This window comes from Cynocephalus volans, chromosome 7 (assembly GCF_027409185.1).
Source record: "Cynocephalus volans isolate mCynVol1 chromosome 7, mCynVol1.pri, whole genome shotgun sequence".
In the NCBI taxonomy this organism is placed as follows: Eukaryota; Metazoa; Chordata; class Mammalia; order Dermoptera; family Cynocephalidae; genus Cynocephalus; species Cynocephalus volans.
In genome coordinates this window covers 157,124,446-157,196,534 of record NC_084466.1, presented here as the reverse complement: position 1 = coordinate 157,196,534, position 72,089 = coordinate 157,124,446, and the positions used below count along the sequence as shown (strand labels likewise).

The window sequence follows — 72,089 nt, the reverse complement described above, 5'->3', positions numbered from 1 at the left end:
ATTCTGGAAAAGGCGAAACTATGGAGACAGTAAAAGATCGGTGTTTGCCAGAAATTCAGGGGTTGGAGTGGGGAAGGGAGTGTTGAGTAGGTAGAACATGGGAATTTTAGGGCATTGAAACTATTTTGTATGACACGGTAATGGTGGATACATGGTGTTACACATTTGTCCCACAAAATGTGCAGCATAAAGAGTAAACCCTAACATAAACTACGAACTTTAGTTAATAATTATGTATCGATATTGGCTCATCAATTGTAAAAAATGTACTACGCCGATGGAAGATGTTAATAATAGGGGAAACCGGGAGGGGGGGTGTTGAGGAGATATATGAGAACTCTCCGTACTTTCTACTCAATTTTTCTGTAAATCCATAACTTCTCATAAAAATAAGGTCTATTAATGGGGAAAAGAAAGCTAGGTATGAGAACAAGAATGAAATTCAAAGTATGGAGATGCAGGCTCGAGCTTAACAACAACAAAAAAGATACAAAACTGCACACTTGTCCTAATGGAGAGTCAGGCCCTGCTAAGGAAAGTCAAAATCCACAGGGAGGGGTGCATGGGGCACTGGTGTCAAAAGTTACAGCAAGATCTAGAAGAACCCAAAATTAGAAAGGCTATTGGATTGTTTATTAAGGAAGAAGAGTCATCTCAGAGAATGGGCCATTTGTTCGTTAAAGACTGATATGGGGACCATAGGGGATAAAAAGGGCATTAATGAGGGGTCAGTAATGGCAGTGTTGTGTGTGTGTGCGCACATGTGTGTGTGAATGTGTGTGTGTGTGTGTGCATGTGTGTGTGAGAGAGAGAGAGAGAGAGAGTGAGAGACTTCAAAAAATCTTCCAACTAACACAACAGTATTTAGAGAATTAATGATAAATTAAGGGAGATTCCATAATTTGGGATTGAAAACTAAATAGTATAAGATGTCATTTCTCCCCAAATTATCTAGAAATCCAATGTAGTCCCAATCAAATCCCAGCAGATCATTTTTTACGAAATTGACAGGGTGATTCTAAAATATATGGAAATGCAAAGGATCTAGAAGAAACAAGACTATCTTGAAAAAGAATAAACCTGAAAGATATACATTACCAGAAATCAAGATCTGTTACAAGCAATGGTAAGTGAGACAGTTTCGTATTGGCCAAGAAGAGAGAAATTGACTAATGGGACATAACAGAGAGACCTAAAACAAAAACAAATACATGCACATATATAATTATATAATAAATATATTTTATCTAATAAATATATTACGTATCACTATTTGTCTTATATATTATATACAACAAAACATATTATAAACATAAACATATTATATATAAAATGTATAATATATAATATATTTTTAGGATAAAAGTGACATATCAGTGCAGAGGGGAAAGGTAGGTTAACTGGATATCTACTTGGAATATGCATATTATATATCCCTATTTCACACCATTCACAAGTATCAATGTTAGCTGAATTGCAGACTAAGGTGAAATAAAGCTTTTAGGAGAATATTTTTGCACCCTTAGAGTTCTTAAACAGGATCAAAAAAAGTTCTAACAAAGAAAAAATTACAAACAGTACTATATTATAATTAAAATTAAAATAAAAAACACTATAGAGAATGAAAAGTCAACCCACAGAGTAGAAGATCACATATGTGTGTATATATACATATATATCTTTATATATCAAAAATTATTGACATCTGAATATATTTTTAAACACAAATTAATAGTAAAAAACAATCCAATAGGAAATTGGGCTAAAGACTTAACAGAGACCTCACAAAAGAGAATAGCCAAAGGCCATCAAACATATGACACTGTGCTGAGTGTCATCAGTCAACAGGGAAACACGTAGAAAGCAGCAGAGAGCACTGACACCCATCAGAAGGGCTCCGCTGGGAACTAGCACATGTGGGGGAGGACTTAGACCCACAGAAAGTCACAGGCACTGCTCACGGCAGCGGAAACTGATGCGATCACTTTGGAAAACTCTTCAGCAGCAGTTACCAAAGGTGAACACACACCTTACGGTCTAGCAATCCCACTTCTAGGTAAGTACCCAACAGATATGAGTATATAAATGTACCATAAAAACATGCTCAAGAACGTTTATAGCTTCTAATAAGTCCATAGAGCCTACAATCAGAAATTACCTAAATGCCATCAATGACGGAATTGATTCAGAAGGAAACACTATAGCACAATCAGAATGGAGGCTCAGCAGAGGGGAGACTGCAGCTGGAGACGTGGGGCTGAGCAAAAGAACACGATGTTCTCCATCACTCCTAAGATGAAGGGGCTTTTGGTATCATTTGTGAACTTGAAAGTGGGAAGTGTTTGTAAACTTGACACGACAGTTTTCCCTACTCTATTTTTAGTATCTGGAATAATGAAGAATTGTGCCCGATCGCATCGGTACTGACTTAGGGCCCACCTTCACAGGTAGGCATAGGGCCAGCCACTGTGCCCAGGGATGCCTCGCCCAGCAACTGCCGGCGCAGTCTCACTGCCTGGGTTTACACCAGCCTGCACTGTAGCTGCACCGCCATTTCCTCACCTATAAAATGACCTGCCTCCAAGACTACTTGTGAGGTTTAGAGGATAAAACCCACCTCAGTGGCTCCCAATTGTGGCTGTGAATTTTTTATGAAATCAAAGATTCTAATTAAATTGATCTGGACTAGAGTCCAGACTTCTGTTTAAAGATTCCCAGGAGATTCTAACATGGTCCCGGGATAGAGAAACACTGATATATATGCTACGTGGCACATATATAGCATACAGTAAGCACTCCATAGATGCTATGTAATTACGATTGTTTTCATTATATTATTATTATGTTCATTCATTTATTCATTCATTCTTTCATTCAAGTAGCCCATTGCAGAAGTCAGCAACAGGTAATGGGGAAAGCTAGGAAAAATTCTCTTCGTTTTATATCCATTACTGAACATCTAAAGTGTCAGGAACTGCTGTAGAGAACAATAAATAATTGATTAATGGGAAAAAAATCTATGTGAAACTTCTCACAGGAAGCACCTGCTGCGTCTGTTTAATTCCAGCTCAAACAAGCCCTTCATCTGAGATGCCAGTTGTGGTAAGTGCTAAGAAACCTCCAACTGCCAGCCGAGGGGCCGGGAGCAGGGGGGGGTCTCTATCGTAAGATGTGCACCCACCAGGAGGAGGGGTTATTCTAATCACGATCAGCATCCCCCGCACACTTTGCCCAAGTTCACCCACATCAGATGGAAAGTTGGCAATGGAGATGTGGAATTGCTCAGAGCCAGATTCCTTGGCGATTACTCTGAAGTTATCTGTGCACATTTACCGCCTGGAGAGGCCATAGGAAATCATCTGAATATACACTCAGTAATAAGGATACGTGAACGAGGGGTTCGTGTGATTGTGCCCATGGTATGAAGGAGTATTTAGAAGCATTTGAAGCTGGGACTTCCTAAAGACTATTCTCGTTCCCCAGTGTCCAGCTGGAGTTTGGTTTGGAATAAGGCACTCCACATCACAAAGCCCCTGGGTCACAGGTCAACCCTCTGACATCGTTCATGAGTGGGTGCGTTCTTATGGGTGTGTGGAGAGGGCGACACCCATTGCCCCCAGCTGCACCCCTAGCTTCGGGTACTGGGTAACCTGAACTTAATCGCTATTCAATAGAGCTTGTGATTCAGAGAGTCTCTGAATCCTCTTCCACTCTGCTCACCAGGACACTGTCCCTTCCTACTCCAGGGGGAGGCTGGAGATCTGTACAGAGGTCCCCGGGCTGGGAGACAGTGGACACAATTGAGAACCGGGAGTTCATACAGAAACAGAGGGGTCAAGTGCACGCAGGCTGGCTTTTTCCCAAGTGGGCTCTCAGAAGACTGGCAACAAGCAGACCAGGAGCATCTTCCCTGTGAAATCCAACCATGCAAGAGGGAGGAAATACCCACAGATACTGACATGGGTGTGGGCACTCCCACCAACTGCCCAGGCCACCCCCCACTGCCCAGCTCCCAATCCACAGCCCCAGGTGTGCAGATGCCCATCAGCTCTCTGCTTCCTATGTTTAAAGATGAACAGACAGGATCTACCAGACAGCTGAGGAAGGCATGTAACACAAAAGAGAGTGCCCCAAATAACCCAACAGAAAGAAGCAACTTCAGGGAAACAGACTGTGTGAGGAAGGTGAGAAAGCTGTCATTAATGTCCTCCAAGAGATCAGAGAGAAGGCGTGTAAACCACACAACAAGGACAGAGTATCTCAAAAGTAAATTTTTAGAAAACCAAGACAGTTATTGAAATTAAAACTATTATAATGGTGAAAAAAATCAACAAAAAGATTGGAACAAAAAAAAATTAAGGAGATCTCTCAGACAGAGCAAAAAGGAAAGGAAAGAGATAACAGGAGAGAAAGAATAAGAAAATTAAAGAATCAGTCCAAAAGGTCAAATATCCATATAATAGTAATTTACAGAAGAAAAAACAGTGAAGAGCAAGGTGAGGAAATTAGCTGACAAAGACATTCCAGAAAATGTCTGAGATCATAAAATTCTAGACCAAAGCACCTTACAAGTAGCCTGAACACTTACACAGTTGATGAAAATAAGCCATGAGAACACACATTGTGGTGAAAATTCAGAGCTCAGAAGACAAACAGAAGATCCTCCAAACTTCCAGAGGGAAAAGTTGTACAGAGAAGCTTCTTTCCCTCCCCTCAGCCTTGAGCTGCTTCCCCCTAAAGTGTAGCCAAGGGTTCCAGGACCTCGACTCCCTGCAGGGGTGACAGCAGTCCCAGAGACGCCCAGGTGGAGGCAGGACAAACTGCCTGAGGAGAGAGGACAGGACGGCCAGCCCACTTCTGTCTTGTAGGAGCTATTTCCTTGGGAATTTCTGTAATGGATGTTTCTTTTTCTGGAAGTTTAGAAGTTACCACTGAATCTGAAATAATGATCCAAAAAGCTTTATCTACTCCAGGAAGTAAAATTGGAGCTAAGCTTCATTCACTTTTTCTTTCTTTTCCCGTTTGGAATGTCTTATTGGACAATGACACGGCTATAGGAACATGCACGAATCTCAAGAACACGGCTCAGTGCATTTCCTCAAACTCAATCCACCCGGCCCCTGGTTCCCAGGCCGAGAGCAGAACTCCACCAGCCGCCTTGTGCCCTTCCCAGTGAACCTTCCCCCCCGCCCAGGTAAGTGCATACAAGGAGGCTCACAGCACGTGTTCCTCTGGGTCTGGCTCCTCTCTCTCAGCATCATGCAGCTCATTCATCCTCGCTGCCATGTGACATTCTACTGTCTCCTGTTGACAGATATGTAGAAACTTTCTTGCTGTTGCAAAGAAGCTGCTTTCATTTGTTTTTTATGAATAATACTGACTAGAGAGTATTTTAAAGTAGGATAACAGAGAAAATGAACAAAAACAGTCATGCATAAGGCTAAACGTACATGCAGATCTTAATTAAAAAGCTTCCATTTAAATGCTCGCTTTAGATACAGAGTGTGAAAAGAAAGAGGACTCACAGGCCACTGGGAGAATTAAGTGAGATAAAGTTTCAAAACATTTTTTTAAAGTTCTCGGAGAATGTGTTTTGTTTTGTTTTTGTTTTGGCAGCTGGCTGGCATGGGGATCTGAACCCTTGACCCCTTGACCTTGGTGTTATAACATCACTTTCTTAACCAGCCGAGCTCACCAGCCAGCCCTCTGAGAGAGTGTCTAGCACATACACACTGCATTCTCTTTTAACTGAAATACGCCTAATTAAAAATAATCATTCAACACTCTGTGCTAGTCAAAGGCATCATTGGCAGCTTTGCAGATCCACTTCTGTCCAGATGAAGGTACATATTAAATACAGTCTTTGGGCCTAGTTTGGTCCAACTAGTCTGAAAATCACAATTCCTCAGCACATAGGAAGGGTTTTATTAAACACTCCCATGGCCAACTGAGCCTGGGAAATGGAAGGTTCAGCAAAGTATTTCTTTACTGCAGAGCCTCTTAGAAACACATACTTGTGCGCAGTGTGTGTGATAGATCTTCAGGCAGGAAATACGCTTTGAAGTGTTTCCCAAAGTCATCTGACCAGGGCACCCCTTTTTCAATGGAGCATCTTTTGGGCACTCCATGCCTCAGAACACTTTGAGAAACAGTGTCTGCATGCATTCATGCCATAAGCTCTGAGTTCATGTTAGACACACCCAGTACCAAAACGAGTGTGACACTGTCCCTGTACTTAAGAAGGTCATGAAAGAATAAAATCTAGTGCCTCCTAAAAGAGGACAAGAAAAGGAAACAGAAATTAGGACTTCCTGAGGGCCTAACATGTACCAGGATTCGGCTAGCCATTGCATGAGTTTGTTGGGGCTGCCATAACAGAACACCACAGGCTGGGGGCTTAAACAATAGAAATTTATTTCCTCACAGTTCTGGGGGCTGGCAGTTCAAAATCAAGGTTCAGCAGGGTGGGTTTCATTCTGAGGCCTCTCTCCTTGGCTTGTAGATGGCTGTCTTCTCCCCGCGTCCTCTCATGATCTTCTCTCTGTACTAACCCTTTCTTATAAGAATAACAGTGGTATTGGATTAGGGCCTACCATAGGAACTCATTTTACCTTAATTACCTCTTTAAAGGCCCTATGGCCAAATACAGTCACATTCTGAGGTCCTGGGGGTTAGGATTCAACACAAAAATTCTGGGAGATCACAATTTGGCCCATAAAAGCCATTTTATCTCGTGTAATACTCAAACCAAACTCCCAAAATGGGTATTATTATTATTGCTGTTTTATAGCTCAGAGAAAGTGGTTCCACATCTCTCCAAAGCCCAGCTTCTCAGCCTCCAGAGCTAGTGTTGATGAGTAAAGATGAATTCCTGTGCACAAAAATGGTTTTATAGATATTATGCAGAACATGAATAAAATATGAACACCGACCACCTTTGTAACAACTTAGAAATAAACCTGATTCTTTGCACTTCTGATTGTACTGCAGTTAATGATGTTTAACAAGTCCTTTTAAATGTCTGATCAGATAGCTTCACTTTTTAGAACACATGGAATAATTTGGTCATTATTTCTAAATAAGTACCTGATTACAAAAGGGTGTTGCTAATGTCTCAGTAATGTTTCCAAAATTTTAATAATGAGGTTAATGTAAGCATCAAGTACCAAGTAGGCTCTTCTGAGCTTCTAGGAGCCCATATCTCATAAAGGAACAGAAGGGTCCCCACCACAGCCAGTTTGCTGAGTCTGTTCGAGGTAGGTGAGCCCCACACAACAAGCATCCACAGCAAACTTCTCCTGCTGGAGGCTCTGGTTTCTCCCTTGGTCATACTCTTACTTGCCAACAGCATGGTCCTCTTAGCATTTATTTCCTTTCTTTCCACACCACCATTAACCACGTCATCAACCCCCTTTGAAAAGGCCTTAGCAGAGCATTAGCCTAACCACAAAAAGCAAATGAGGATCCCCCTTCCCTGAGAAACACATGAAGACAGAGGCCTTTTCAGACACACAGAAGCTGCAGAGAGGGTATCTGAGGCAGTAGAATTGCAGAAAGACCTGCAGGTTACCTACTTTGCTGCAGAATAGTTGTGTGCAATGGGCCCAGCCACTTCACGCTGGGAGGCTCAAGTTCCCATCTGTGAATGGGGGTGATTCTCTTCCCTGGAGACGGTTGGGAAGGCTAATGACATAGTACAGAAATGTAGGGAGTGTCCTGCCTGGCTCACGGCAGTGGGAGACACTGCTGTGATTACCACCATTATTAGCATCGCTATTAGCATTAAATTACAATGGGAGCTAAAGCTTTGGTCTTTGATAAGTGCCAAGAGGCAAGTGTGGCCTCAGTGGGGTGGCAACTGAAGAGTGGGAGCCAGTTTCCCACAGGACAGGGCTGGCAGTGCAGCCAGGGGGACACTCTAAGTGAGACCTCGGCAGCTGCAGAAGCCTCCACCAGCTAAAGTGGCCATTCAGCCATGGCACTTGAGTCCAAACTCACCATTCCCTGTCCATGCAGTCACTCAGAGCTCAGGCCGTCGAGGCACGCCACGCAGGCCAGCTCCAGTGCTCCTGTCTCCACTGCTTTGTAATCAAGTCCTCTGCCAGTAGGCAAGACATCTGCAAAAAAAAAGAAAAAGAAAAAAGAAGGCAAGTTAGCCTTAAAAAAAAGCACCTTGGGGACAGGGACTCCTCGAAACCACGTAACTGAGATGTTAAGTGTGAGCACTCCAGAGTCAGACAAAACCATCCGATGCACATCCCAGCTCTGAAACATGCAAGCTGCGTGATGAAGAAGCATTTTAACCTCTCTGTGCTTCAGTCTCCTTCCTCAAGATGGAAATCAAGGCCCGGTGAGAGCCACACCTGGAGCGCAGAAAGTAAGGCGGTGCCCCCTGTCAGGGCTGCAGGAGTGGAGGGTCGGTCCCTGAGAGTGAGCGCTTCCTTCAGTGTCGTACCCTGTGTCTCACCGGCCTCTCCCTGGTCCCGGCTGTGACGGGGACAGCCGCAGTGCTCGGGTGCAGGGTGGGTGGACAGACCAGGAGAAACCTGCTCAGCTTGGCAGAGCGCCTGACACCGGACAGACCCTCAATAGAGTGATCTTTGTGCTGACTCATCACCACGCGTTAAGCTCCTGAAAATAGATTCTAGCGTCCTGCATCTCCCTCCCAGTTCCATCTTTCTGCAGAGTTGACCTGAAGGACGTTTCCAGCAGCGTAGAACTTAACCAAAAGGGCATTCATCCCTCAGGTGCCCATCTCACCGCTGCACGGTGGCCTCACGACTCAGATCGTCCTCCAGAGGGCGCACGGTCCTACTACCGTAAATAACACGCTGCAGCGCAAGGTGTCGCCCTGGACTAGAGAACCTCTGGGGACCACTCACCCCTCCCGACACGAACTGTCTTGTTCATCTTTTTAACACATGCCTGACATGTAATAGACAACAAGTGCCCGACACAGAGAATGGCTAATTGAGTAAGTCTTACGTTTCCAAATTAACAAATGTATAATTGTAGGCTAAAATTTCCAAACTATAATAATAATAATAATAATAACAGCATTAAATTAATCAAAATAAATAGCTCAACATTGTCACATTGACCCGAAGCTTTCAAGAGACAACGGAAAGGCGTTTGTCCCATAACATTTTGGAAGAAAATTGCACTTTGCTTTGTTCAGAGCTTTTCAGCTGATAATAGTTTCTGTTCCCATCAGTCCTATTCCAACAGCATTTTGGTTTGGGGTTGTTTTGAGGAGAATTCGTGGTTCCAGGAATCCGAGCAGACAGGACTGTCGGGGTCCCCGGGGCCTTCCCTGCGCACCCTGCAAGCGGCTGGCGGGGACAGCGCTGCCCAGGCGACGGCACCGGCTGCGGGGTCTGCACCCTCTCGGGTCAGCACCCGCCTGAGACGCGCAATGACTTCGGGCACAAACGCCGAGTGGAAACACGGAACCGTCTTCCTTCTTTCATAGCATAATGTCCTCTTTCTAGCTGCCAAGGCAGAGGTCATTGACTCCAGTCCCAGCGCCGGTGGCGAGCAGCTCGCGGTGCACCTGCGCCGACCTCACCCGCCCCCGCACCAAGAAGCCACATTTCTATCCGAAGGGTGCTGGGGCCCTCCTTGGTCGCCAGATGGCGATGTGCTCCCAGCCATCGCGCTCCGGGGACCAGGTGGCCCGGCCTACCCCGCCTCTGCTCCTAGGACCCGACACTGCTGCGGTCCTTACGGCTGGGTGCCTGGGGACAGCACGCCTGGTGAAGGTAGCTTGATCTGGGCTCTTTCAAGAGAAGCCAAAAAGCCGGATTTTTGTTCGAAATGTCAGCAGTTTAATGTACTTTAAAATTTTTAATAGAGACTCCTTTTCTATGCGATGGGAGGGGTGTCGCTTGACACTGGCCCGTCTGGCTGTCGGGGAGGCAGCCTGGGAACCCTTCCTAATGTTCTTAACGTTTGCAACACTTAATTTTAAAACCTTTTTCTCATGGAAAAGTTTAAACATACAGAAGTAGAAAAAGCAGTAAAACTGAGCCCTCATGTACACGTGGCTGTCTGGTGTCACCTAAACCCCCAAGGACACTTCAGCAACCAGCACCATTGCCTACCCCTGCTTAGTTATTTTGAAGCAAATCCCAGATATCACATCTCTTCCTTCATAAATATTCCAGTGTGTTATCCCAGGCAGACAAGGACTTCTTTTAATATAACAGTACCATTGCAGCACCAATAATATTGTTATCACACCAAAAATATTTCCTGAATATCATCAAATATTCAATCAGCGTCCAAATTTCTCTCACTGCCTCTTTAAGGAGCTGTTCATAGTTGATTTTTCCAAAGCAGGTCCAAACAAGGTCCATAACTTGCATCTGGTTGATTTTTTAAATTTTTCTGAGTTAAGGTAAAAATTCACATAGTGAAATGAACAGATCTGATGAGTTTTGACAGATGAAAACATCTTGTGTGATCAAGACATCAATTAAAATACAAAAGGTTTCCATCACCCCTGAAAATTTCCTCCCACTTCTTACCAATCCATCCGCCAACTTAGCCCAGAGGAAACCACTCATCTGATTTATATCATCATACAGAACTTCTGCCTGTCCTCAAAATTCACATAAATAGAATCAGACAAGGTGTAGTTTTCTGTGCCTGTCTTCTTTCATCTGATATTTGTATATGAGATTCATCCACAGTGTTGCATATACAAATACTTCGTTTATATTTGTTGATTCCTTTATAGTATTGCACCATATGAATATAACACAATTTATATTGTGATATATTCTGTTAGGAAACAACCTGTTGACGGATATTTGGATTGTTCCCAGGATTTGGTTGTAATGAATGAAGCTGCTTATGCAAGTCTTTTTGTGGCAGTATGCTTTCATTTCTCTTTGGCAAATGCCCAGTAGTGGAATGCCGGATCATAGGGAAGATATATATTTAACTTTGTGAGAAACTGCCTGGGAGTTTTGCAGTGCGGCTGTGCCATTTATGTTCCACCAGCAGAGCATGAGAGTTCCACCTGCTCCACACCCTCCCAACATCTGCTGTTCTCTATCTTTTTAATTTGAGCCATTTGGGTGGGTGTGTAACTGTAACTCCTTGTGGGTTTAAATTGCATTTCCCTAATGTGTTGGGAAGGAATTCTCTCAGTTTTTATTGATTTGAAAATGCCTTTATTTCACTCTTATTTTAATGAGATATTTTTCTTGGGTGTAGAAATCAAGGTGGGCAGATTTTTCTTGCAGTGGCTGTTCCCCGTAGAATCCCCTTGCAGAGTCTTTCCTTGCACTTGAGAAATCCAGCCAGATTTCTGCCTGCCCCCTTCTCTCTGCGGCTTCCCTCTTAAAGTAGTATCATGCCCCCCAAACCATCTTTCTCAACAACCCCAAACTCCAAATTCTGCCTCCCCAGCACAATGAGATCACTATTCTGCACGTGGTCTCACCTCCCTGCGCCCAAACCAACATCTGGAGGGGAGGGGAGGAGGGACATGGAACTCACGTCACATGGTCTCCCGAGGATGACAGCCTTGCACTGACTATGGCAGAACACTTGGAAATGTCTGCCTTATGTATTTTGTCCGGTTTCAAGGTTGTTTGCAGTGGGGGAGTAAGACTGAAACCAGTTACTCCATCCTGGCTGAAGCCCAAGTCCTTCTGATATGCTTCTTAAATACGTAGGTTCCCTTGCCTCTGTTCTGTGCCCTTGCAGTATATTGGAGAAATCAGGTTCTTTGACCTGTAGAGAAGCCCACATTCTGGAGTTTGCATCCGGCATCCTAGTAGTGTTGCCTAACAGAGTTCTCTGCCCCCATGGCTCTTGTAAACTGGTAGTTCTATCCAAAGGCTGGATCCAATTCAGGCTGATTTTTTTCCAGACCACGCAGAGCTCGAGGTGGATACTTCCTGCAGGCTGTGCATAATGCTCAGTCTATTTTTGCAATGTGGGCAGCCTTTGAGTTATATGATTGCCTAGATTTATTTTTTCATTAAGGATTTGCATAGTTATAATATTACATGTTAATTTTCCTTTTCCACTCATCTACTGAATACGTCTATAAAGAGAAACTCCCCATGGTCGACTGTGTGGTTACACTCAGGCACGTTCTTACAGGAAAGGCAGATGAAAGGGTTTCCAATGAGTTTCGTTTCTCTCTCTCTCTCTCTTCCTTCCTGTTCTCATTGTGAACTTGAAGAATTTAATCATGTTTGATGTGTTTCAACTCACAGTAGTTATTATTTTTGCTGAAGATCAAAGTTTCCCAGTGTTGGACGGAGCCTCTTCACATTGGCTCCTGGCCCCCTTAGACATGATCCAGTAGTTTTTTCAGAGCATTCTTGTTTTTTGGTGTGACAGAAAGAGTCGTCCTGTACATTTCCTGCCCCAGATCTGAAATCTACCATTTCTACAAGGAAATGTGATTCCTTCCAGTGGAAAATGGTATTCAAGACCACAATCTAGAAGGTAAGGACACTAGTGACTATTGGGTAAATTCGAAATCTCTCCAGTGAATATATTAAAAAATATGCATTTTCTTTTACATTTTGACAGATAGAATACACCATGAGATCATAACGACATTTCCTGTTTAACATTTACTCCAGGTAATATGGAGTCAAACTCCATTTTCTGACGTTTGACTACTGACAGCTGTAAAGCCTCGCCCTCTCTCGCCCACTCTGCCCAGATCTGCACAGGCTGATAAGAAAGCTGGAGCTTCCTCCTCTGGCGCCGGCGGGAGATTCAAACTCCCCCAGGTCCCGCCCCAACCGCAGCCGGCCCCTTCCTGGCTCTCAAGCCTCCTCTGGCCTGCCCGGAACCTGCCTGCTCCCAGCAGATCTCTAATAAGCCAGCAGTAACCTCTGCATACCTTCCCGGGGGCTGTGTGGCACCTTCAGTCTGAACATGCTAGCAGATTTTGGGTGGGGAATCACCTCTGCTTTTGCACGGTGGTGACAGGACACTTAACTTTATGATTTTTTATTTACTGTATAGTCCTTTTTTCTTAGTCTGAAAAAATTCCATTCCTAGTGGAAAATAATCATTTATTTCCTTTATTCCATTATATTACATAGGTTTAGAATAATAATATCAGTATTATCAGGAAAAATCTGACAAAAGAGAGGTCAGTCTCAAGGAAAATGACCTACCAAGAAATTTCCAATGTTTCAAAGGACAAGTATCAGTTAGGACTATCATGAGGGGTTTTACCCATGATAGTTGTATACTTAGAATTGTAAAATCTCATTAAGTACATAAAATTTATCACTGATCATGCCTAAAGATCTTGTTGAAGCAAAAAAAGGTTATAATATAGAAACTTGTCTGAACTAATTATCAAAGTACTGATCGTGATTGTTGAAATTCTGTTCTCAAGCAAAACAAATATCTAAACTCAACCCCATTCTCTCTTTATTTTGTAAGAATCAGATGCTAAAAAAAAAAAAGTTTGTGTTACTTCCTTTCAAGAACAGTTTCAGGACTGAGACACCCTCTCACTGTAAGAAGGGAGGATCTGTAAGGGGACCTCTACAAGCACACGCTACCGCTGGGGATACAAGAACTGTGAGAATGACAGTCTTGGGGATTTCCAGTTGTTAGTTACTCAAACATGTGGCAGTGGAAAGAACCATCTCTTCTGTTAGATTATTAGTTACAGATTAGTTTCACTCCTCATGCATCCTTTACACCCAGAGGAAACCATCTCCCTTGCATTGTTTTCTGCTATTTCAGCTGCCCTTTGAAGCAGTTTTCACTCAGCATCTTAGTATCTGTCTGCTTGTCCAGTGCTGTGCCCTAATTCACCTGTCAACAGTCAGCCCCACCCCCACCTTTGCACTGACGTCATTCCTGCACAGCAATCAATGTGTACCACAACATCCTTTCTCACGTTATTTTACTTTTATTTTAACATTTTATGCTCAAGTGACCCTATCCTGGGTGGCTCGCTATTGGCCTTTTAGGTCCCATTTCTCTTCCCTTGGGTCTCTATCATGTAAATGAGTCACACGTGGAATTTGCTTACAGAGCTGGGGAGGTTTTGATCCCTACATACATTTTTTTCGAAGGAATCTGGTTTTAAATATTCTTTTGTCTTATGACTGACTTCTAAAATTTTAGGAATTCTGCAGAACAAAGATTTATATATTAATCAAATAAATTGCTGAAGAAAGCTTCAAGACATTAATAGATAATTAAGCAAGTAGCACAAAAAGACTATGGACCAAAAGGGTAAAAGATGAAAAGTTTAAACATATAAGGAAAAGTGTTCAAACTTAGCAATAATTCTAAAATTCAAGCTGAAATAATATTTCATCTTTGGCATATCAAATTAGCAGAGAATTTAAAATGCTAATGAAAAGAACTGATATAAAACAAGCATTCTCAAGCATTGAAGCAGATGGATGTATTGTTACAACCCTTTCAAAAAGCAAGCAATTTGATGAATGAAGCAAATATTACTTCAAATTGGAACAATATTCCGTCTTTGCATTATCACATCAGCAGAGAAATTTCACATGAGAATGTGCAGGCAGTGAAAGGATTCTCAGGCATGGAACGGAGTGGACAAAGTGTCACAGCTCATTTGGAAATCAAGCATTTGATGGTACAAAGAAAATGCTGCTTGATCCAGCAACTAGATTTTGGGAGATCTATACTAAGAACATGATCTGTAGTATCAGAGCAACGTTTTTCCTGAAGACGTCCATCACAGCATTAGTTGTAATAATAATTATACATTAGGAAATTTTATAAATGTTGAAACAGAGGAAAATAGAGTTATCAAAGTGATATTCACCTAAAGTGAATGAGAAAATGCTTGGGTTATAATACTAAACAAAAGCATAAGAAATAAGAAGACATGTTTTGTGTGTATGAGAGTGTGTCTATGTGTATGTAATGCTTCCAATGTAAAATAAAGATTACACAGAAAAAAAAGTGATTTTATATTTTTGTGCATCTCTGGGTGACTTGATGTTCCTTTTACATATGTATATTTTCCAAATATTTTATAACAAACAATACAGTATTAGCTTTTCAATTTAAAAAAAAAAGTTTCAGAATTTCATTCATGTTTTTCAATGCCACGTTTTGCTTCAATTTCTCTCTGTAAACTCAGAGAGTTGAGGTCCATGCCCTGGTTCCCTCTTCTCAGGGCAGTTAAGTCATCTGTGGGCAGGTGGGGCTGATGCAGACCCCCTGTGGCTGGCGCAGGTCTGCACCAGTCAGGTCAGGGCAATTCCAGATGATTCCTCTCCAGGGGACTCCCCCAACTTCCTTTTCCAGGAATAGTTCACCCATCTGCCAAGCTCACCTCCTCTCCTCTCCCAGGAAGCATTGGGAGAGGGGGGTAGAGAAAAGAGCAGAATCAACAGCCCTGAGCCCAGAAGGAGCTCAGGAGCCTCCAGGAAGGAAGAGGCCCAGGGAGGCTGAGCACAGGGGTGATGGAGGGATCAGAGGACCGGGAGGCAGGAGACCCCAGGGTACATATGGCCTAGAGGGCTGGCAGGAGGCAGGAGCCTACTGCAAAAGCCTCTGAAAGGTGTAGTCCAGGAAGGAACACGATCTGGTGTGAATGTGCAGGAGCTCACCTGTCTGTGGTCATGGCCCCACAGAGGGGCCTAAATGGAGGTCCCAGAGGTCAGCAGGGGGTTAGATCCCATCATCTTCAGGGTGGGGACGCAGGGAATGGGGACATACTAACAGAATGCGGGGTGGGGAGGAGGTGTGTTCCCATGTGTGCTTTGGGAAAGTTGCCTTATTGGAGGCCCCTTCCCAGACACTCCAGGCAGAAGGACCAGTGGACGGAGTGGGGACCGAGACTGGGATGTCAGGAAAGGGCAACCCCGTAAACCCTGTCCCCCCATGGAATGCTAGAAAGAAAAGGGTGGAGAAGTAGTCCAGTTAGGAGCAGCATGAGGGCCTGATTGATCCTTGCTTTGACCGGGGGACACAGAGTAGACCCAAGCTTGAGGCACCAAGATAAGAGTTCAGCTTTGGGACCAGGACTGAAGCCAGGTATGTGCAGGGGGAGCTGGACAATGCCTAGGCATCAAGGCTGGAGCTGACAGTGACAGGACATCTAAGGGTCTCCAGGATCTTAGCAATGTGGCTGCCCCAGGCTAGGGAAGAGTGAGCTATGGATCCATCTCAGAAAGACCCGAATCTCCCACCACTACCGCACCCACACGCTTCCTGCCCTGCGGCCTGCTTCCTCACCCTCCCCAAATCCCCATGTTGAGGCCTATGTCTCTACTGGTTAGAGTTTAGGTCTGGGTGCAAGCTATGGGCTATGGGAGAAGTGAAGTTTGGGAGACCAGGGCTCCCCTGATTGGCGCTGCAAGCACCTGCAGCCACCTGGGGATCCCTGGACCAACATAGGGGACAGGGAGCCTGACTGGGACCCAGGGACTCCCAAGGACTCTCTGGTACCTGCCGCACCCAGTCCCAAGGATGCCATTGAAGACCCCACCCAGATGGACTGCACTCATGGAGAGGTGAGAGGCAGACACTGACATGAGCCAATCCTGCCCAGGAGGGATGTCCAGTGTGTCCCTGCTCTGCACCTCCCTCCCCCCTGCTCCTGTCCTCCTCAAGAAGAATGCGGAGTCAGGGGTTAAGGATTAGACACCTCCACCAAACTGCGGGAGTCCAAGACTAGTGGCCTGCTCTGGGGGTGGGGTGGCAGAGGGGGAAGGACCCTCAGGTCACGTTCAAAAAGGAAATTATCAAACCAGAGGACTGTGCTCCAGAGGGAAAGAGCTGCCCTGGTAGTTGGGAGGGGCTGCCCCAGGAGGCCACCCTGAGGGATGTCAGGATGCAGGCACGCAGCGGCTCTTCATGCCGCACTGAACGTCACTCCCGCAGAGGGCGTCCTCCCCTAAACACGTGCAAGCGCAACCCAGCAGGTGCACTGCGGTCATCCAGCCCGTTTTTCTAAAATAGAAGAGTATGTTAAATAATTTTAGTGGTATGAAGTTCATGACAAGAACATTTGCCTTGGGAAGAAAGGTCTGTTCCATGGCTCCTGCAGCCTAAAGCGCCTTCTCGAACTTCCTTGAGGACAGGGTATGCCATTACCCTGAAAATCATGATGTGAATCACGTCTTTGCTCCTGTAGGGAAATAGAGCAACTGGACACAAAGGCTAGGGCAGGCCTGTTGCATAAATATTTCAGGAGGAAAGAAAGGTAAGACTGTCCAGAAGGTTCAACTGGCTTCCTTTCTGTTATTCTGTCCTCAGAACCAGTCATCTCCAAATTCCTTTCACCATCTCCCGAAGAAAACTTTGTAGACAATTATTTAGCCATCGTAAGTTTAAATCATTGCAAAGGATGTTAATTTGGAGGCAAGAAGCAAATATTGACACATTAAGACAAAACTCGTTTACCACCCTTTCGTATCTACTTAACGGAATGTAAATGTAGTGGTGACTTGGTACTAACCACCATCTACTAAAAAAAAAAAAAAAGACATAAAAATCTCTTCTTTAACAGCTCAGATTTCTACATTATTCCTTTTTCTCCTTGAATTTGTATTTCTACTCCACTCTTCCCACCTCATTTTATCCTAGTGCAACTCAATATTTCTGTGCTGAAGTCTTTTGTTCTCTCCAGTTCTACCTAGCTGCGACTTCTCTAGTTCTTTCTCCCTCTCTGTCCATCTGTCTGTCTGTCTCTCTCTATATATATATATATGTGTGTGTGTGGTATGTATATATAAACATGTGACGTGTATATATACAATACACACATATATGCATATTATGCATATTTACACACATAATATTTACTAAAAATCAGTTCACCAAACGACATGAATGTTTCAAATTTTACCAAGTTCTTAGAAAACACAAAATCCAACTTTACTGGAAATACAACCTCTCTGCAGATGGATGGCATGGGGTTGAAGGAGTTGTTGAAGGTTCCTTTACTGGTTCCCTGGGGCAGTGCCCGCTGAAAGTGTCAGGCAGGTGAGATGGCCAGAGGGAGACGAAAGGGCCAGAGTTTTCACGGCTGTCCCAGCGCACACTCAGCAAGTCTCTTCTGTCTCTCCGGTGGGTACAAACCAGACACCCACGTGTAAGGCAGTTCATTCCCACATGTACGTCGGAGCTGTGGCCACAGCACTGGCCTCAGCAGGGTCCCCGATGGGCCCAGCAGGGTGGCCCTCCCTCCACCCAACGCCCCACGGCAGGTGTGAAGTGACACTCAATTGCGCCAGCATTTCCTTTCTCCCAAATGCCAGGAGCTGTTTAGCTCCACCTCGGTCCCTTCACGCTGCTGCCCGCTGCTTTCACGCCACAGGGGTTAACTCTGTCAGCTAAGCGGGGAGGGACCACTGAGGAAAGCTGGAAAAGTTATAAACTCCTTCCTGGAGAATATGTGCATCTTACATGTGCATTTTCTGGGCCTACAGTCGTCAGAGATGAAGCCCAAGGATGGGCCCCGGCTCAGGGTGCAGCACAGAAGGACACACGTCAGTGTGTGTCGGGGAGGCTCCCGGTGCTGGGGGTGACGAGGGAGATTCCCAGGTTTCCCTGACAGGACACACCAGGTGTGACTCATCCTGGGCCTGGTGGTTGTGGGATTAGGAATCTTCCAATTTAAAAGAATATTGGTGTTTATTTTTTCTTCAATTTCATTGTGATGGAGCATTATTTTCTAAATTATGAATTCTTTAAGTGTTAGAGGCTGAATTTTGTTTTAAGACTGGACACATGATGCGAACCTATTAACCCACATGGGACTTTTGGGTTCCTTGTGAGACTTTGGTCTCTAGGATCTGGGCTTGTCACTGTCAGATGTCTTCTGTTTCCAGACAGCCCTATTACCACATCTGACTTATGACATTTGTCTGGGCATCAGTGTGTTTCTGAGCCTTGCCTCCCTCTCTCTGGAACATTCTATCACTAGGATTTCCTGCCCATCATCCAGCAACACTGGTCCTGCTGCTCAGCTCACTGCTTGACTTTATGGTGTCAGAGGCTCCTGGGAGTCGTTGGGTCTTCCTGGCAATCTCGGTTCATGCTTCCTAGCCTGTCCTACAGAATGCTAGTCTGGACGACTTTGCAGAAGTCTGTATGGAAAGAGGCTGTTGCTATCTTTCATTGGCTGAACTCAGAATACTATGGATTTAGGCCCAAAGTTTTTGTGCTAAGAAGCAATTTTATACCACTCTCTAAAAGGTAACTTCATTCATTATGGATCATTCAAGTTATAGATAGTTCATGAACTAATTTCACATGACGTTAGTGGCATTTACAGTTCATTATCTTAGATATTATTTGGTTAGGGGAGGGTTAAAGGCCACAAGCACTTCCTAGTGAACAGGAACTCTTACACAGTGCTATTTGCTTTAGGGACACCCCAACCCTTGTTTATTCTAGCTTTCCAAAGAACTCCTTTAAAATCCTGACATGACCACTTTTCTGTTTTTGTAAGTTTTCTTCAACTAAAGAGAAACTGAAGATGTTTACCTATAATCTTAGTATAAGGCATATCATAATTAATCAGAAAGTAGTAACTAGATAAATTCCTAGTTCTTTCTGAATAAAGTCTTTAAAAAGTGAATTCTCTATTTAAAGCAGAATTCCCAAAACAGATATAATAAAATATACCTACAAATACAAAATATATTGATTAGATTAGTTTGTCTTCCATTCGTATAACCGGGAGCTGGCAGGATGGTGTTATATATAAAAATATGTTTTGTTTGCTTTTTCAGTGTGGGGCAAAATATATTCAAAGCATTCTATGCTCATTGTAAAAGAAAAACAGTAAATTACATAAGTTCTTTGGATTTTCTACACATCTCTTGGTACTCTGAGTTACCCTGCGCTCAGATTCATTCCCTAGAGTGTTTATACCAGGATAGATTTAATCTTTCTTTATCTCAAACACATAAAATATGAATTTCCTGTGACTCTGTTGTCTTTCCGCTTCTTTGTGTATATTTCTACACTTTTTTTCCCTTACTTTCTTTATCGCTGTATTAAGCTGGGAGATCTTATTCTGTCTTCCAGATCTCAACCACATTCTGTTTCACTGGCTACACACCTAGGTGTGGGTTTTTGGCTCCATCTCTGAAGTACGGAGCTCTCGAAAGGTTTTTATAGGCTTCTTTGTATCTCTTTTTATTTTCATCTTTTCTGCTCATATAAGTACCTCCATTCTTTGCTTTTGTATATCTATTTTACTTTTGAGTCTGGGGCTCAGGGACATGTCCTAAGGAAATCAGACGATATTTACAAAGTTCTGAAAATCAATGAAGCAAATCCCAAAGTTCAATATGGAGAAGAGCAAACAAAGGTCAAATCAAAGGGGAATTTATTTGAAAATGTCATTTTGAATAATTTTCCACGATGCCAGTAACGTAACATATCCAAGGCAATGCCTGTCCGTTCTGTTCATTTGGGGAAATGATCTTCTCTACCAATGAACTATAAATAAGGAATTCAGGATAGATTTCAGTCAAGATATCTGAATGGGACATAGGCCAAGTATGATTATAGGAGTATACATTATACTTAACTGCCCCAGAGCAAGACAGTATAAACAAATTCCTAATCCTTTATCACTGCTAAAGGCAGGAAATCTCCATTTCTGGAATTTTGCCAAATGTCTCGAACAGTCCTAATAGTCATATTCTTCTCAAGAACACACATTCCCTACTGATATAGTTCTGATTGTTAAAATACTTGATACGGATTGAATTGTGTCCGAATTGTGTCCCCCAGTTTTATGTATTACCAGCTTGGACCCCACTGCGACTGTTGGGAGGGTGGGAAATCCAATTATGGTCATTGAAAGGCAGGTCCTTGAAGTGGGGATTGGACTGTGAGGACTGTGCCACAGTGAGCAGATTGATCCATTTACTGATGAATAAGTTGAAAGATTAATGGTGGTGATAGGCCTTGTTCTGGTGGCTTTAAAAGGAGCCAACTGAGAAGGCTGGCTTTCTCTCTTCTCTGCCATTTCTGTCATGGGAGACCCGGGTCTCTGGCACCACCAACACAGCGCTCACCAGATGTGTTCCCTGGACTTTGGGCTTCTCAGCCTTCAAAACTGAGAGCAATAAATTCTGTTTTCTTACAAGTCACCCAGTTCCAGGTATTTTGCTATAAGTAACAGAAAGAGTCCAATACAAGACTTACTTGTATAGAATTTGTGCCCAGTCCTGGTCTTGGTGGCAGTGTCGTGAACAACACAGAACTGAACTGCCCACCTCTTCTTTGACCAATTCGTCAAGCATTTGAAGATAAACATAACCTATTCACTCCTTGAGAAACTCTTCTTAAAGTGTGCAGTAATCATTTTGACTAGTTCTTTGCCCGAGTCAGTCTATTCCCTCTGTAAATACTGAAAGGATTCTTTCCCATGGCCTGCAGTTATTAGCTGTGATGTAGTACACCCCTTTTCTTTGCAAAAGGGTTCAACTTTAAATTCGGGGCCATGCACATTTTATATGAACATGGAGAACCTCCACTTACAATGATATGTAATGATTACATAACAGCTTCCATCACCCTGTTTGGAGTGACAGAGTCCTGCTTTCTTCAGTTTTCATCTGGTGTATGACAGGTTTTCCCCATATTGAATTATTTTGCAAAAATTTGCAAATATTTTCTGGTCCCTGTGGCACTTCCACCTTGTCCACATTTCAGGAAATCCCTGTTGCTTTCCTTTGACATTTTGGTGTGGTCTCTGTGCCCACCAGGTTTCCCATGGTATTATTTTGGGGGCCCCTATGAATATTCTCAGAGTTTTGCCTTGCCCAGGTTAGCTGTAGAGTGCTCTTAAGGCTGTGAACATCATTCTGGGTTCTTCAGGGTTTATTGTTTTAAAATATGTGTGTTACCATAGTAATACATGTATATAATTATTATATTTACACATATATACACATATCTACATAGATGTGCATATTGGGTGGCATACGCCCAAAGGTTTTTATTCCTAGGGCATACTATCAAAACTTTGGCTACTACTGTCCTAAATTGTTGGGGGGGGGGTTGTTTTTTTAAAAGATAAATATATTGACCCAAATGTGACTCTAACTGGAGAGAATTGTACCTGGGGTAGACTGGGGCATACAGCAACACTTCCAATGTAAAATCGGCCAGGAAATAAAACTAAGATTTCACCTAACTAGTTCAATTGTCCCCTTCTTCATAAAATGTTCACAGCGGAAACCACTGGTCAAACTATGCACCATGAAATCTAAAACCTGGTCCTTGCCACGGTTCTAACCTGGTGCAACCATAAGACAGTCAGGTCACACTTTTACTGAGGACAGGGTTGAATGGCAACATTGTCTCCACTGGGAATGGTTTTAAGGAAAGCTTTTCACAGCGCTTTGAAGAAACAGTAAGCTAGCTAGAGGAAAAGAGGTCAGGAGAATAAGTCTTTTTACTTGGAGAAGCGAATTACTTCAAATTTCTTAAAGAAGCAAAATATTGATCAAAAACCAATTGCTCCAATTCTAGGACAATCTATTAGTATTATGGCAGGGAAAGAGGCAATTATAAGAGCAAATCAGCTTTCTTCACTAAGAAGCGGCTTCTGATTTTCTATTCATACTCTGTTGTCCAAGGTAAGTATATATGCATCTGACAGTGCTGCATCTGCTTCATGCAGGACACATGTGGCTAGTTTCTTGTTCATGTTAAACAGGGTTGACCTCAATGTGAATGCTTCTACCAGATTTAGGTCTTGATTTAAGTGAGACCAGTAGTTGTGTTTCCCTCTGCAAATAATCATCACTTTCTTTTTCTGTTGCATAATGAGTCTGTGATTCTGATTTTCTACTCTTCTGCAGAACGTTTTCTTTTTCTGATTTCACATCTAACTCTTCCTTTATTGATGTATAAAAGCTTCCTAAAGGGCGTTGTGTGTGCAGTGGGCTTGGTTGTATTCCTGCCATTATTTTCAGGACATTTTGAGTAATAAACTACATTAAATGTTTTCCTGCCGAGATGATCTTCTGAGCCATCTCACACAGTACTATTTCCTTTGACTTTTTTGACATGTATCAGAGACCTTCCTGAATATTCAGTAAATTTTGAAAGGACATTGGAATCTTGATCTTTCCCATCTTGGTAATGAATTACCAAAAATGCCTAACTGTATACATAAGAAATAAATACACACCTACTGGCCAGGTAGTTTGGTAACTTTTGTGAGCCTCAGTTTCCAAGTGAGTAACATCTCTCTAACAAGGCGTTCTTAGGATAAGAAAGTAGTTTTTACATTTTTCCTCCAAGCTCCTGTATGATCAGGCCACCACTGGTTCTCTTTGACTTTCTTTTCTTTAAATCTTTACCCATCATCTCCTGTCTCCCTTATGCAGGACCTCATGTTTATCCCTGGGTTTTATTAATCATTGACCCCCTCTAAGATCTTGTGAAAGTAAACTATATTATTATATTTTAGAAACTTGTCTGAACCCATTATTATAGTGCTGTTCACTATTGTTGAAATTCTGTTCTCAAGCAAGACAAATCTCTAAATTCAACCTCATAGATACTTCCTTTTATTTTATAAGGCATGGATGCTAAAAAATGGTTTGTGATATCTCCTTTCTAGAAGAGCTTCAGTAATGAGACACCCATTTGCCCTAAGGAGGGAGGATCTGTGAGGTGATCTGTACAGGGATCCTCTGTCCTGGGAATCCAGGTATTATGAGGACTACGGTCTTGGGAGTTTCAGGTTGTTAGGTACTCAAACATTTGGCAGTAGAAAGAACGATCTCCTGTATTAGATTATTAATTGCATATGAATATAGTAATTTCATTCAGCATCTTCTGATTATCTCTATATGCTGTTAGAGTGCAGTGCTATAATTTATATTGCTGGGAATATGCCAATCTCCACCCCTTGAATTGAAGCCATTCTTGCACAGGAATCCATGTGCACCTGAATATCTTTTCTAACCTTATTTCTGACCCTATCCTGCCATGTTTACTGTTGGTTTCTGGGTCAACTTTGGGGATGGCTTTTTAGGTCCCATTTCTCTCCTCTTTGTCTCCATCATGTATGTCAGTCTCACATGGAATTTGCTTAAAGAGATGAAAACTTTTTAATCCTCACATGTATTATTCCATGGAATCTAATTCAGTGGCTTTCAGTGATTTTTAGCCAGATGAATGACTTTTAAAATTCCACTCATTCTGCAAAACAATTTATTCATATTCTTGTTAAATAAATTGATAAGGAAAACCCTAAGAAATTAACAGATAATTAGGCAAAGGGCACAGAACTTCTATTGACCAAATGTCAAAAAGATAAAAAGTTTAAGAAGATAAGGGAAAGGGTTCAACCTTACTAGTAATTTTAAAATTCAAGTTGGAACAATACTCCATCTTTGCATTATGACATTAGCAGAGAAATTTCACATGAGAATGCACAGGCAGTGAAAGGCTTCTCAGGCATGGAACCGAGTGGCGTCACAGTTCTTTTGGAAGTTGAGCAATTTGATAATACAAAACACGTGCTGCTGGATCCAGCAACTACAGTTTGGGAGATCTACACTAGGAACATAATCAATGATATCCAAATGAGGTTTTTCTCAAGATGGTCATCACGGCATTACTTGTAATAATAATGCTAGAAAAAAGTAAATGTTCAAACACAAGAAAATAGGGAAGGTTATCAAAGCTGTACAAGTATTTACTAAAAGTGAATAAGACGATGTTTATGTCACAAAGCTAAATAAAAACATAAGAATTAAAATGGTGTGTGCATACACATACATGCAATGATTATTATTCAAAAAATTAAAAATATGATTCTACTTTTTGGGCCTCTCTGGGTGACTTTATCTGCCTTCTACATTTGTACATTTTGCAAATACTTTATAATCAATATACACAGTACTAACTTCCTAAATTAAAAAAAAATTTTTTTCAACATTTTATTCATGTTTTTCGATGCCATGTTTTGTTTCAATTTTTCTGTAAACTCAAAGAGTTGAGATCAATGCCCTGGTTTCTCCGGGGGTTAAGTCGTGTGTGGGCAGGTGGGGCTGATGCAGAAGCCCGGTGGCTGGCGCAGGTCCACACTGATCAGGGCACATCCAGATGATTCCTCTCCAGGAGACTCCCCCAACTCCCTGTTCCAGGAGTGCTTCACCCATCTGCCAAGCTCACCTCCTCTCCTTTCCCAGGAAGGATTCCGGGCGGCGGGGGGAGGAGGGAGAAAGAACAGAACAACAGCCCCTTCCAGAAAGGAGCTCTGGAACCTCCAGGAAGGACGAAGCCCAGGGGGCCGAGTACAGGGAGAGGATGGAAAGATCAGAGGGCCCGGAGCGCGGACGCCTCCCTCGCTTGCGCGCGGCCCGGCGGCGGCATCTGGGGCAGGTGCAGGGGCAGGTGCAGGCGTCCGCGCTGCAGAGTCTGGACCGGGTTCCGGAGCGCGGTGCGGGCGGTGGAGGAGGAGGCAGGGCTGCCGCTGAAGCCGGATCCGGATCCAGGTCCGGTGCTGTGTACACCGATGGCTGAGAGTCCAAGGTGCCTGGCAAGGAGCTCAGACTGCGGGGCTCCCAAGACCTTTCTGGAAAGTTGAAAGCTGATGACCCTCCAGTGTCAGAATGCAGCTGCATTCCTCCAGCCCTCTCCCCAACACGTCCTGGAGAAGGCTTGGTTTTGAGGCCTCTTTGTACTGCTGACTTAAATATAGGCTTGTCTGCTTTTTAAGGTTGTGGAGGTAAGCTGAAAGATACTGGAGTTGTCAGCCCTGAGCAACTGATGAATTCTTCTGAGCATATGAAGAAACCTGGGAACTATTATGTTACAGTTGTGGAAGACGGAGCTCTAGGACAGAGTGTTGCTACAGCAACTCTGATCAAGGAGCATCAATTCATAGATGTCGTCCTTGGTGAGGAACGCGGGAGAAAGCAGCTTGGCAAGTGGTGATTATCAACCTTCACTTCGCTAAGTAAGAAACAACTGTTGTAAGAGTCCCCTTGAGTGTCTACGGCAAAATGCTGGTTTCTGTAAAAGGTTTGGATATACAGTAGCTGAAGTAAACTGCATGTGTTGGAGGCTGCTAAAGTAAAAATGTTTTAAGAAAGAGCGTTGTCAAAGGCGCACATGCTACAAGACTATTCTCTTCCTAGAGATAAAATATTTTGTTGCTGCAACCCAGTGACCTCCATACATACTGGACTGAAAAAAATTGTAATAATGCAAGTACGATGATATCTAGATTACATTGGACTGGTAGGATATGCTGTGAATTTAGATTACAAATGAGTATTATAAAGGGAATGATTTTTAACCAAAGGAACATATTTTTAATTTGAATCTTTTCTTGCATTGTATTTTTCTAAAGTTTGGCTTCATTTCTTGGTAGTTGAGGGTATGTGTAGTAAGGAGTTATGTGTCTGTTACCTGAACTGCTCATTTAAAAAGAAATATACATTGAATAAAGGTGTTTATTATCACATTCATAAAATTAAATAGTTTTGTTTCAAAGAAACACATCTAAATACATTTAGGACTGTATTATTTCCCATATACTAATTACGTAAAGCTGGATACATTAGCTATTATAACTAAATATAGTGCAGTATATCATTTCTTGGTCCTAATACTGGCAAACACCCCAGTCAACCTGTAAAAGTAGAGGAAATGAAAATTAACTTAAAAAATCGGACAAGACTCAAAGTGAAACGATTTAAATGTCTTACTAAAAGCTCAAATAGTTCTATGTAGACAAAGTACCAACTGTCTTCTCTGTAAAATATCATAATCGTTCATTTCTTAAAAGCAAGTATAATGACGACGTCTAAGGTACTATTCAACAGTGAATTAGTGAATTTCGGCATATGCATTTTTGCCCCAATTTCTCTTTTCAAGGATATCTGAAGCTTTTCTTTTGAGTAACGTTTTTATAAAAAATGGAATATTACAAAATTGAAGGGAATATTTTTAAATGTATCATATTGCATTTATCACATGTTAAAATGTTGATGGAAGCTGTTCTATTCGATGTGGTTATAATGGTACTGTTATTCTGGTCTGAAGTAAGAATTAGATACTTTATTAATAGTTCTAATAAAGCAGTAGTTTTGCATTCTGTGTTTCATCAAACCCATTCACAGGATGAACAGCCTTCTGTTAGGATCATGTGTGTGCTTTTCTTGAGTCTCTGTTGAACTGCGAGGTTAAGTCATGGTTCATAAAACTTTAGTTTTGTGTTCTCTTTGTAAAACAACTTGGAAAGTAGAGACTACCTGTTTCTTTTCCTTTGGACTCACGTCACCTCCAGTGGGTTTTGGATTCTCCTCCAGGCCGTCAGCTGAAGTTTGCTTTCCAAAACAGCAGGAATCTTTTACCAGTAGAGGGCGCACAACTTACCTGCTGATGACCGCAGATGAACGGATCTGTCTCTCACCACAGCAACAAGCGAGCTCTGTCTTTTCAAGAGTCCTGCACAACAGTAGCTTTATTAAGCAAATTATGGTCATTAAAAACCCGTATTAAAAAATAAACTTAGTGAAAGGCAAAATTAAGTGCTTTATTACATTTCTAACCATTGAACAATTTGAGGTAAAATTGTCTGCAAGGTTGGTATTTCAATAAATCCCTTTAAATGATGTTCTTAAGGTCTTCTTTTAAATCTGTGTAGGAAATCGACTTATATAGTAAGGTATAAAGTAAAAGTAAAATTTGTGTCATGAAGATAATGGTGATCTGCATAAGGGTACTTTAAAAAGTTCATGAATAGATTCCTATTACCTTCTAATTTTATTTTTCCACGAACTTTCTGAAGTACCCTAGTATTTAGCTTTGTTTGACGAGAGTAAACGTGAGCATGGATAAAGCTGTATAAAACATTTCTTAATATATGAACTGTGTTCACCACATTTTTGAACATTATTTGCTTCTGAAAAGGTCTAATGAAACAGCAGTTGTGATTTTTACATGCGTTTCATTGACTCTAAACTCTAAGTTTAGTGAACAATATTTTTCCCCTTTAATGGCACCTAAAATAAATAATGGTGTGGTCGTGATGGGATGGTAGATTTGATGAAGTGCAGCATGTAGGTAGACTAAGGGTGGGACGAGGGTTTGTAAAAACAAGGAGTATTTCTTTAACGGGCTTCAAGCCGTTCTGTGGATGACCTACCCTTTCCTTCAGACACGAATTGAACTCCCTCACTTCCAACCCCAGACTTCCTCAGTGAATCCTTAAAAATATACTTGAGCTGGAATTTGAAAAAAATAAATAAAAGGAAGGGGCGAGGAGGCAGGAGGCCTCAGGGCACATACGGTCTAGAGGGCCTGGCAGGAGGCAGGAGCCTACAGTAAAAGCAGTTGGAAGCCTCTGAGGGGTGTGAGCCGGGAAGGAAACTGACCTGGTTTGGCATCTGCAGTAGCGCACTCCGTGGTGATGGCCCTACAGAGGGGCCTAAGCAGAGGTCCTGGAGGTCAGTGTGGGCCGGAGGGCGGGGGGATCAGATCCCGTCATCCTCAGGGTTGGGACTCAGGGAATGGGGACGCGCTAGCAGAATTGGGGGTGGGGAAGAAGTGTGTTCCCATCTCTGCTTTGGGAAAGTTGCTCTCACAGAGGCCCCTTCCCAGACAGGCCAGGCAGAAAGCCCAGTGGGCAGATACCGGGATGTCAGGGAGGGGCAACCCCGCAGACCCTGTCTTCCCCGCCACCTGTGTGAAGGATGAGAGGACCTCAGCTTTTGACCTGGGTAAGGGTTGTGTGGGCCCTGCTCAAGGACCCTGGGACATGGGGCAGACAGGAGCTTGGGCCCCAGTCAGCGAGCTTAGCTTTGGGGCTGGGGTTGAAGTTGGGCAGATGCTCTTGGGCAGTACAGGTGTTTAGGCTTTGGGGCTTACAGGACATGGAGGGGTTTCCAAGGTCTCGGGGATGCAGCCCCTCTACCCCCCAACCTTTGTGAGCAATACAGTGCCCTGACCCCATTTCAGAAGAACCCCAGCCCATCCCTTCTCCTTGCCTAGTGCGCTGATTTCCCTCCCCTGAGCCCCACGTTAAGACCTTTGTCTCCACTGATTGGAAAGCTGGAGGGGACATGGGAACAGTGATTAAGGGACAGGGGAGGGGAAATGAAGTTTGGGAGGCTGGATGCTCCCTTGATGGGTGCAGTGACCCCTAAATGCTGCCACTTGAGGGTCCTGGGGCCTGGGTAGGGAGTGGGGAGAACAGACAGGATCTGGTGCTTCCCGTGGACTTGCGGTCACCTGTTGCACACCGTTCTGGGGATGTCGCGATTAGACCTCGCCCGGGGGGGGCACTTTTGGGGGAGCAGACCACCCTGGAGGGAAGCCCACGGTGTCCCACCCTGTGCTCCCCTCTCCAGCCGCAGGGGGAGAAAGGTTAGGGATTAAGGAGTTGAAACTCTTTCCCAAACCAGGGGCCCTACAGGCCACCTCTGGCTGAGAGTGGTGATGCAGGAAGGAGCCTCAGGTCAAGTTCAAGAAGGAAATTTACAAAGAAACAAGAGCCAAAGCTAAAGAGGCTGCCCTAATAATAGGGAGGGGCCGCCCCTTGGGAGACCTGCCAGAACTGATAGTCTCAAAATTCCGTCTCTACAGGGCTCCTTTTGTCTTCCAACTTGTGTTTCTACTCCGGGTCCTCCACCAAACTTTATCCTAAGGTGACTCACATATCTTGTGCTCGAGTCTTTTATCCACCCCCATTCTACTTATCTGTACATCTATTTCTCTCTCTCCCACTCTCTTATACACTTACACACATATTTACTAAAAGACAGTTAATAAAACAACATAAATGTCTCAAATTTTAATAAATATTTATTGCACATAAACTCGAATTTTATTGGAAATACACCCTTTAATCAGATGGATGGGCACTTAAGGGAATTGTTGAGTGGTCTCCATCGGGTGCCTAGAGCGATATCCGTTTTAAGTTTCAGGCAGGTGAGTTTGGCAAGTGGGACAATGAAGGAGCAGTGAGAAGGGGCCCAGGGGCAGGGAGCTCCCTGGAGACTCTCTCTCTGGCTGATTGATTTGGGGCCTGAGTGCATGTGCACTGTGAGGATTTGGAAACTGATTCCCTGAAAACTCCCCAAGTCCGCATACTCCCTGGAAAGGCTTTTCCTGCCCATCCTGGGTCCCTGGTACCCTAAGTACAGGGTCTCTATTGCTTGCCCTTGTAGAGACTCTGCTAATGCTGTGGAGGAGTCTCAGAGCCAAAAGCCAGCCTGGGGAAAGGTTACAAGGGGTTCTCCTCATAGGAGTGAGATCTGTGTTTATAATAAAATCTCAGGCTGTGCGCCAAGCTAAAATCCAACAGAAAGCATCGCTGCAAAAGTCTGTCCCACAGAGGGAAGGTCCACCATCTGACCGCGCCCCTCTGTCTTTCCTTTAATTTCCTGCGCTCTCTCCAGAATGGTTGGTTTGTACTCCAGTGCTTGTAAGATTATTGAACAGACATTCTAGCACCTCCTAGGTCTAATTAGGCTGCCTCTGTGAGTGAGGAAGAACTGTTCCTGAAAACAAGCAGTAATTAGAGGGACAAAAGTAGCATTTTATGGGGTTATTCAGAGGTGAGCTTTGTTTAACGGAGCAGGAAATGGAAACTAATGCGGCAGAAAAGGTTTATAGGGTCCCTGCATTTATTTATCTACATCTGCCTTGTCCCATACAATTTAGAGCTGGCTGTCCTGAACATTCGCATTGCTTTCTTCGGGGTTTCTGTATTTTCACAGGCAGCCTATTTCTGTGTTGTTGCTTTCGAGCAGAGGGGCTCAAATTTTGGGGTCTCATGGTCTCTTTACACTCTTAACAGTTACTGAGAACCATGGACAACTTTTATTAATGTGGGTTATGTGCATCTGTACTTGCTGTATTTGAAATTAAAACAAATTTTTCACAGATTCATTTAATTCATTTAAAAGTAATGATGAACCCATTTGTTGTTAACACAAATAACTTATTTTTATGAAAAAACCTTTATTATCCAATACCAAAAATTGTGAAAAAAAAGTGGCATTCTTTCACATTTTTGCAAATCTCTGTAACACCTGGCTGAATTCTCGCAACTGCTTCTGCATCTGGCAAACTCCACCCCAGACTCTTGAGAGAATGAGAGTGGAAAGGGCAAATATCTCTAGCGTCATCACAGACACGGCTGTGACCTCATGGACCCCCTGAGGGGATTCTGGAGACCCTCGGGGGTCCCCACTACGCTGTGAGAGCTGCTGCTCCTGATCAAGCTCCGAAGGGTATGGGGGAGCGGGGCATAACGGGTGGATGCGGAGGAAGGGACGTCACCACAGGCATGTTGGGTCCCATTTACTTGACCCTGCGTGGGCCCAAGGGAGCTGCCCCCACCCCCCACCAGGCAGGTGGCCCCAAGATGGAATCCTGTGCATAATTATTTTAGGAGTTATCCAGGTTGTCATGCACCAGGTATCTTAATTGGAGAACTTTCCTGATGTCATAGCAAAACGCTGTAAATCCACTTTTGGCGACAGTAATGATTAGGTAGGTAAATTACAGTATTCCAAAGCCATCAATCTGAAAGCAGGAGAGAAGAAGCTCAGTGGAAACAGCCTCTGGACTCACTAAGCGGATATCACAGAATAGAGAACGATGTGCACATGATGCTCTTTTCGTGTGTTTTTGAGAAAGAGGATAATACATGTGTAACGGGAAAAGACGCAGAAACTACTTAAGGTCACCGGTCCTGCTCGGCGAGCTGTACGGCCTGGGGAGGAGGGTCTGTAGCTTTAACAAATCCTAAATCTTGCAGCGGTGGGCGGTGTCCCACGTGTCTGGTGCCTACAGAGGGCAGGAGGGGCCACCTAGGCAATGGGAACGTGCCCCGCGCCTGCCCTTCCACGCTGCCCCCTCCCCCAGCGCCGGCGCCCGGCAGGCCCGTCGCCCCGCCCCCCACGCCGTCCCCGCCCAGCCCCGCCCACCTCGCCTTCCCATTGGTCTGCCGCCGCGCCTCCCGCCCAATCGCAGAGCTTAGCGCCTGAATTCGAATCTCAATTTTCATTTGAATCTGGTGAACGCAGCGGGCGGGCGCGGGCGCGGGCGCGGGCGCGGGGGGCGGCGACGCGGGACGACAGGCGGCCTTCTGCGTGCGAGCCGCGGACGCCGGACCTCGGGGCACGCGACCGGCGGGGCCTCCGGGGCCCTGTCGCGGGCGGGGCAGAGTAGCGGGGACTGCGGGCCGGGCGGGTGGGCGCGGCGGCGAATCCTGCTGTGGACTTCGGAGACGACGGGACGAGCGGAGCAAGCCGTGCGGCCGACTCGTCCGAGGTGAGCCTCGGCCGGGGAATGGCGGGGGCGGGGCCGCGGGGACACTCCGGGCTCTGCGGGGACCGGGCCTGGGCTCTGGCGAGAGAGTCTTGGTGGGAACTCCCTGCAGGGCGGGCCATGGGGACAGCGTCGTGGCTGCAGGTCCCACGGGTCAGTTAAGGAGTGGGCCGGGGCGGCGGGATCGGGGAGCTGGACAGGCGACCCTGTTTGGTCCCTTGACACGTCACTTCTTAGGTCCTCCGCTTTCAGAGTGTCCCACCTGTTTTGCAGTGCAAGAGTCGCTTGTAGGTTTGCTTCTGCAAACGTTCTGAGTCCTGTCCTCCCTAGACGGGTTCTACTCAACGTCTTGTGTAGAAAATGGGACCGACGGGACACCTGGTGACCATCAAGAGGAGCGGGGTCGACGGCCCCCACTTTCCACTGAGCCTGAGAACCTGCTTGTTTGGAAGGTGAGCCCCGCGCGCGCCCACGTTTCAGCTTAGATATACGGAAATGCCCTAATCCCGGTATAAAGTCCGTAAACATGCTCTAGGATTAGTTCCTGCCCTCCGGTTTCCCTGGTTACTTCCCTATACATTTTCACCTTGACGTAATTGTTTATTACTAAGGAAAAGTTTGAAAATGTTCATATAGTTAAGTGTTTTTTTTAAAAACAAGCAAAAGTTTTTAAATTGACTTGATAGAAATCTTGCGATTCTGAAGCCTAATTCACTCAGGCAGCCTGTAGAGGACACGGTGTGCACCGGAGTCCCTCCCCACTGGGCTTTCCGTAGCTATTCTGCTGGACGCTATGGGAATGAAGGAAGGAGGTGCAGCCCTTGGCTCTTGGCTCTTTTTGGAAAAAAGAAAATGGGCAAAAAAGCCCTCTTGCTTGTGTTTTGAGAACTATTCGTCCTTGAGAACTGTTGCCTTCCTGTTGTGGTAATTACCCCATGTCAGGGTAAGAGGCACAGTTACTAACAGCGCCCCCTTTCATGCTTCAACGCGTCTCCCTTTGTGGCCTGGCTCCTGATCCCCATGCCGGCCTGACCCCATTCTCCCAGCCCTGTCTCCTACCAAGGTCAACCCACCTAAGGCATTCCAAGCTCTTGCTCACCTTGGTGCTTTACACACTTGGAACTTTATGACTGTAATTTTCTGCCCACCCTGGTACTTGAGTGATTCCTTTCCCGCTTTCGGGTATGTATTTAAATGTTACCTAAAAACAAGGCTTTAATGCAAGCTTGTCTTTCCTAGCACCACAATTGCAGTGATGAGTTGTTGGTTTGCCTCTACTGCTATACTAAGCTCCCCAAGGGCAAGGACTAACTTGTTAATAGTTAGGTACTCAGGTTCAGGAATGGTGACTGGCGTGTAAGAGGTGACCAATATATTACACTCTGGTAAGTGTGCAGTAGAAATATGGGCTGGAGATGGGGACTTGCAATCAGTAGATGGCAATGGTTCTCACAAGAGGCCCATTTTACAAGGTGACACTTGGCAAGATCTGGAGATGTTTTTCTGTTACCATGGGGGAGGGACTTGCTGCTGTGATGACTGAGCAGAGGGCAGGAGTGCTGCTGAGCATCCTGCAGTGCACAGAACAGCCCCACACAGAGAAGCATCTGGTACAAAATGTCAACAGTGCTGAAGCTAAGAAACACTGATTGACAGTAATCCTCCTGCCAAACAAATTTTCATTTCCAATGAGGTTGTCTCTCTTTTGCTGGGATGTTGTTCTGATACCTAAAAATCAAATTCTCTTCTTGGCGTAGAAGAAGCTGTTCACTTTCCCTAGCTTCCTTTCTCTTGAAAAGATAAAAAATAAACATTTCCATCTCAAATGGCAGCTATTTTAGTTAGTCTACACTAAGTACCTAAGTATTTTTTTATACAACATTTTATAATTTAGAAACCAATTTGTAAGTGTTTGGTCATACGACATGGGTAGGAAAGAGATATGCTTAGACTCCAAAAGTTTATTTGGAAAACAGATAGGACATTACATAGTTTGTTCAAACTTTCTAATCCGCAGGATAGAACAGGAACACCACACTCCAGGAACCAGCTAATGAGCTCTTAGGGTTATTAGTTTATGTGTAGGTTTATTCTGCTGTTTGGCCATATGTTAGCTTTCTGTGGAAAAGACCAGTCGAATCCAGATATTGGTTTTTGTTGCTTGCAGATTAGTATTTTTAATGTCAGCAGACTTTTGATTCTGTCAGTTAATAGAGTAGTTTTAAAACAATGAAAAGCTCACACATAATGAGCATTTACTAAGGGCCCAGCAAATGAATGATGTATACATCTCATTTTATGTTTGAACAACACCATGATGTAGGAGCTAATGTAATCTCTTTTCTGTATAAGAAGAAACTGAGGCACAGAGTACATAAAATACTCTGCTTCGGGGAATGATTAAAGTTTTTAAACATACATAACAATACAAAGAAACATATTTAAACTTTTTTTTTAAAGCGCAGAGTGTTATTCTCCAAAACTGATATAATTACACTTTTTTGTCTAAGTATAGCTGTTTATATAAAAGGTAATTCAATTTGTATTCTAGTATTTTCTGGGTTTTTTTGTTTTTTTTTTTTAAGGCTCGTCATGTGAAGCAGTGGTAGTGTGGAAGGAACAAAGAAATCTGTAATTGGTTGTGATCAATTAATCTGAAACACCACTGCCCTCAGACCACCTCCATCATAATTATTTTAAAATACTTTAGGTTTTAAAGATCTAAAGGAGTTGCTTATACAATACTTGTGAAAATCATTTGCAAATGCAAAGGTCATTTATGTTGCCCATTTTTTTTAATTTAAAAAAATTTAATTGACACATAATGTACATATTTGTGGGGTACAGTGTGATACTTCAGTACCTGTGTACACTGCATAATGATAAAGTCAGAGTAGTATCCATCATCTCAACAATTATAATTTCTCTGTGTTGGGAACATTCAAAATTCTCTCTTCTAGCTATTTGAAAATATAGAATAAATTATTGTTAAGTATAGTCAACCTAAGTGCTGTAGAACTCTAGAACAGCAGAGAATAGTTCTAGAACTCTGCAGTGAGAACTCTAGAACAGTTCTAGAACTCTACAGTGCTATAGAACCCTAGAACTTGTTCCTCCTATCTAGCTATAATCTCATGCCTGTTACCCAACCTCTCCCTTCCCCTCCCCTTCCTGTCATCTAGCTGCCACTGTTCTACTCTCTACTTCTATCAGGTCAACTTATTTAGCTTTTGCATATGAGTGAACACAGTGTATTTATCCTTCTGTGCCTGGCTTATTTCACTTAACATAATGTCCTCCAGGCTTTTCTAATTTGTCACAAATGACAGGATTTCATTCTCTTTTTTATGTCTGAATAGTATTCCATTGTGTGTATATACTACATTTTCTTTATCCATTCATCTGTTGATGGACACTTAGGTTGTCCATCATATCTTGGCTATTGTAAATAGTGCCGTAGTGTACATGGGAGTGCAGGTATCTCTCTGACATACTGATTTCCTTTCTTTCGGATATATACCCAGTAGTAGAATTGCTGGATCATATGGTAGTTCTTATTTTTAGTTGTTTGAGGAACCTCCACACTGTTTTCCATAATGGCTATAGTAATTTACATTCCCACCAATAATGTATAAGAATCCAGGAAATTCTTAAAGGGCCATGAAGAATGATTACATTGTATAATGTTCAATATACCAATTATCCTGATTTAAGTGTCACATATTGCACACAGATACACAGGTAATGATATTCAACTCTACCCCACAGAAATTGACTATGTTACAATTTTTTAAAAAAAGAATTTCCCTTTCTCCACATCATGGGCAGCTTTTGTTATTTTTTGTATTTTTGATAATATTCATTTTAACTGGGGTGAGATGATCATTGTGGTTTTGATTTGCATTTCCCTGATGATTAGTGATGTCAAGCTTTTTTTAGATACACTTGTTGGCTATTTGTTTGTCTTTTGAAAAATGTCTATTCAGATCATTTGCTTATTTTTTAAATGGGATTTTTTTATTTTTATTTTTTTCTTGCTGTTAAGTTCCTTGTATGTTCTGGATACTAACCCCTTTCTGATGATAGTTTGCAACTATTTTCTCTCGTTTTGCAGTTTGTTTCTTCACTCTGTTTTTTGTTTCCTTTGCTGTGCAGAAGTTTTTTAATTTTATATAATCCCATTTATCTATTTTTGCATTTGTTGCCTGTGCCTTTGAAGTCTTATTCATAAAATGGTTGCTTAGATCAATGTCCTGAAGCATTTCCCCTATGTTTTCTTCTAGTAGCTTCATAGTTTGGGTCTTACATTTAAGCATTTAAGTCTTTAATCCATTTTGAGTTGATTTTTATATATGCTGAAAGATAGGGGTCTATTTTCATTGTTCTGCATGTGGATCTCCAGTTTTGCCAGCACCATTTATTATAGACTGTCCTTTCCCCATGTATGTTCTTGGTGCCTTGGTTGAAAATCATTTTGCTGTAAATATGTGGATATATTTCTTGGTTTATTATTCTGTTCCATCAGTCTATGTGTCTGTTTTTGTGCCAGTACCATACTGTTTTGATTACTGTACTTTTGTATTATACTTTGAAGTCAGGTAATGTGATGCTTTTCTTCCAGCTTTGTTCTTTTTCCTCAAGATTGCTTTGGCTTTTCAGGGTCTTCTGTGGGTCTGTATGAATTTAGGATTTTTCTTCTATTTCTGTGAAGAATGTCATTGGTATTTGGATAGGGATTACATTGAATCTGTAGATAGTCTTGGGTAGTATGGTCATTTTAACAATATTAATTTCTTGCAACCTATGAACATGGGTTGTGTCCTCTTCAATTTCTTTCATAAGAGTTTTGTAGTTTTCCTTGTAGAGATCATTCACCTCCTTGGTTAAATTTATTACTAGGTATTTTATTTTTTAGTAGCTATTGAAAATAGAATTGATTTCTAGATTTCTTTTTCAGGTCATTTATTACTGGTGTATAGAAATGCTACTGATTTTTGTGTGTTGATTTTTTTATCCTGCAACTTTACTGAGTTTATCAGTTCTAAGATTTATGTGATAGTCTTTACATTCTTTTCTATGTGAAATCGTGTCGTCTACAAACAGGGACAATTTAACCTCCTCATGTCCAGTCAGATGCCCTTTATTTCTTTCCCTTGCCTGAATGCTCTGGCTAGGACTTCAAATGCTATGTTGAATAAGAGTGGGGAAAGTGAGCATTCTCATGTTGTCCAGGTTCTTAAAGGTGAATTCCTTCTCTACCTAATTTGTTGCGAGCTTTTATCTTGAAGGAATGTTGAATTATATCAAAAGCTTTTTCTGCATCTATTGATAATGAGCATATATCATGTTTATTGGTTTGTGTATGTTGAAACATACTTGCATCCCTGGGATAACTACAAAGATCATTTACATTATACGTGTCGTTTTGTTATTCCTTTATGTCATTACATTTACAGATCAAACATACTAATCAAATTCAGTTTTATTTTGAAAAATTGAGGTAAATTTTTAAGAAGTTGCAACAACCAAAAATAAAATCTTAATTTATATTAAGGGGTATCGAATGTGACATCCGTATCCAGCTTCCTGTAGTGTCAAAACAACATTGCAAAATTGAAGTCAAAGACCAGGAAGTAAGTGGATTTTTGGAAGTTGATTTTTAAAACTTTTTAATTCACTATTTACCCATTCATTAGTAACACATTTTCTCCTTTCTTTCCGCTTGAAGGCAATATTGTATAATTTAAGTTCCACAAATCCAACACAAGTAAATGGATCTGCTATTGAAGAACCGGTACAACTGAAACATGGAGATGTAATAACTATTGTTGATCGATCTTTCAGGTAGGTAAAAACTAATTGGGTTAACAATAAATGGCACATTCTGATTAACCATAAACTAGTGTCTCAGTTCTGCTGGGGTCCTTCGTTAGCGTTGATGAATATTAAATCTTTCGTATTTTCATTCTCAACACTAATCTTAATCTAAGAGCATATGGATCCAGAAGGAATGACGAGTGGGGTTCAATGCGATAGAATTCAAGGATTTGAGTGCAGATAATTATGTAGCAGAAGGGTGACCTAGTCCTAAAGGAGTTTGTTATTTTGTGAATGTTGTGAAACCTCATGAGGTTTTTAGTTTCTTTTTTATTTTAAAGCAGAATACACTCATAGAGAAAGGTACAAAACAAAATATACAAGTCAGTTTATCATGATGTGAACACCCTTGTGATTACTACTTGTTAGGGACTGAATTGTGCAGTACCCAAATTCATATTTTGAAGTCTTAACCCCCAGTACCTTAGAATGTGACTGTACTTGGAGACAAGGCCTATAAAGAGGGATTTAAATTAAACTGAGGCCATTATTATGATGGGCCCTAATTCAATGACTGATGTCATTATAACAAGAGGAGATTAGGACACAGAGAGAGACACAGGGAAGCAGGTGCACAGAGAAAAGACCATGTGAAGAGGCAGGAAGGGGGCAGCCGTCTGTAAGCCGAGGAGAGAGGCCGAAGAAACCAGCCCTGCAGACACAGCCTCCAGAACCGTGAGAAGTGAGTTTCTGTTGTTTAAGATATCCAGTCTGTGCTATTTTGTTATGATAATCCTAGTAAATTAATACACTGCCGAAGTCATAAGGAACATTTCCAGAAGCTTCTTTCATGCTGTCTTTACTCACTGCTTCTTTTTCTCACTAAGTAAATCACCATTTTGGCTTTTGTGATATCATAAAATTCTTTGGAGTTTTACTGTCTGAGCATGGATCTTTGAATACTACAGGTTTGTCTGTCTTCATGGCACACGTGTGAGAGTCACAGCGTGCTGTGTGTCTGTGTAGTGTGTTCATTCTTACTGCATAAGCATTTCGTTGAGAAAAACATACACAAGATACACAAAAATAAATATTTATACACAGTTTTCTTGTTCTGGAAGGGCATTTGAGTAATTTCCAGTTTTTGAAATGTGTTGAGGTGTGCCTTATTAAATATGATTAATTTTTTACTAATCTGTCCTGTGTATTTGAAAGTATTGTGTGTTCTACCGCCCTTGGATGCAGTGATCTCTCTCTATATGGATGTGAGATTCAAGTCTTTTATATTCTTAGTAGTTTTCCCCCTGCTTATTTATCACTCTAAGAGATATGTTGAAATCCTCCACTGAGGATTTATTTCTTTTTCTTTTTTTTTAAACTCTATTAGTTTTTGCTTTAGTCATTTTAAGCCTGTCCAATGGCATTCAAATTTAGAATTACATCCTCCTAGTGCATACAATTCTTTATCATTTAGAAACATCCTCTACCTTTAGTAATACTTCTTGCCTTAGTGTTTCCTTTAGATGATAAATATATCTACTGTAATTTCCTTCTGATTAGTGCTTACATAGTGTAACTTTTTCCACCCCCTTGATTTCAACAGTTTGTGATCCTTATGGTTTAGGTTTTCCCTTGGAACCTGCTGTCAGGTGAAATTTTGTTTTTAATTGGGATGTCCTCCTGATGGATTGACCCTTTTATTATTTGACCCTCTTATTACCATAAAATGTCCTCTGTCTCTATGAACAACTTTTGTCTTAAGGTCCGTTTTGTCTCATGTTAGTGTAGGCACTCCAGTCCTCCACTGGTTGCTGTTTGCATGGTTTATCTTTTCCCATGCTTTTACTTTCAAACCATTTGTGTCTTTAAATCAAAATTGTGTTTCTTGTAGGCAGCATATAATTGGATCATTTAAAAAATCCATTCTGCTAAATGGATCTCTGCCTCCATTACTGCCTTCATTTGTATTGAATAAGTATTTTCTAATACACCACTTAAATTCCCTGGTCATTGTTTTTTACCATGCTTCTTGTGAGTTTGCCTTTATTTGTAAAGACTATTTTTATTTAATATAGACTTCTATGTAGGAAGTCTTTGACACGGAACCAAGACTAGAACTATTTTCCGCAAATGAGATACTGTTCACGTTGAGATCTATTGAGATGATTACAGACCTCCAACAGGACTGGGAATGGATCTTAGGAAGATGGACTTGGTTCAGAACTCTGCTACCATGAGAAGCAGTTCCAGGTGCCTGACTGCTTGAGATTTTACTGAGGTGGCATCTAAATTCAAATTGGGCCATTTTGAGTAGGTTCCCAATTTTCATTATTGAAAATAAAAAGTTGCTTCTATGAATTGACCCCTGAGTTCTGTTAGAACGATTATGAATCTTGTTAAATGTAGCTTTCTACAATGTGCCTGTCTTGTTCAGACACAGATTTTGTGGGAAACTGAAGAGATCATAGTGTCCTAAAGTGAAAGTATGGCTTTGTAGTTAACCTAAAGTATGTGACTTCACAGTGTTATAAAAAGTCAGGTGCCACCAGGCTTGTTGGTTGACTTTCAGGCCATCAGATAACTTCCATGGGCATTAACTGTGGTATTTTGTTGTGACAGCCCTAAAGTTTTGCTCTCAAAGGTAATAGGTTCTCACACAGGAGTGACTCAGGTATACTGCTGAATTAGACCCAGGCTAGCCAGTGATCAAAAGTTATTCTGGGTCTACAACTTATCTAAGTCAACTTACCTAAGTTTTTACTATAAATACTTTTCTAACTCTAAATTTATTTTTATGAGAAAGGTATATCTTAACAAAGCTTGAAATTTGTTCCTCGATCCTTAGACATTAATCAGATATGGAGACTTTAGCCATAGGGTACAAATCTTTGATTTGGATCTGTGTTTGTCATTCTATGCACCGCAGGTATGAAAATGAAAGTCGTTCGAATGAAAGCAAGTCAACGGAATTTCCAGGACAAAAATATGAACAGGTGATGGTAAATATCCAACTTTGGGCTCTGATTCTTTTTTGATGATTTGAAATCATTTATATGCACTTTGATGAATGATTTCTTACTTTAAATCAATGGTAAGGGAGGATTGCTTAGTAGTTAAAGTAGGAAAATGTAACTAAGCTTTTATAGCACGTTGAACTTAGGTTATTAAAATAATCTAAAACTATATTTTCTCTTTGCTATTCAAAATGAGAACATTAAGTTGTTCTTATGCTTTTGGCCAAAAAGGCAACTAGTGTATGTTATGATCTTATCTTCTTGCAGACCTGCATTTAGGGCAACCCCAACACATAGAAATAACATTTGGGGACTATATTATCAGGTGGTTCATTTTTCCTCCAAGTCATTGTACTCATCTATCTTTATGTGTCTGAAATAACCACATTATGAAAATGTAAAGTGAAAGTATGGCTTTGTAGTTAACCTGAAGTATGTGACTCCACAATGTGATAAAAAGGTGCCACCAGGCTTGCTGGCTGACCTTCAAGCCATCAGGTAACTTCCATGGGCATAAACTGGGCGAAACCCAATTTAGCTCTCAAAGGTAATAGGTTCTCACATGTAAGTGACTCAAGTATACTGCTGAATTATACCCAGTTTAAGTCATTTTTCCCTCCAAGTCATTCTACTCACCTTTGTGTGTCTGAAAGAACCACATTATGAAAATCATGTGAGTGCCAAAGATGATTACCAATTGTGAAGGACAGATGGAAGAGGGTACTGCACTTTGCCATGTGAGAGAATACTATTACTTGAGCATATTAGCGCAGAACAGATATTCCAATGGTATAGCACATGAAAACACAATTCTGGGCACATGCTTAGAAATTTAACGGGATTTAGTAGGGTTAAGATGAGTCCTGAGAATTTCTGTGTTTACTACTTTTTAGGATACTACTCCAGCTAGTCTCACGTGGTCTGGTTGGAATTCCTTGGCTTAGGAGACTAATCCTAGGTGCACCTGAAACTAGGAACAGGCACTTGAATGTCAAGGTCCCTGCCATGTTAAGTATTACTTCTTCCCTAGAGGGTGACCCTCATGTTGATCCTGCTGCTCCTCAGCTCTGGTGGCAAAAAGCTAGTTTTTGAGGTATGCCACACCAGCCACCACCCACCTTGTTAGTAGGCGTAAAGAAATAAGCCAAAAAGCTCATTGAACTATGGGTTAGACACGTGGCACTCAACAGTTTATGAACTGTTTGTTTTGTTCCTAGTCTGTTATAAAATAAGGATTGAAATCGAATATATAGAAAATTGTTACAGCAATTTGGCAGGAAAATCTTATGACCTGAGTATAATCATACAAAAAATATGGGATTATACATTATACATATTACATTTTATTAGTAGTTCATTTTTACTGTTTAGTCATAAGATTCTTGGTCTACTTCAGATTGGAAATGAAAAACTCATCCTTCACACAGATAGTTTTAGAAGCAATGTGTCAGATAACAAGAAACTTGAAATTGATTAAGAAGTTAAATTCTTTGCTCTTGGTAATATTTTTTGGATTTTTTTCTTAATAATCCAGATATGCTTTTCCTTCTTTGGAACAGCAGGCCTTTATGTCTTACATATGTGTTATTCTCTAGTTCTTCCGCACCTGCCCCCCAACCTCTGGAAAAAAATTCTGTAAGAAGAACATGCAGGCTCTGTCTGTGGGGAGCCCAGTAGAAGGTCTGCGTCTGATTTGCAGGCTGAGGTTGCAGTGCCTACAAAGGCACTGTTTTTGTTTGTGCCTTAACTTCAAGGCTCTCAGGTGTACCCTAAGTATCCGTCAGCTGAGGGGGCACACATGCAAAGTGGAGCCTTCAATGACAGGTCCTATGGCCCACTGATTGTAAAACTGATTATAAAGGCAATAAATCTGTGCCCATGGTGGGCGAATAGATCTTCAGTGAAGGTGATATTTAATTTTTGCTTTGGTTCTTCTTCTGTACGATGTGGGAAATAACTTTAAGGAAGTTATACAAACCCACTAAGGTTTGATTTAAGCAGTTTTAAACCTGGGGTTTGTTTCCTATTGTATCACTTACTATGTGTTTTTAAATCAGCTAAGAAGTGCTTGTATCATGATTTGGGCCCATTCTCAAACAAAGTCTCTAAAAGTTACATAGAAGCAGTTTTTATACAGAAGATAATAAGAACACTATTTTCATTATTATGATTGTCAATATTTAGGAAGACATTTAAATCACTGTTTTTGTTTTCCCTCTTTACAGAAACCATCACGTCGTGTCTCAAGATCTAGCTTCTCTTCTACCCCTGGTTAGTAGTTATTTGATTTTCCGGGATCCTACAAGTCAGATCTTTGTATAGCATAATGGCAAGGAAGGGTCAAAAAGAATGCAAGCAATGAGGTGTACGGGCTGTCAGTGTAAGATTTTGTGTGGTACCATTAACATGTCAAACATAGGCAGATACCTGAGCTGCTTCTCCCTAGTGATTGATGGGGTACCATATTTAACAGAATTCAAGTATAAATAAATTGCTTGTTCACTTGTCAACTTAATTCTGAGTAGTTTGATAGCTCTGATATCTGATACTGGTTATTGGAGGCTAATGTGACTTATTTATTTGGATTGTCCTTTAGTATCATAAGACTTAAAAATTTTAGGCATTAAGTAATTTGTAGATTAAGTGAAAAGCTAAGTTATAAGACAATTTGAAACAATTAACATTTTGCATTCCACAAATGTTAATCTTTGAGAAAATGCTGAATTTCTGTTTCTTATTTCATAATTCATTGCCAAGATGGGAAAGATCAAGATTCCAATACCCATTCAAAACTCACTGAAGGAAATGTTTCAGGAAGCCCTCTGGTACATGTCAAGAAGGTCAAAGGAGACAGTACTGCCTCACCTGGCTCAAAAGACACTGTAGCCCAGGAAATACCTAATGTCATTCATTCCTCAGAACATCCTGCACACGATGGCAGAAAGGAAAGAGATCCCACTTCTGGGGTTTTTGAAGAAAATTTCAGGGTAACAACATCAGTGACCTGTCTTGGAGAGTTGAAGTCTTTTCCCTCTACACGGTGTCTTAACGATAGCAAAAAAGGTGAATCTCCCTTTAGGAAGCTTTATCAGTCAATGAAAGAAGAGTTGGATGTAAAATCACAAAAAGGAAATGTACAGTATCATAGAAAATCAGGATCACAAACTGAGTGTACAATAGAAAAAGAAAGCACTGATGATTTACAGAGGGAGACGCAACTATTGATCTCACGTAAATCAAGACGGAAGTCTGGTAAAAGCACCCCCATTAAAGTAGACCTTGCTTCTCCTGAGCAAGAAACTAGCCGGACTGAGGGAAACGGCCGTGGTGTGGGGTCTGTTCACTCTTTTAATGAGTCTGTGAGTTCCAGCATTCCTCTCTCCGAGACGACCAAAATGAAGACTCCAGTACAGTATTCCAAACAACAAAGTTTGTCACAAAAACATAAGAATGAAGACCTATATATTACTGCTGGAAGAGAACCTGTAGTAATTCTGGATAAAAGTGAAAGCTTCAAGGCAGATGATAAAAGAATTACTCCTAGGAAGCTTTTATATAGAACCCAAACACCAACTAAAGTTGAAGGTGCTGCCAACTCTGGCAATAAATCAGAAAATCTTTCTTCCAAAAACAAAGGGAGTATGCCTGCAAATGTGGAAGTTCTACCTGCAGAAACAGAACCTCAAAATCAGCAGTTTGTGACTCTGTCGCTTGTTCAAGCTGAAAGAAAGATTCAAAAGGATTCCCTCAGTGAGCCTGAGAAATTGGGCACACCAGCTGGACAGTTTTGCTCTGGGGTACCTGGTCTTAGTTCAGTTGATATCAGCAACTTTGATGATCCTATTAGTAAGTTTATTTAACTATATTTTTTTCCCCTAAAAGATTAACACCTTCCTTATATGTAGATATTGATTAAATGAAGGTCTCATTAATTTATAATGATTGCCTTTGTGGTAGAGAATCAACTAAGCACTTAGGGTAAAATGATAAGACAGACCTGTTTCATTGTCTTAGCTGATAGAGTCATAATGAAGACCTGGATAATTACAACAAGGAGTAATAGAGGAGGTACAGGTTGTTAGGGAAATACACAGCAGGGGCTGTCTAAGGAGACAGAGTGGTCCAAAAACATATTTAATTCTCCTTTTCCATCTAAATATAGAATAATAACTGCTTTCCACATGGGTTTTAATTCTGAACTACAATCAGCTGTATCATATGAGTTCAGTCATTTGGAGTAAATCACTGGAAATCCCTTGGAAATTATTGAACATAGTGGTAGCTCTCAGGTGTTTATACTGTTCTCAGAGTCTCCTATAAGCAGTTTGTTCTAAACACTGGACTATATCATAGGTTTACATATATGCCAGGCAGAGTTCTACATGCTTAATAGACATTAACACCTTTGACCCTCAGTGAAATAGGAGTGCCCACAAGTGGATTTTCTTTTTATCTCCATGTTGCAAATTGGAAACTGACAACACATGGCCACAAAATAAGTGGCAGAGATATGACCTTTATGGTAGGTGTGGTAGCTCCTTGGCATCTCCTACACTTTTCACGACTGGCTTATAGAAATACAAGGTCTCTAGGCATTCTGATGCAGTAATCTTAATATCACGGCTTTGTTTCTGCAGATGGCTCACAGTGGTGGGGGTGTATGGATATCTGTAAAATTAGACCTGTAACCGTCAGTCACGTTGTTCCATTGAGTCTTGTGAAGAGGAAGCGTCACTTAGACAAGGGATTTACTCTAACTAGTGGTTCAGAACGATGCGCAGTGGGCGGTGGGGCTCATGGACTGACTATCAGAGTCACCTGGAGAAGTTTTCCACAGTGCACACGTTCTATGCACTGGTAGGTCTGGGTGGGGCCCAAGCACATGTCTTTGTAGAAAGTTCTCTGGCCCCTGCTAAAGTTCCATCTCCATCATCCCCCACCCTCCATCCTCGCTCCAAAGTGAAAGCTACTACTGCAGACTAGTCACTTTTTGAGCTATGTCCACGTGTAATTTTTCAATATTTTAAAGAAAACCTCCGTACTCTCAAAATTGGAACTAGATGTCTTAGTGGTTTCTCCTGAGAGCTTTCAAGAATTCTTGAAGTAGCTTTAGCTTTATCAGTATTACAAGAGAATCAAAGTGTGCTATGGATGTCAAATTCTAATAAATTTCTAATGGGTTAGTCTTTAACACTAACTTGAAATAAATCTTAAGTCTTGGTATGTTTTTTCATTGATCTTTCTACGTTTGTCTTCATTACTTTAGATAAGTGTGAGGGGATGTCTTTGACAAGAAGGCGTGTGTCCTTTGGTGGTCATCTGAGACCTGAGTTATTTGATGAAAACTTGCCTCCCAATACACCTCTCAAAAGAGGAGAAACTCCGAGCAAACGACAGTCTCTGGTAGCTCACACTCCAACTGTCCTGAAGAAAATTATCAAGGTAAGTTTAACAATTAGGATTACCATTCACGTCTAATGGCTCACACATGGTACATATTCCTCCCAAAATCCTGACACTAGTAGAATTAGAATTTCAACTCTTATTTTTCTAACAAATAAGAAAAACAAAAAACTGAGTGAAAGCTCATTTATTTGGGTGCTGGAGAATGAGCATCTGAGTTCCTTAACTGGCTGTTCTGGGGCCAGCGTGGTGGGGGAGGGGAGTCAGGGAGGTCTCAGTCCTTTCCCGTTTAGCACTGAAGCCCCCAATGCCCACATTTACCCTCATAATCACCCTTGGGTTACAGCTGAAAGATTCAGGACGTATCACCATTCATAACCACAAGCATTGCTTTCCTTTCTTTTAGAATTATAAAGCTATATAGGCTGTGTTGTCCTCCCTTGGTATTAGATATCTGGAAAGATGTGGCCCCATAGCTCCCCTTCATAATTGGACTTGGCAGCCTTCATTTTCCTCTTGTACCACAAGGAGTGGAAAGCCGTGCCAGGCTCCCCTCCCGTTTTATACCTGCTCATGGAAGAGAGCAGCCCCCCTTCCATTAGACCACAGGGGTGGGACGCACACAGCTGGTATTTGCTGGGATTGAGTTGGAGCACACTAGTCTCTCACTGGTCATGACATTCCTTCCATCTTTCCACCTGACATACCTTCGTTCAGATTGTTTGTTGCTTCTATTTCCTTTCTTTTTCCTTAAATGAATGAGGCAGTCTCACTTCTACCTTAGCCTTGAAAGACGGTGGTTTAAGTGTCTGATGTTTCTAGATTTAAACAGCTGAAATTCTTAATTGAGTGAGTTTTTAACAGTCATTGCAGAGTTGTCACGTCCTTGGTAAGGTTTCTTATGAACATTTCTGTCTTGTCAGGAGCAGCCTCAACCAACAGGAAAAGAAGAGTCTTTGGAAATCTCTTTGGAAGGGACTGCACAAAATGTGTTTATGAGCTCTCCAGCTCCCAGTCCTGGGAAGACTTCTCCAGCTGCGAGTGATCAGAGGCAAAGGTCACGCAAGGCATCCCCCATCTCTAGTAGGGGCAAATCACCTCATCAGACAGATGTTCCTAGGGGAGGCGGGAGGAAGAGCGGCAACTTGCCTGCGAAGAGAACTTCCATCGGTCGAAGCAAGCATGACATTTTACAGATGATTTGTTCCAAAAGAAGGAGTGGTGCTTCTGAAGCCAACCTGATTGGTTCGTATTGTATTGGCAGACTCAATATTAAGGTGAATTTTCTCATTAACCCTAGTTGTAAGAAGTTTTACCGTCTTTTCCTTTTGACAGTTGCAAAATCATGGGCAGATGTAGTAAAACTTGGTGCAAAACAAACACAAACGAAAGTCATAAAGCATGGCCCCCAGAGGCAGCCGAACAAAAGACGGAGAAGACCTGACACTCCGAAGGTATGGAGTTCCAGTGTGAATCCCTTCCTCATGCATACTGATGTTCTTTAAGATTACTTTAGGGTATGCTCATGCTTTGATGTTTTATCTCCACACGTTTTTTCTGCAGAAGCCTATGGGCAGTGTTCACAATCAGTTTAGCACAGGCCACGCAAATTCTCCTTGTACCATAGTAATAGGGAAGGCTCACGCTGAGAAAGTCAACATGCCTGCTCGGCCCTACAGAATGCTGAACAGCTTTGTTTTCAACCAAAAAATGGACCTTAAGGAGGATCTTTCAGGTAACAAGATAGCTTTAACTCTTATAAATCATAACCTTTCCGACTTCTACTTGGGACTTTGTTGGTGTTTGCTGCCTTTGTTTATCTGTTGTGTGTGGGGTTACAGAATAAACAATTGGGTTAACTTCCTGAGGTCATAGTATTCAAGGAAGATAAAGCGAGTTTGGAGTAGGACAGGTCTGACAGTTTGGGGGATTACATGTCCTTTATGAAGTAGGTATGGAAAGGTCAAGTGCATATCTTTGCCTGGAGGGCAGCTTATGTGTGGAAAGACTGGAAAGTGCCTCACAGTGATAAAAGTGACTTGCTCTCATGCTTACCCCTCTCCCTGCGGTTGTTGTACTCATGGGTTGTCTCAGAGGCGAATCATTTGTTTTTGAGCAATATTTTGCTCATTCAACATTTTCTTTCTAGGTAGCTTAACTCTTTCTTGAAAGAAAGCCATATGAGAAAGTTCCCTTTAACTGTTAATAGCTGAGCAAATGTTCCCACTCGATTCCCACTCTCAGGAGAAATGTGACCTGACTCTTGTTGTAGCAAGTCAGAACCATGGCAAGAAAGCAGATTTTAGGGTTATGTTGTATAATTTGTCCAATGGTTTCTGTGTACAATTTGGGAGGGAGGTGAACTTTGAACTCTGTCAGTGTAATCTTATTTTTATATTATGGAAGATTATGACTTGGAAGAGTATTGTGGTCCTAAGTTAATTCATGCAAGGTTACTTCTAATTAGAGTCATTTAGATCAAATACAGCAAAATAAAAACAGAAAAATAGAAAATGGAGATATAGGTACACATATGTATGCTTATGAATTATAAACACACATAAACTAATTTATATGTTAAAAAATGTTAAAAACAAATCCTCAAAAATATTTTTAAAGTAAGATAAATAAAACTTTAAATAGTCAGCACCTGGGACAGTGGACCATCCCAAGCATTTCTTCTTTGAAGACATTTTCCTAGAGAGTCAGACAATTCTCACTGCTTGGCATGAGTAACTTTCATTACAAAACTCCCAAATCTGCTGAAGTCTAAAGCTGGGTATTTTATTTTGTTTTGTTTTGTTTTGTTTTATATTTTATTTATGTTATTTTACGTTATTTTATTTTATATTTTTGTGACCTGTAAGGGGATCGCAACCCTTGGCTCGGTGTCGTCCGCACCACGCTCAGCCAGTGAGCGACCCCGCCATCCCTATATAGGATCCAAACCCGCGGCCTCAGCGCTGTCAGCGCCGCACACTCCCGTATGAGCCATGGGGCCGGCCCTTTTTTTGTTTTTTTGTTTGTTTGTTTGTTTGTTTGTTTTGAATGCTGGGTATTTTAAGTAGGGCCTGAAAGGCTATAGAAGGAGGAGATTTAAGTGGATGGACTGGTTTGGACAGGAGCCCACAGAACAGGCTCCCTAGCACATTGCACAGACGCCTGCCAGACTGAGCTTTTCCATCCGTTGATGCCAGAATGAGAAAAGCAAGAAGAACTTGTGATTATACGTACTCTTCAGAAAGCTCAATTTTCCATATAAACTACTGTGCTGTTCCTTTTTTTCTGAGATTATGTCAGTACTCCTTTTTTGGTGTTAAAAAAGAATGATATGAGAGTAAAAAAAATATTAGTTGATGGCACTAAAAACGGGCAGCCTCTGTCGTTTTCTAAATGTGGGGATATGTTATTTGTACATAAAGTCTAGAACAGAGGAATCTGAAACTTTTAGAAAATAGCGTGAGGTTATTGAGTTTCTGGACACCTGAGGGGAGTCCCTGAGGAGAAGACACCCATGACCAACTTCTGTCCTGTCCTCCGGCGAGTGTTCATGTTTGGGGACTATTTCGGAAGACCATAGGGGTCAACTAACTACACTTGACTTCCTTTCCAAGGAAACCAAAGAACATAATACGTCTTCTCTTTACTCACTTTGTAAAAAACGAGTACAGTGTTGGTGGAGTCATCCATTCTGTGAGGCCCAGTGTACCAGGAATTCTAGGGAGGCATCTGTGGTTTATTTGCTATCTAGTCCTATGTGAGGACTGTGTTATTTACATGTAAGCAACGTGTTTCAAATATTTTCATTTGACAGGGATCACTGAAATGTTCAAGACTCCAGAGAAGGAAACATCACAGATGCTGAGCACAAGGCCCGTCACCCTTTCATATTCAGAGAATTTGCTTGGAGAAAAGTTTCCAGCAGCTGATTCAGGAGAAAACCCTCTGCTACCCACTTCGGGGAGTTTGGGTTGGTTTCCTTTTTTTCCTAGCACTGTGATGTTTTTGGATAGGGATTTACACACGATATATATATTTTTTGCCATCAATATTGTATTCTGTACAACAGATGTTACTGATAAAATACCATTTCCATCTTCTCTATCCTGTTGTTTAAAGGGGAGCAGTTGAAGTAACACTGGCATTCATTGACAAACACAGACTCAGTTATTAAGTTTAAATGACCCATGCACACTTTTATTACAAGTAAAGACGATGATATAGCAGACAAGTACAATAGTCTCTTACCATACTTATGTATAAATTACTCAAAGTCACAATTATTGCAAATTACAAAAGAAGAAGATAACAGTTTTTATGCTGTCCAGTTGTTGGTGCTAATCCTCTGGATGGCAGCAGGCCCCAGGGTGAGTGTGAGGTGGGAGAGGCGAATCTGTCTTCCTCTCTCCTTTGCTGCTGGTCACCATGTTCCCATCATAGAGGAAACAGCTTGCTACCCTGAAGATGCTTGCTGTAGTTAAAAAGGTCAACGTTTCCTGTGTAATGTGGACCCTAAGTACTGAAGCATATTAAGTATAAGCCATGTTATTTCATTGGTGGATCAAGGCAAGAAACAGCTGTTTGTTTCTAATGTTTGAAGGGGGAAAAAATCTGTATTTGGGTCAGTGACACATGGCGTGGCAGCTTTTAACTGCATGACTAGCCTCATTTCCTTAGCTAGTTATGAAGCTGAATTATTGGTTTTTATAGTATATTTCATGAGGATAAGACACTAACTTGGCATAGACAGTGAATGAAATATATTTATTGTATACGTTTTTATTTCTTACAGGAGAAAATGTGTTCTCCAAAATTCAGATTGCAGCAGAAGAGCTCTCTGATAAATGTTCTGCAAGTCCTACTTTAGGACAGCAGTGTATAAATAAAAGTGAAAATGCAGTGAAAACACCTAGGAACATATATAAAATGACAGATGTGGAGATGAAAACCCCAGATGCTGACAGAGAGCCTTTGAAGACAGTATCCAGTGCAAACAAGTTAAGAAGATCTATGGTGCTCAGAAAGACACAGGTGCCCCCTACAGAAAGTAGCAATGAAGAAACAAAAGCTGCCGCTGCTGAGACCATCACAGGCAGAAGTCCCAGGAAGATGCCAGTACAGGGAAAGAAAGCGGAGGGAGAGATGGAGGGAAGTGAGAGGCCTCTTGAAACTTATGAGGAAGATATCCAGTCAAAAGAAAATTCTGAAAAGAGGATGCCTGTCAGGAGATCAAGAGGAACTTGGGGACAGACGTGTGCACCAGCAGCAGACCTGGCAGTTCTCAAGAGGCTGCACGATGCAGAACCCATGAAAGACCTGTCAGAGAGCCAAGGGCTTCTCCAAACACCAGATCGCACCGAGGAACTGATGAATGAGGAGGACAAAACCTCTAAAATCCCCTGCAAACCTCCACAACCAGCACCAGTTGACACCCCCGCAAGCACAAAGAGACAGCTTAGGACACCCCTGGGGCAAGTGGATGTGACAGAAGAGCTCTCAGCAGTCAGGAAGCGCAAACATCGCTCAGGGGAAACCACACTCACACACACAGAACCCATAGGGGATGGTAAAGGCATCAAAGTGTTTGAGGAAACTCCAAAACAGAAACATAACCCCACAGAATATGCAACTGGAAGGAAGACATGGCCACGAACTCCTAAGGAAAAGACCCGACCCCTAGGAGGCCTGCTAGGCTTCAAAGAGCAATTCCAAACATCAGAATGCACCGAAGACCCCATGACCGATGACAAAGTTACTAAAGTACCCTCCAAATTTCCACAGTCAGAACCAGCAGACACCCTGATAGCCATGAAAACACAGCCCAAGATACCTCTGGGGAAAGAGGATGTAGAGGAAGAGCTCTCAGCGCTGACAAAGCTAACGCAGACATCAGGGAAGGTCACGTGCTCACCCAAAGCACCAGCCGGTGATAAAGGCTTCAAAGCTTTTAAGGGATCTGCAAAGCAGAACCTGGATCGAGCAGCAAATATAACTGCCAGCAGGAGACGTCATAGAGCACCTAAGCAAAAGACCCTTCCTCTAGAAGATCTGGCTGGCTTCAAAGAGCTCTTTCAAACACCTGGTCAAGATGAGCAATCAAAGCCTGGTGGCAAAACCAGTAAAACGCCCTGCAGGTCTCCACAATCAGAACCAGCAGGCACCCCAAGAAGCACAAAGAGATGGCTCAAGACAAATGTGGGGAAGGTGGATGTGAAAGAAGAGCTCTCAACACTGAGGAAGCTAATGCAAGCATCAAGGGAAACTCTGCACACACCCAGTGTGCCAGAAGGCGAGGATAAAGGCATCAGAGCATTAATGAGAAGTCCAAAGCAGAAACTTTATCCAGAAGAAAATTTAACTGAATGTACAAGACAGCTGAGAACACCTAAGGAGAAGGCCCTTCTCCTAGAAGACCTGGCTGGCTTCAAAGAGCTCTTTCAAACACCCAGTCAAGCTGGGCAACCAATGGCTGATGGCAAAACCAGTAAAACAACCTGCAAATCTCCACAACCAGAACCAGTCAAAACCCCAGCAAGCTCAAAGAGACGGCTCAAGACAAGCATGGTGAAAGTGGATGTAGAAGAAGAGCTCTTAGCCCTCAGGAAGCTAACGCAAGCATCAGGCAAAGCCATGCAAATGCCCAAAATATCAGTGGGTGATGAGAATGACATCAAAGCATTTATGGGAACTCCAAAGCAGAACCTAGACCTGGCAGAAAATTTAACAGGACATAAGAGACAGCCAAGAACACCGAAGGAAAAGGCCGTTCCCCTGGAAGACCTGGCTGGCTTCCAAGATCTATTTCAAGCACCTGAAGGCACCAGAGAGCCCGAGACTGATGATAAACCTAAAATACACTACAAATCTCCACAACCAGAACCAGTGAAAACCCCAGCAAGCTCAAAGAGATGGCTCAAGACAAGCATGGTGAAAGTGGACATAGAGGAAGAGCTCCCAGCACTGAGGAAGCTAACGCAAGCATCAGGGGTGATCGCATACTCACCCAAAGCACCAGCAGGTGATAAAGGCTTCACAGACTTGAAGGAATCTGCAAAGCAGACCCCGGACTCAGCAGCAAGTGCAACTGGCAGCAAGAAAAGGCCAAGAGCGCCTAAGGAAAAGGCCCCTCCCTTGGAAGACTTGACTGGCATCAAAGAGCTGTTTCAAACATCATGTCAAGGTGAGCAACCAGTGACTGATGAAAAACCCAGTAAAATACCCTGCAAATCTCCACAACCAGAACCAGTAGACACTCCAACAAACACAAAGAGACAGCTCAGGACAAGTCTCGGGAAAGTGGATGTAAAAGAAGAGCTCTCAGCACTGAGGAAGCTAACGTGGACATTAGAGGAAAGTATGCACACACCCAGTGTGCTAGCAGATGATAATAAAGGCATCAGAGTGTCTAAGGAATTGGCAAAGCAGAAACTGGACCCAGCGGAAAACGTAACTCCCAGCAAGAGACAGCCAAGAGCACCTAAAGAAAGGTCTCAACTGCTGGAGGACCTGGCTGGCTTCAGAGAGCTCTTCCAGACACCAGATCATACTGAGGAATCAATGTCTGATGGCAAAACCACTAAAATACCCTGCAAATTTTCACAACCAGAACCAGTCAAAACCCCAGCAAGCTCAAAGAGACGGCTCAAGACAAACATGGTGAAAATGGATGTAGAAGAAGAGCTCTTAGCCTTCAGGAAGCTAACGCAAGCATCAGGCAAAGCCATGCAAACGCCCAAAATATCAGTGGGTGAGGAGAATGACATCAAAGCATTTATGGGAACTCCAAAGGAGAACTTGGATCTGGCAGAAAATTTAACTAGACATAAAAGACAACCAAGAACACCGAAGGAAAAGGCCGTTCCCCTGGAAGACCTGGCTGGTTTCCAAGATCTATTTCAAGCACCTGAAGGCACCAGAGAGCCCGAGACTGATGATAAACCTAAAATATGCTCCAAATCTCAACCAGAACCAGTGAAAACCCCAGCAAGCTCAAAGAGATGGCTCAAGACAAGCATGGTGAAAGTGGACATAGAGGAAGAGCTCCCAGCACTGAGGAAGCTAACGCAAGCATCAGGGGTGATCGCACACTCACCCAAAGCACCAGCAGGTGATAAAGGCTTCACAGACTTGAAGGAATCTGCAAAGCAGACCCTGGACTCAGCAGCAAGTGTAACTGGCAGCAAGAAAAGGCCAAGAGCGCCTAAGGAAAAGGCCCCTCCCCTGGAAGACTTGACTGGCCTCAAAGAGCTCTTTCAAACACCAGGTCAAGGTGAGCAACCAGTGACTGATGAAAAACCCAGTAAAATACCCTGCAAATCTCCACAACCAGAACCAGTAAACACTCCAACAAGCACAAAGAAACAGCTCAGGACAAGTCTTGGGAAAGTGGATGTAAAAGAAGAGCTCTCAGCACTGAGGAAGCTAACGCGGACATTAGAGGAAAGTATGCACACACCCAGTGTGCTAGCAGATGATAATAAAGGCATCAGAGTGTCTAAGGAATTGGCAAAGCAGAAACTGGACCCAGCGGAAAATGTAACTCCCAGCAAGAGACAGCCAAGAGCACCTAAAGAAAAGTCTCAACCGCTGGAGGACCTGGCTGGCTTCAGAGAGCTCTTCCAGACACCAGGTCATACTGAGGAATCAATGTCTGATGGCAAAACCACTAAAATACCCTGCAAATTTTCACAACCAGAACCAGTCAAAACCCCAGCAAGCTCAAAGAGACGGCTCAAGACAAACATGGTGAAAGTGGACGTAGAAGAAGAGCTCTTAGACTTCAGGAAGCTAACACAAGCATCAGGCAAAGCCATGCAAACGCCCAAAATATCAGTGGGTGAGGAGAATGACATCAAAGCATTTATGGGAACTCCAAAGGAGAACTTGGACCTGGCAGAAAATTTAACTAGACATAAAAGACAACCAAGAACACCGAAGGAAAAGGCCGTTCCCCTGGAAGACCCGGCTGGTTTCCAAGATCTATTTCAAGCACCTGAAGGCACCAGAGAGCCCGAGACTGATGATAAACCTAAAATATGCTCCAAATCTCAACCAGAACCAGTGAAAACCCCAGCAAGCTCAAAGAGATGGCTCAAGACAAGCATGGTGAAAGTGGACATAGAGGAAGAGCTCCCAGCACTGAGGAAGCTAACGCAAGCATCAGGGGTGATCGCACACTCACCCAAAGCACCAGCAGGTGATAAAGGCTTCACAGACTTGAAGGAATCTGCAAAGCACACCCCGGACTCAGCAGCAAGTGTAACTGGCAGCAAGAAAAGGCCAAGAGCGCCTAAGGAAAAGGCCCCTCCCCTGGAAGACTTGACTGGCCTCAAAGAGCTCTTTCAAACACCAGATCAAGGTGAGCAACCAGTGACTGATGAAAAACCCAGTAAAATACCCTGCAAATATCCACAACCAGAAATAGTCAAAACCTCAGCAAGCACAAAGAGGCGGCTCAAGACAAGTGTGGGGAAAGTAGACATGAAAGAAGAGTTCTCAGCACTAAAGAAACTCAGACAAACTTCAGGAGAGACTAAGCACTCACTGAAGGCACGAGCAGGCGATGAAAACATTATCAGAATGCCTAAAGAATCTGCCAAGCAGAAACGGGACCCAGCAGCAAATGTGACTGCCAGCAAGAGACAGCCAAGAGCACCTAAAGAAAAGGCTCAACCCCTGAAAGGCCTGGCTGGCTGCAGAGAGCTCTTTCAGACACCAGGGCACACTGAGGAACTGAGAAATGAAGCTGAGAGTCTTAAGAGCACTCCACAGCAAACTCCTGGCAGGTGGAAACCTCTCAAGGTATTGAGAAGAGTTATCAGGGCCCCTAAAGTAAAACCTGTGGAAGACTTGGTGGGCCCCAGAGACCCTGTACAATCACAAAGGAAAAGCAACACTCCCCAGTCCCCTAAGAGGAAATGCGGAAAAGATACAGGTGTCAGAGGGACCAAGAGGCAGCGCTGTGTGACCACTCCACTGGAAATTGCAGAGAAGCCAGTCAAGAAGAAACAGAGGACTTCTCCCGGGGAGAGGTGCCAATCCCCTGAACCCTTGGTGATAATGAAGAAAAGTCTCAGGAAGTTTGCAAAAAGGATTGAGCCTGTCGAAGATCTGAGCAGCAACATGAAAACTGAAAAAAAGGAGCCCAAAGTAGGAGACTCAGTCACTCCAAATAAGGTGATAGAAAGTGTTGCATAATCACTAAATATTATCTGGGATGGATGTTATCGATTTCGTATAATAATTTGTGTATTACCTGAATTTGTAAGTGGGTATTCTTTCCCAAAGGAGGTTAATTTAACACAGTGAATAACTGCAGGCTATGGTAAAGAATCCTCTTGGGGTTTATAGAGGTAATAGATGAATTTGGGAAAAAAACTATTCAAAATGTTTACTACAAACTGTAAGAATAGTCTTCGGGCATGAATGAGTTATGTTCATCTTCAAATGTTTGAAAAATTGATCAGAGAGAAGGTGAGTAGTTCGGTCCTATGTTGTTCACGACACTGCCACCAAGACCAGGACTGGGTACAAATAGTATTCCTGTCAGTATCTTAACAATTAGAGCAATGTCAGTAGGGAGTGTGTATCCCTGAGAAGACCAAAATCGTCGTGACTGTTGGATAGAGAGGCCGCTACTGCATCCAGAGAAATGCGACAAAATTTGAGAAATGGAGATTTGCTGTTCTGCTTTGGCAGTGATTGTTAAAGGATTAGGAATTCGTTCCTTGTCTGTATAATGGTGCATTTTGCCATAATGAAACTGTAGTAATTAGATTTGACTTATATCACATTAGGCATTATTGAAATTTTCCCTGAATTCCTTATTTATAAGTTATCATTAGAGATGATCATTTCTCCATAAACAAAGTAGCAAAGCATTACCCTGAATATCTCTGTTAGCTTAGAAAATGTAAATCAATGTAAAATTTTCAAATGATTTCTCCTTTTGTTTTACCATTGTTTGTTGTCCTCACTGTTGAGTTTTGAGGTTTGTTTTATTCATGTTTGGAATTATGTGGATTTCTTCTCACTTCTTTAGGGAATGTCCCTGCGTCCCAGACGCCAAAATAAAACTGATGTAGAACAGCAGAGACCTGAGATTCTTGTATCCGAAGAAAAGATTAAAATAAAGATAAATGAAAAGAAGTCCATGAAGCGCTCCCAAGAGGTAGAGCCACGACCCCCAGATGAGGGAGCCAAGAAACCCACATCCACGAGCAAAGTCAGCGAGAGTAGAATGTGCTTGAGATCCTCCGGAAGGCAGGATAAGATCCCCCAGCCGAACACAGACACCGCAGAGAAGAAAATACAGGAGAAAAGTGTGGGAGTCCCCAGGAAGGACCAAAAAGAGAAAGGAGGAGCAGGGGATTCAGACGTCATATGTTTGAGATCAAGAAAGATTGCTGTACATCCCAGAGTGGACACTTCGAAGAGTGAATCTGAGCAGAGGGTGACAAGGCGTGTCAAGAGATGTGCAGAACACCCAAAGACGGTAAGTAACTTACTGGGTCTTTTTCTTTTCTTTAAACACGCAGGATATTTTGATGTATTTTTTCCTGGTGTTGCTAAGGCAAGCAAAAAACATGTAACAATGTGCTGCCAGCTTCTAGTTACCCCAACGGAGGAAGCTTTAATCTAAGCCATATATTTTATGTCTGTTCTGTGAATTCCACTTCAGATAGCAAATTTATATTATGAAGACTTTAATCAGAAAGAATTAGGAATTTATGTAGTTGCTACTTTCTCACTGCTTATGATGTACTTCATACTATGATTATAGATAGATACTTTCAGTTTCTCTACAGCTGAATTAAACTTGCTAAAACAAAAGGGTGGTCATATCTGGATTTCCAAGGAGTTCTTTGGAAAGTTAGAATAAACAAACGTTGGAGGTGTCCACAAAGCAAATAGTACTACGTAAGAGTTCCTGTTCAACAGAGAGTGCTTGTGTCCTTTAACTTCCCCCAACCAAAGAATATCTAAGCTGAAGAATTGTAAGTGATACTAAAATCATGTCATATTTAGTAACTCATGAATTTTCTATAATTTGAATAATCCATAATGCATGATTAAATTCAATTAGTATTCTTCTGAGGAATACTTGATTTAGCTAGTTTAAAATGAATTTTGTGAGTGGTATAAATTTGATTCTGAGCACATAAAATTTGGACCTAAAACCACCGTATTCTGAGTCTGGCAAATGAAATTAATGTAGCAACAGCCTCTTTCCATATAGACTTCTGCAAAGTCGTCTAGATTAGCGTTCTGTAGGACAGGCTAGGAAGCATGAACTGAGATTGCCAGGAAGACCCAACGACTCCCAGGAGCCTCCGACAGGGTAAAGTCTAGCAGTGAGCTGAGCAGCAGGACCGGTGTTGCTGGACGATGGGCAGGAAATCCTAGTGATAGAATGTTCCAGAGAGAGGGAGGTGAGGCTCAGAAACACACTGATGCCTAGGCAGATGTCATGAGTCAGAAATGGTACTAGGGCTGTCTGGAAGCAGAAGACATTTGACAGTGACAAGCCCAGATCCTAGAGACCAAAGCCTCACAAGGAACCCAAAAGCCCCATGTGGGTTAATAGGTTCACATCGTGTGTCTAGTCTTAAAACAAAATTCAGCCTCTAAACACTTAAGGGATTCATAATTTAGAAAATAATACTCCATTAGAATGAAATTGAATTAAAAATAAATACCAATATTCTTTTAACTTGGAAGATTCCTAAACTCACAACCACCAGGCCCAGGGTGAGTCACACCTGTCCCTGAGACTCTTCCTCGTCACCCCCAGCACCGGGAGCCTCCCCGACACACACTGACGTGTGTCCTTCTGTGCTGCACCCTGAGCCGGGGCCCATCCTTGGGCTTCATCTCTGACGCCTGTAGGCCCAGAAAATGCACATGTAAGATGCACATATTCTCCAGGAAGGAGTTTATAACTTTTCCAGCTTTCCTCAGTGGTCCCTCCCCGCTTAGCTGACAGAGTTAACCCCTGTGGCGTGAAAGCAGCGGGCAGCAGCGTGAAGAGACCAAGGTGGAGCTAAACAGCTCCTGGCGTTTGGGAGAAAGGAGATGCTGGCGCAACTGAGTGTCGCTTCACACCTGCCGTGGGGCGTTGGGTGGAGGGAGGGCCACCCTGCTGGGCCCGTCGGGGACCCTGCTGAGGCCAGTGCTGTGGCCACAGCTCCGACGTACATGTGGGAATGAACTGCCTTACACGTGGGTGTCTGGTTTGTACCCACTGGAGAGACAGAAGAAACTTGCTGAGTGTGCGCTGGGACAGCCGTGAAAACTCTGGCCTGAGTCTACATCCAGGATCTCACTTAATGTCCCCGCCACCCTTAGAGTCCTGGGGGGACAGCTGCAGCGCAGGGAAACTCCTGCCTGCACTCTGTGCTCAGCGAGGACAGAATGATGGGTTCAGCCCAGCTGATGTGTCCCCCTGTATTAGTCTGTCCATTTACCAGTTTACAGTCTGCTTCTGCCATCTGACAGGTACATGGTCTATAACTCGACCTTTCCCTGACGTTTTGGTTGTTCTGATCAACGTTTGTGCCGCACTCTAATATGGTGATGCCCTCAGATGGTATCGACTTATTTAAGACCATTTGCTTTCAAGCTAAACCTTGAACTTTTTGAATTCTTGTCTTTTTTTTTTTTTTTTAACTCTTCCCTTACTGATACTCAGTCATTACTCGATCAGTTTTGTTGGAGTGGCTGCTTGTAAAGTGTGCCTGACATCACTTTTAGTTTTTTCAGATTGTGGTTTGGTTGAAGACTGTCTTAAGTAAGAGTGCATACACCGAGGGCTTTGGGGCACCCATTCTGAAAAAGCAAATCATCTTCTGTTTCCTTTAGGTTTGACCTCCGTGTTCAGATGGAGGAAGCTCCATCTCCAGCTCCTCAGGGGAAGGCGTCCCCCGCTGAGCGGGCGCGTCTCGGGAGCTCGCAGCTCACACTCAGTTAGGGTTGATTGTCCTCTTTGTAGGGACAGTTTGGTTTAGGAGACCCGGAAGTATTAATTCTGATTGAATTCATTTTTCTTAGTTATATTTTTTAATTAGTGAAAACATATACATTGGTGAAGAATTTTTGGTCCTTTTGTATTATGTATTAACATAGAAATACATTAGAAACTTTTGTATAAAAAAGTAGTTTTTAAGTGTAACCTACTAAATAATAAAAAGTTTAAGAAAAAGCAACTTTAATGGGATATATCTTAAAACTCATTTCCAACCACAAAAATACTTTTCTAGAACTAAGGACCTGCATAATATCTGGTAAAGATTTGGGGTTTTGCAGAGTAGAGTTGATCACAAAAATTTTTCTTTTAACTTGCTGAAGAGTTATATTTTTCTTCCCAAACAGGATAAGGACGCTGCGTGCATCAAGAAAATAAGAACCAGAAGCCATCGGGACAGTAAAGACATTTAGCAAAGAGATTTAAAAGGGAAAAGTATAATAAAGTTAGTTTTGTAATATAAGTTTTAGTGTAATTTTTGCCATCAGTTTACAAGTTCTCTAAGTCGCGCTCTCAGTCTGCTTAAAAGAAGAAAGCTTAGAATTTTCTGGCTGTGACTGGTCTTCAAAAATACCACATGGAGGTCATGATAGGGATTGCAGGGTCTACTAGAGTGATAAAAATTTTAAAGTTTGGGGCTGTGGTTTGAGCAGTGTTGGGCCTTCAACTTTGCGGAATGAAGTCCTGAAGCTGACCACTTCCCACGGTCGCTGCAGCAGCCTTTACGGTAGCACAGGCCACGCTGTGCTGTGGCTGCTTCTGCGTCTGTCTGTGTCTCCATCAGAATGCAAAAGGCAGCAGCCTCTGTCCTTGTTGGGCTGCCAACACCAACCAGTACTCAGTAAACATAATGAATAGATTAATGAAACTTACAGGATACATCTTTACAAAGTGAGGGGCATTTGGTCCCCACACTAGGGCTATTTGGTCACTGCACTGGACAGTTCAATCCTAGTGTCCTTTCCCCTAAGAGAATAAAGTTCAGTCTTGGAGGATGACTTGTGAATACATTTTCAGGGTCAAAGGATTGCCATGTTTAGGGAACGATTGGTAGCTTGCATTTTTTAAAGAAAACTTCCCTAAACAAACCGTTCTCATCTGAGATGGCTTCCACCCACTAAGTCTGAGGGCCACCAGCCAGCATGCCACTTGATTCCAAACTATAGCACACCGTCTTAGCCTCCATCTTAGTCTGTGTTGTGCTGCTGTGACAGAAAACCTGAGACTGGCTAGTTTATAAAGAACAGATTTATTTCTTGCAATTCTGGAGGCTGAAAAGTCCAAAACTGAGGGGCCAGCATCTGGCAAGGGCCTTCATGCTGTGCCCTCCGTGGCAGAAAACAGAAGGGCAAGAGCATGCGAGGGAGAGAAGGGAAGGGGGTCCAACTCATCTTTTTATCAGGAACCCACTCCTGCTGTAATGGCGTTGATCAATCCATAAGGGCAGAGTGCCCGTGATCTAGTCACCTCTTCTAGGTCTCACCTCTAAATTGGGAATTAAGTTTCCAACATGAACTTTGGGGGACACATTCAAGTCTTCTGCTTTCATGTCATGTACTTTTTCTGAACTTTTGCTCTGGATCTGCTCCCACTCGTTCTTTTTCTGACTGCACCTGGCAGCCTGATATCACCTGGTACAGGAAGCACCGCGACCCTGTGAAAGTAATAGCCGTCTCTGACGAAGAATGAGGCTCCTTCACTCACAATTGCCGAGTCACTCATGAGCCGATGTCTCCTAAATCTCGTCTTAAGCCCAGTCTTCCTTCTCCGGTTTCAGACCCAGAGGTGTAACTTGCTCATCTCCATTTTTATTTTGCCCTTTGTTCCTTGCTCACCCCCCTTGCCAGGTGGAGGTGAGGACGGCAGGTAGACAGGGTGGTGTGTACTGCAAGGGTGGTGCCCTGTCCTTCCACTCTCGTGTCCCAGTGTGGAGCCAGGGACGTGTGATAAGTATTGCTGAGTGGATGCAGGAAGAGGAGTGTCTGGCTGAGCCCGTGGTAGTCACTTTTGCCTTATTGCTGCCATAGTAGAGTTCTGAACAGTGTTGTCTGTGATCATAAGGGACACTGACAGGTGGGGCCTGAGGGATGGAATGGGGCGGGCCACAGAGGAGTGGGCTGTGCTGGAGCAGAAGGAGGGGGAGGGTCTTCCAGGAAGCGTGGCCCTCTTGGAGGAACGTACTGGAATGTGTGAGGCTGTAATGTTTCCTTTCAGGCAGGCCACATTCAAAACCTTTAAAGTAGTAGGAGCGTTGCTATGATTAACATGTTCTGCTAACAGCAGACATAGTAGTAATTATGACCCTCACACACATGTATTTATAGAAAAATTTCAGTCAGCCCTATGCCTGTGGAATGGACCATTTTGATTAATAAAAAAGCCCTTTAGAGTTCAATTCTAACCAAAAATCTTGCTAAAATTTATCAGCGTATTTTCTTGCCTTGGTAAGTGCAGTATTTCAAGAGCATTCTAAGGGTGGTTTTCATGTTATAGAATTATAGATGCTGGATTACAAAAGCTCATTCAAGGGCTGCACCAGTGACTAAAGACATTCCTCACCACACGTTTTCATGTAGACTGGGGGCGGGGGGCGGGCAGGAGGCACGCATCTGACAAATATTCACTCACCCGGGCTTATTGTGTGTTTGACAACAAGGGAACCAAATTAATACCCAACACTCGCCATGTGGTTTGGTAATTTCTCTGAGCCTCTGTTTCTAAGTGAGTAACGACCCTGTGATGGGAAGTTTCCAAGAAATGGAAGCTGTTTTCCCTTTTTGCCTGCAGGTGCCTGTGTCACCTGGCATCTCAGGCTCTCCTGGGCTTGCTTTACTCTAATTCTGTACCTGCCTTCTGCCTTCTGTAGGCAGCCGTGACCCCTGCCCAGCCCAGCCTGCGCACACCCTGCTGTTTTCCCTACCTGGAGCTTTCTCTGACTCTCCTGCTCCCCCAGGTGACTTCATCCAGTCCTAAGCTCCGCTCAAGGGAGGCTCCCTCGAGGTAGTCTTCAGGGCCACCCCACCCCTCGCCTGTCCTCCCAGGTGAGGACAGCTCCTTGGTTTGCTCTGGAATCATCTTGTACTTCTCTGTAGCATGTAGCACAGTGGAAGCTAAACCACTAACTGAGTTCCCCCCGCAAGAGTTGTAAGCTTTGTGTGTTCGTGAGGGCAGAGCCCATATTTCCTGGTTGTCATATCCAGTGACCAGCCACAGGAAGGAGGTGGGGGGTGGTTGCTTTACCGCACAGGGTACGACAGCCCTGGCTGCCTACTTGCCTTCTCTGGTGCCATCCCAGTGGGAAGGAGCAGCTGGGTGCCTTCAGCTTGGAAGTCTGGACCCTGCAGTTGGCCCCTGCTGACGTGGGCGGGGTGGGCCACCCGCAGTATTTTCAGTTTTTTGGCTGGAGTAGTGGTTATTGCCGGCAAGTTCTCTGTCTTGCTAAACTGTCCCTTTCCTGCTTCTTTGGCTGCAGAGAGTGGGCTTTTATTAAGGCTCTTTCAGGCCTGCTCATTGGTGTCTCTGGGTTGCTGGCTTCTTAGATCCAAATCTGGGCATATGAGGCCAAGAGAAAACCCAGGGAACCCATTAGTATGTCATTTCTCTGGCCCCAAGGTCCCTCACTGGTTTGCTTTCTCTCCACCTTTCAGAGTCTTTTTATGTTTGTTTAATATATAATGTCCAGGGCTTTTCATTGTTCTTAGGAGGAAGAACAGGGAAGGGTGTGTCTACTCTTCTTTCTGGAAGCACAAGTGAACTTGCTTTTGACAGAGCTGTGTTATACACTATTGGAAATCCTTGTTTCTTCTCAGGAGGATGAACCTTTTTATTATTTTATTTTATTTGTCGATAAACAAAGTGGTTGATTATTGTGGCCCATTACTGAAACCTCCCTCCCTCCTCCCTCTCCCCCCTCCCACCCAACAATGTCCTTTCTGTTCACTTGTCGTGTCAACTTCAAGGAATTGTAATTGTTATGTCTTCTTCTCCCCTCTGTTTTTTTTTTTGGGGGGGGGATTTATTTATTTATTTTTACCTTCCACCAATAAGTGAGAACATGTGGTATTTCTCTTTCTGTGCCTGACTTGTTTCACATAATATAATTCTCTCAAGGTCCATCCATGTTGTTGCAAATGGCAGTATTTCACTCGTTTTTATAGCTGAGTAGTATTCCATTGTGTAGATGTACCACATTTTCTGTATCCACTCATCCAATGATGGACATTTGGGCTGGTTCCAACTCTTGGCTATTGTAAAGAGTGCTGCGATGAACATTGGGGAACAGGTATCCCTTCGACTTGATGATTTACATTCTTCTGGGTATATTCCCAGCAGTGGGATAGCTGGGTCGTATGGTAGATCTATCTGCAATTGTTTGAGGAAGCTCCATACCATTTTCCATAGAGGCTGCACCATTTTGCAGTCCCACCAACAATATATGAGAGTTCCTTTTTTTCCGTAACCTTGCCAGCATTTACCATTCACAGTCTTTTGGATATTAGCCATCCTAAATGGGGTGAGATGGTATCTCAGTGTGGTTTTGATTTGCATTTCCTGGATGCTGAGTGATGTTGAGCATTTTTTCATATGTCTGTTGGCCATTTGTATATCTTTCTTAGAGAAATGCCTACTTAGCTCTTTTGCCCATTTTTTTAATTGGGTTGCTTGTTTTTTTCTTGTAAAGTTGTTTGAGTTCCTTGTATATTCTGGATATTAAGCCTTTGTCAGATGTATATTTTGCAAATATTTTCTTCCACTCTGTTGGTGGTCTTTTAACTCTGTTAATTGTTTCTTTTGCTGTGCAGAAGCTCTTTAGTTTTATATAATCCCATTTGTTTATTTTTCCTTTGGTTGCCCATGCTTTTGGGGTCGTATTCATGAAGTCTGTGCCCAGTCCTATTTCCTGAATTGTTTCTCCTATGTTTTCTTTAAGAAGTTTTATTGTTTCAGATTGTATCTTTAATTCTTTAATCCATTTTGAGTTGACTTTAGTGTATGGTGAAAGGTATGGGTCTAGTTTCATTCTCCTGCATATTGATATCCAGTTCTCCCAGCACCATTTGTTGAAGAGGCAGTCTCTTCCCCAGTGTATAGGCGTGGTGCCTTTGTCAAAGATCAGATGGCTGTAGGTGTGTGGGTTGATTTCTGGATTCTCTATTCTATTCCATTGGTCAGTGTGTCTATTTTTTTGCCAGTACCATACTATTTTGGTTAATATAGCTTTGTAGTATAGTTTAAAGTCAGGTAGTGTTATGCCTCCAGCTTTATTTTTTTTTCTCAGCGTTGCTTTGGCTATGCATGGTCTTTGGTATTCCATATAAATGTCTGGATAGTTCTTTCCATTTCTGAGAAAAATGTCATTGGAATTTTGATGGGGATTGCATTGAATTTGTATGTCACTTTGGGTAGTATGGACCTTTTCACTATGTTGATTCTTCCAATCCAAGAGCATGGGATATCTTTCCATCTTCTTATATAGTCTCAAATTTCTCTCAGCAGTGGTTTGTAGTTCTCATCATAGAGGTTTTTCACCTCCTTGGTTAACTCAATTCCTAAGTATTTTATTTTTTTGGTGGCTATTGTAAATGGGCAGGCTTTCTTGATTTCTCATTTTGCATGTTCACTATTGGAGAATAGAAATGCTACTGATTTTTGTGTGTTGATTTTGTATCCTGCTACTGTGCTCAAATCATTTATCAACTCCAAGAGTTTTTTTGTAAAGGCTTTAGGCTGTTCAATACATAGGATAATGTCATCTGCAAACAGGGACCGTTTGACTTCATCTTTTCTAATCTGGATGCCCTTTATTTCCTTCTCTTCTCTGATTGCTCTGGCTAGTACTTCCAACACTATGTTGAATAGGAGTGGTGAGAGTGGGCATCCTTGTCTAGTTCCTGTTCTTAAAGGAAAAGTTTTCAGCTTTTCCTTTAAGGAACTGATTCCATGGATCTGGTGGCATGGCAAAGATGCCAGTCTGCTTGAAGCCTGTGGGGACAGACATCTTCACAGACCAAAATCTTAGTCCTGGAAAGATGTTTATCATTAGTAGCTGGCCATTCTTTTACAGTTAATTCACTTGGGAAGAAACACTTGCCAAAAACCTTTGGGTTGTCTAGTGTCAACCCTGCCCAGCAAGTCGTAATTGTCACCCTTCAGAGACCTGCCACAGCAAGTACAGGCGTGGTTGGCCACCCGAACTCCAGAACCAGACCTCGGACTTCTCACACAGGTCTGCTGGACACATGAACAAGGAGATACTTTGCCTTCAGCAAGCAAGAAGCTGCATTGGTGAAAGCAGCCTGCAGTGTCAAACTTCCACCACATTCTGATGAAATAGACTTCAAAGGTGTGTCAACTGATAGCAGCAGGAAAGGAGAGACGCCTGAGAGGAACTGGGGTCTTCCAGGAAGCCTGTGAGGAATGAGCAGATGAGAATTCTTCCGCATCCCATCAGCGCCACTGCTGAGGACCATGTCGTACCAAATGGCCTGTGACCACAGACATGTAAGACGAGACCATGGCGTCTCAAATGTCTTAAGACCACGAACATTCACTCTAAGAAAAGAAGGAAATCCAATGGCTCAAACATTCTGCTGACTACCTTGGCCTGGGAATGTCAGAATTTAGAGATAGATTCATGAAAGAATAAAACAAATAATCTTGACTTCCAGAATTTACTGTTCAGCAAATTGTTTTGTTCTCATGGTGCAGACACCACCAGGTGGAACAGCAAGCAAGGGGCCATGTCCACTAGCTCTACCATACACCTGCCATTCGTCAGGGGGTGTCTGACTGCAGTATTTCTAATGACAACTTTGAGATCTGTTCACCTTTGACATCACATTTGAAACCTATGAGATACAGAAGTATTAATGCAAAGAGCAGTGGTGTGTAGACTAGAATCAGGAAGCTATTCACAGAAAAATGTTAAAGCAGGAATTTTGGTTCCTAAAGCCTGGAACCTGCTGTGACAGCAATGGCCTGGCAATCAACCATATAGTGTACATGTCATAGCAGCAGAGTCAAGTCTCATGGACCAGACTTTCTGCCAGGGGCTTAATCTCTGCAGCAGGGGGAAGGTTGGCCGAGCATTTCCATGGATCCCGGTACAGTGTTATTGGAAAATTCATCAAAGATGGATTTCTCTGTGTGTGTAGACATCTCCCTTCAAATACAGCTTCAGGAATATGTAAGTTAGGAAACAGAAATGTTTTTTAGGGTATGAGTGTTGTTTCTTTCTGGCCTACTCCTAAGAAGATTGCAGTTGAATTTTGCTCTCCCATAAGTGAACATAGATTTTATTAAAATAGGATTTTTAAAAATCTGGGGGGACTGTACTACTTTACATTCGTTAGTTTTTGTCCTTTTGATAATAGCCATTGTGACTGGTGTGGGTTGATGTCTCCTTGTGGTTCTGATTTGCATTTCCCTGATGTATAGTGGTGTTGAGCACTTTTTCATATACCTGCTGGCCACTGTATGTCTTGTTTTGGGAAATATCTGTTCAGGTCAATTTCCCATTTTTTAACCAGATTTTCTTTTGCTGTTCAGTTGTTAATGTTTCTTGTATGTTCTGGATATTAATCCCTTGTCAGATGAATCGTTTGCAAATATGTTTTCCCACTCTGCTCATCGCCTCTCTGCTCTGTTGATTGTGTCCTTCGCCGTGCAGAAGCTTTCTAGTTAGATGTAACCCCATATGTCTATTTTTATTTTTGTTGCCTATGCTTCAGAAGTCTTCTCCATAAAATTTTTACCCAGACCAATGTCTTAGAGTGTTTTCCCTATGTTTTATTATGGTCGTACAGCCATTATTGGAAACAGTATGGAGGGTCCTCAAAGAACTAAAAATAGAACTACCATGTGATGCAGCATTCCCATGGCTGTGTATTTATTTGAAGAAAAGGAAATCATCACGTCCAAAGGATATTGCACTCACATGTTCATTGCAGCTCTATTCACAGTAGCCAAGATATGGAACCAACCTAGGTGTTCGTCAACAGATGACTGGATAAAGAAAATGTGGTATATTTACACAATGGAATACTATTCAACCATAAAAAAGAATGAAGCCCTATCATTTGTAGCAACGTGGACAAGTCTTGAAGACATGTTAAGTGAAATAAGTCAGGCACAGAAGGATAAATACTGCATGTTCTCACTCATGTGGGAGCTAAAAAAAAAGGTGAACTTTTAGAAAGAGAGAGTAGAATTGTGGTTTCTAGAGGCCAGGAAGAGGAGCGGGGAGGGGGGATAGGGAGAGGTTGATTAATGGACACAAAATCACAGCTAGACAGGAAAAATAAGGTCTAGTAGGAACAGTAGTGCCCGGCATCTATAATTAGCAATAACTTATTGTATGTTCTCAAATGGCTAGAAGAGAGGAGATAAATGTTGTCATCACAAAGAAATTACAAAGTTGTACGATGATGAATATGGTAATTACCCTGATTTGATCAGCATACATGTATTGAACTATAACTTTGTACCCATAAACATGTACAATCAATATGTTTCAATTAAAAAAATTAATTTCTTAAAAAAAAAAAACCGGGGTGGATGAGTGTTTGGATAATAGTGTGCTGTTCCAGATTTCAGGCTCGTTCTTTATCTCTTCAGATTTTGCTTTTATTTTCTACTTTCAAAAATCAAGTCTGTATTTTTCCCTTAACACTTGCTGAATTTGCTGAAAAAAGTATACTTTATCAACATCAATGAAAATAAAATGGTGTTCTTTTGTGGGAAATGGTACACAAAATGGCCATTTATTTGTGTTTTAAGTGGTGTCACTAATTCATGCATAGCAAGATTACACAATAAGTTATTTTGTTAATTCGTGCATTTCCAAAGAACCAAACAAAATAACACAGCTTCACTTTTTAAAGCATTAAGCACCATTTATTTTATTATGCTTTTCTTTTCCCTTAAATTACATCAACTGCTATGACTCGATCATGTTTATATACTATATTTTTGGTTCCATGTTGTAAAATACAAATTGTAAACATTTTAAAAAATTGTTTCTATTCGGAAAAAGTTCATTGCCATCCTGGTGAAGCAACATAAGCATTCTTGAAGGCTTGCAATGATTTATTGCATCTTTAGAATTTGCCTCAACTTTTACAGGCAGACTTTGGAAACTTTTTATTATACAGTTATTTACATATTTAAACATCTGTCATTTAAAGACTTGTAGAGAAACAAGGCATATTTGTGTCATAAGCTTCCTTCTGTAATCTATTATAAAATTGAAATTACATATAGAGACTGTTCTAACAGTCTAACTGTTCTTATTGCCTTCAAATGATTGGCAATTGTTTTCAATATTGCTTTTCTCATAAAAAGAAATTTCGAGAAAGTAATATATTTTTTTTAAAAAAATTTATGCACAAAACAACTGTCTGGATGCTGCTGGCTCCCTGTTCTAAGACTTCTATTTATCTATTTATTTAGATAAGAGCTACTCTGTTTGCAAATTTTAAGCAGACGATACAGTCCTGTTAGCCACGGGCACTATGTTGAGTAGTGGATTTCCAGAACTTACTCTTCTTGCCCAACTTTGGCCTGGGGGATGGGGAGGGGGCTGATGGTTAAAGTGTGGTCATCTTTAAAGCCACAGTCACCACCAACCCTTCTTTGTCCACTCACAGCCTTCCCTGTGGCACAGGCCCCTGTCCCCCTCCACAACCTGGGAGGGGGCAGTGTTTGATTGTTCTCTGTGGAGCTTGTCTTCTGTCCCCACCTGCAGTTAAATAGGGCATCGGGGCCACCTGCCCAGTGCCTGACTCCTGGCGCGGTCCTTGCAGTGAAGCTCTCCATGTTGGTGAAAGGGGAGGTTTAGGCCACGTAAAGCCAGACAGAGGAGGGAGGTGGGCTGGGGGGGGGCTTGGCATGTAGTCAGACTAGGGAGGACACGCAGTAGGGCACCCACCCTTGACCCCTCATCCTCTCTCCTTATCTGGCTGTGTTTGGGGATCAGTAAGTGACTCCCCTAGACTTGAGTGCTTGTGAGTGCACTAGACGCGTGCTCTAAAGGGTCTGCAGGACCGAGCCCCAGCTGCAGGCGGCTCACCCAGAGCCCAGTGGGAGGGCGGCCCCCTTCTCTCCCTGGGACCCCCCACTCTCAGGCACAGCTGAGTGACCCGCTGGGACCCAGAGGCCCAGAAAGGTAGGATTCCTTGGGTCTCAGGTTTCAGTGCCTTCTTTTACAGAACACTGAATAATACCAGGAGGGGCGATCTGCTCCAGGAAGAAGTCCCCACCCCTGAGGGGGCCTGCGACCCTCTGTCATCCAACCCAGCCTCCCCACTCATGCCCATCCTGCCCCAGCCCTGCCCGGCCACTCCACATGCTGATCGTCCTCCCCAGCCTGTCCCTGCGTCCCCTGCCATCCTCTGCCTGGAATCCTTTCCCTGCTCCATTTCTCCTCTGCCTCCTAAACGCCCTGCAGGAGGCTTCCCTCCTGTGCCCTCCACAACTGCCCCTCAGGCTTTTTTCCTTGCCTTTGCCTTTTCTCCTACAGCCCGTTCTGCGGTTAGTTTCATTCTATATGTCCCGTCCTATGGCTATGCACCCACAGGGGGGTCTGCCCTCCTGACTGCAAGTTCCCTGGAAGCAGAAATGAGACCCTTGAGCTCTAACTCAGAGCCTGGCTGGGACACTGTGCAGAGGTGGGTTTGAGTCCATGAGATGCCCCATGTGGGGTGGAAGCCACCAGAGACTCAGCACCTGGGCAGGTGCCTGTGCTGGTCCCAAGAATTGCTGTGGGATAACCACAGGCTCCTGGTCCTGAGTGACTGACTGGGGGGAGCATCGTGTGCTGCCTTCCCAGCTGCTGGTCTCTAACACATGAGCAGGCCGTGGTATTTGTAGGGATTCATTTTGGATGTGCACTAGCTAAAGGCGGAAGCTCTCCTAGGACAAGTGGCCACAGCGTTGAGAGATAATTAACAACCTCCCAAAGCAAGTACCACACAAATGGGACTCCTGACAGTGGAGTGGGTTTGGGGCTCTGTGCAATCCCCAAATCACCTCCAGCCCTTTCTCCTGCATTGCAAACCTCTGTGGGTCCATCACGTGGAATAATCATGTTCTGTCCCAAGTATCAGCTTGTTTGGTGTCTAGAGAGGACAAGGATCAAAAAGATTCTCATGCTGAGCCAAGTTACATCACATTGGGAATTCTGCATCCCTGGAGTTGTATTAAACCTTTTTATACATTTCAATCAATTATTTTGTGATTTTCCCAAATATTTTTAATGTGTCATGTTGGTGTTTAGTAACAGATCAAAACTGGGCAATGTGTGCAGAGCTGCCGAATTTGGAAGGGCCAGGGCAGCTCAGAGTAGAGGTAAAGCCTTTTGTCACTACTGGTCCAGGGTTTGAATGCTGTCTCTCCTACCTCCTCCAACCTGATTTTAGGCTTGTTCCTTATTGTCCAGGAGTCTCCATTTCCCAGGCTTTGAGGGGTTGTTGTGTGTCTAAAACCCATACAAAGGGCCCAGCACACAGTAAGTGATCACTGAAGGAGAGCTATTTGTATGCATATGGCTCACTTTATAAATC

The 72,089-nt window shown here is 42.7% G+C and overlaps 1 protein-coding gene across 1 annotated transcript; it reads left to right on the top strand.

Moving 5' to 3' along the window:
• The first annotated feature begins 32,631 nt into the window (after positions 1–32,631).
• On the top strand, positions 32,632–60,957 carry MKI67 (marker of proliferation Ki-67). Its single transcript, XM_063101622.1, has 13 exons — positions 32,632–32,723; positions 37,826–37,904; positions 38,000–38,115; positions 41,015–41,081; positions 43,328–43,373; positions 46,369–46,544; positions 47,429–47,750; positions 47,841–47,959; positions 48,069–48,240; positions 50,320–50,475; positions 51,298–56,681; positions 57,547–57,999; positions 60,876–60,957. Exons 1-13 carry the CDS (start codon positions 32,632–32,634, stop codon positions 60,939–60,941), a joined length of 7,248 nt encoding a protein of 2,415 aa, XP_062957692.1. The 3' UTR covers positions 60,942–60,957.
• The last annotated feature ends 11,132 nt before the right edge of the window (positions 60,958–72,089 follow it).

Bases quoted from the DNA above. Each gene is read 5' to 3' on its own strand.
- MKI67 (XM_063101622.1), top strand. From the start codon at position 32,632: ATGGGACCGACGGGACACCTGGTGACCATCAAGAGGAGCGGGGTCGAC. The intron at 46,545-47,428 runs GTAAGTTTAACA...CTGTCTTGTCAG, and splicing joins TCCTGAAGAAAATTATCAAG to GAGCAGCCTCAACCAACAGG. The intron at 48,241-50,319 runs GTAACAAGATAG...TTCATTTGACAG, and splicing joins CCTTAAGGAGGATCTTTCAG to GGATCACTGAAATGTTCAAG.